At 38.5% G+C, this 60948-nt stretch overlaps 4 protein-coding genes across 9 annotated transcripts; 1 reads left to right on the forward strand and 3 right to left on the reverse strand.

Annotated features, from left to right (window-relative positions):
- Positions 1–37709: 37709 nt before the first annotated feature.
- On the forward strand, positions 37710–39002 carry LOC132642376 (protein yippee-like At4g27745). The gene is made up of 2 exons (XM_060359605.1): positions 37710–37978; positions 38685–39002. Exons 1-2 carry the CDS (start codon positions 37883–37885, stop codon positions 38910–38912), a joined length of 324 nt encoding a protein of 107 aa, XP_060215588.1. The 5' UTR covers positions 37710–37882; the 3' UTR covers positions 38913–39002.
- Positions 39003–40442: 1440 nt separating this feature from the next.
- On the reverse strand, positions 40443–41490 carry LOC132640703 (ATP synthase delta chain, chloroplastic). The gene has a single exon (XM_060357423.1). It carries the CDS (start codon positions 41375–41377, stop codon positions 40640–40642), a length of 738 nt encoding a protein of 245 aa, XP_060213406.1. The 5' UTR covers positions 41378–41490; the 3' UTR covers positions 40443–40639.
- A 1674-nt stretch (positions 41491–43164) lies between these two features.
- On the reverse strand, positions 43165–52078 carry LOC132640704 (ATPase GET3A-like). Of its 6 annotated transcripts, XM_060357426.1 has the most exons (8): positions 51191–51361; positions 49125–49306; positions 47610–47731; positions 45480–45630; positions 45173–45283; positions 44360–44498; positions 44104–44219; positions 43165–43587 (listed from the first exon to the last, which is right to left on the reverse strand). In XM_060357426.1, the coding sequence occupies exons 1-8, from the start codon at positions 51213–51215 to the stop codon at positions 43405–43407; spliced, it is 1029 nt and encodes a 342-aa protein (XP_060213409.1). In that variant the 5' UTR covers positions 51216–51361; the 3' UTR covers positions 43165–43404. The 6 variants fall into 6 exon arrangements, 5 of the variants coding, with proteins under 5 accessions (XP_060213409.1, XP_060213407.1, XP_060213410.1 ...); XM_060357424.1 differs by lacking the exon at positions 49125–49306 and having other exon boundaries at positions 51270–52078; XM_060357427.1 differs by lacking the exon at positions 49125–49306 and having other exon boundaries at positions 51191–51330.
- A 1646-nt stretch (positions 52079–53724) lies between these two features.
- Positions 53725–60441, reverse strand: LOC132640705 (ATPase GET3A-like). The gene is made up of 7 exons (XM_060357430.1): positions 59746–60441; positions 58230–58351; positions 56104–56254; positions 55796–55906; positions 54983–55121; positions 54727–54842; positions 53725–54138 (listed from the first exon to the last, which is right to left on the reverse strand). The coding sequence occupies exons 1-7, from the start codon at positions 60007–60009 to the stop codon at positions 53956–53958; spliced, it is 1086 nt and encodes a 361-aa protein (XP_060213413.1). The 5' UTR covers positions 60010–60441; the 3' UTR covers positions 53725–53955.
- Positions 60442–60948: the final 507 nt, after the last annotated feature.

The following is a 60948-nucleotide window of genomic DNA, read 5'->3' on the forward strand; positions in this document are numbered from 1 at the left end:
AACATAGGAATCATGCCTTTGAAAGAAAGGGACGAGCCTTAACAACCTCCTATTAGTTACGCTTATCCGTCCGAGCTCGTAAATCTACATTCGAGAGGATTTACACTAACGTTAGACTCATTATCGCACACTTATTCCAAGTTTCAAATCGACCTATTTTATATTCTGCCGAAAATCGGGCAGCATCTCCCCTGTTTATATGCCTAGCCCGAAATTTCAATTCAGCAACCAACAATAATACCAACATCAACTATAATATTCTCAATACCAAAATACTTCATAAACATCCCATATGGTGTGTGTCCCATTTTTCCACCAACAGAATTATTTTATCACTATTTAACAGCTCTATCTCCGTAAAGGAACCAAGATTAATATTAATAATAAGAGATTCATACGTTCCTCTCGATAATATTGCTGTACCTTCACTTCTTCACCTTAATCTTAGGCCACAACACGCCGCTATAAGATTTTATAGTCGCAACTATACGCCGTCTGGACCAAAATTTGGGAATTATACCTGATTTAGGCTAAAAGTTGGTGTTGGAAGTTTGGGGAAATTTCTGGAAGATTAGAGAGGATTTGAGGTGTTTTGGCTAAGGAATGAGGGAGGGGGGGGGGGGGGGGGGTGACCCCTTTTTATAACGGTCCAGGTTCTGCCAGGATCGACTTAAAATTTACTCAGCGTGTTCGCGCTGAGTTGCAGGGTCTTGCCCTGTGCGTTCGCGCCACATTCTGGCGCGTTCGCGCAGGGTTAATTTCCTGCCGTGACAGCCGATCTTAAAACGCGCATAACGTGTGATCCTGCCTCTTTAATTCAGATCGTCCGAAAACATCTCCTTAAATCATTATTTTGGAGGGCCTATGCCCATATTTGGCCTAAGGGCTCTTCTTAAGACTTGCTCAACTTCCCATGTACTACTCATATTACTTTTCATATGTCCTTTATAGAACCCCAGCATGTGGGCCCCACCTTAACTCTCTAATTTTCTTGTCCTTCAACCCTTCCATGACCTATTATTTGAACTTAACCTTGATAATCATAGGTTGAACATATATAACCTCGTACATCCTTAACTATAACCCCATGTTCACAATAATACAACTACCACTTCACGAATCTTAACGTATCAAACTGCGAGGTGTAACACATTTCCTCCGAGTGCTGCATCAAAGCTGATCCCGAAGAGATTCAAAATGCAAGATGTACCGAAGTACGACAGAACTACCGACCCCCAAGAGCACATCACTGCATACAATGATCTCGAGGACGATGAGATCGAATCAGTAAGTTTGAAAAAGTTCAATGAAACCTTAACCAAAAGGGCCATGCAGTGGTATTGTTCGTTGCCCCAACACTCCATCCCATCATTCGAGTTACTTGCGGACGCCTTCGTGAAAGCTCAAGCAGGGGCACGGAAGGTACAAGCACGGAATGCGAACATATTCAAGATTTTCCAAAGGGATGATGAGCGACTCAGAGAGTTCGTTACCAGGTTCCAGCAGGAAAGAATGTTGTTACCCTCGGTCCTTGACGAATGGGCTGCCCAAGCATTCACGAAGGGACTTAATCCAAGAAGTTCCAACGCTTTCCTTAAGCTGAAGGAAAACCTGCTGGAATTCAGTGTTGCGACTTGGGCAGATGTGCACAACAGGCACGAATAAAAAGTCAGAGTCGAGGATGATCAGCTTGGGCTCCCACCGGGTCCAGTAACCCGGATAAGGAAAGATAGATAAAAAAAGGTGTTTCAATCAGAATACAACCCTCCGGACATGTATTATCCCTACCCATCTATAAGGCCCAACTTCGGTCGAAGAAAAGGAGTAACCTCGGTCCTACCATGAACCGAGGAGATAGGCGGATCGACCAATGAGACAGAGGGAATAATCGAGGTTCATCTAGCAGAAGCCTCCAGTACAAAACCAACACCTCCACTGTCTCACATACAGGAGAAAGTCCTAGGTTGTTGATATGCCGTGAATTTTGGCACATTTTATGTTTTTTTCACTAGAAGTGTTGCTTGTTTTTAAGTATTTTTACATCGTTCTTATGTTATTTTGGTGTTTTATAGGGTTGGTTGGCTAAGGAAATGATAAGAAATGCTGAAAAACGGATAACTTGGAGCAAAAGGACGGTCCGTAACTCGAGTTACGGACCGTAACGTGATCCGTACCCAGAGAGGAAGATCCAGATACGTGCCGCTATAAAGGACGGTCCGTAACTCATGTTACGGGCCATAGCGTGTACCGTAATCTGATGGAAATTTCCAGTAAGAAGCCTAAGTAGTGTCACATGTTACGCCCAGAAGGACGGTCCGTAACGCAGGTTACGGGGCGTAATATCATGGCGTAACGCATTGGCCACTGAACACTGAAGCCATGATCCGCTGGAAGATACAAACCGTAACCTGTGTTATGGTCCGTCGCAATAAGCCGTAACGGTTGACCTATATCAAGCTGACAAAGGACGGAATTGAAGGACGGAATTGAAGGACGGACCGTAACCTATGTTACGGTCCGTAACGATGCCGCGAAAGGGTGTTTTTGTCCAGAACTTTAGCGCGATTTTTGGCCCTATAAATACTTAAAGTTAGGTTTTTAACATTTATTCTGATCTTTTGGGAGCATTAACTTTAAGCCTTGGATATTTGTGAAGTGGTTGGAGCATTTAAAGCACCAACTTCACCCTCATTCCACATTGTATTAGCATTGTAAGTACATTATGTTAACTTTTAAGTTTTCTTTGTTAACCAAAATGATGAGTAGCTAATTTTAATTCTAAGGTTGTGGACCCCATGATGGGTATTATGTGAATGGGTTTCTACTATTGATATATGCATAATGGTTGTTGGTATTTATTCTATCTTTGTGCGTTAGCGTTGGGTAATGATTGCAAGCATTAGCCTAAGCCATTATACTAACTTTTCTTAGGAAAGAGAGTTAGTATTGGTAAGATTGAATAACAATGACTCGGGGCGTTAACCCTCATTTAATAGACTAACTTAGGGATAAGAACAAGTCTAACTGGCATTATTGGTCGCTCTTCGAGTTCACCTCTTTCACATTTGGAAAAATCATAAAGAGGAAATACGGCCTAACTGTTGGGAAACATTAGGAAGTCCTTAAGAGATCAAGTGCATACTCTTAGAACAATCATTAGAAGTGTATCACATTGAAACCTGAAGCATAATATCTAATCAGAGTGGGGAACACAACCTTAGTCTCTCTCTCGCATTAAGTACAATTCAAGTCAAAGTATTCAATTACATTACACAACAAATATTTCAAACTATTCGGAATAGGATTAAAGCCTTTAAAGACTAGTATCGCATACAATTAGTATCCTTTTCTCTCTATATTCCCTGTGGGATTCGACCCCAACCTTGTTTGGGTTATTATATTTGACAACGACCGCTTTACGCCACTCATAGGTGTAATTTGAGCGTATCAGTTGTTAGAATATAATTTTAATGTCGACTCATCGGCTTTGGTGGCGGCTATTGGAAACATAGAAGGAGCGACATGGCCAAAACTGCTTTGAACTGACCCTTCAAAGCAGAATCCAAAGTTGATATGTGACTATCAAGGTACCCACGGGCATCGGACTGACGATTGTAGGGGGTTAAGAGATGAAGTAGCCCAGTTACTCAAGAAGGGCCATCTCAGGGAATTTTTTAGTGAACGGGGGAGGAGTAACTATATGAACAGGGAAGGCAACAAAAAAGTTGAGCCGGAGGAACCACAACACGTAATCAACATGATCATTGGCGGGATTGAAATACCTCGAGGACCTGTCATGAAGAGAACAAAATTCTCTATCATGAAGGAAAAAAGGAGCAGGGACTATGTACCGGATGGGTTTATTTCATTCAGTGATGAGAAAGTAGAAGGCATCACTCAGCCTCACAATGATGCCCTGGTAATCTCTATACTTATTAATAAAACTCACGTTAAACGTATTTTAATTGATCCAGGTATCTCGACAAATATCATCCTATGGAAGGTCGTCAAACAACTTGGTATGTTGGATCAAATCATACCAACAACCAGGGTCTTGAACGGGTTCAACATGGCATGTGAAACCACCAGAGGAGAGATTATCTTGCCCGTGAACATGGCCGGAGTTGTGCAACATGCAAAGTTCTACGTTATTGACAGAGACATGAAGTACAATGCCTTGTTCGGGAGACCTTAGATACACATGATGAGAGCAGTACCTTCCACATTACACCAAATGCTGAAATTTCCAACCCCCGATGGGATAAAAATAATCCTGGGGGAGCAGCCAGCTGTTGACACCCAATTTTGTCCCGCCTCTCCTCCGAAATACCTATTTATACTTCTGGTATTTTGAGAAATTTAAAAAATATGCATTTAGGTTTTACTATTAACACCCACGTTTTATTATCCTACGACAGTTATTATTATTATTATTATTATTATTATTATTATTATTATTATTATTATTATTATTATTATTATTATTATTATTATTATTATTATTGTTATTACCACCACAATCATTATTATGGGCATCAGTATCATCGTCATCATTTATCATTATCATTGCTATTAATTATTAGTAGTATTATTATTATTAGCAGTATTATTACCGTTAGTCATTCGTTACGGTTATTTAGTATTATTAAAACTTGCATTTCCCGGCATTTTATCAACTTCCGCATACACATCGCATTTATTTCGCACATTTAAAATGATAGCTTTATTTATTGTTTAAAATACTATTGCACGGTCATCTCAACATCATATAATTCTCTTATCCGGGTCTTTTACAATTACACATTTTCGTACTAGGTGATATTCTGGTACCCTTGGTACATCGTTAATTAAAATAGGTCTTTTATTTAAATTTAGAAGCCAAACTATTTCTTGCACTCAGTCCGTATTTTGATTTATCTGACCCAAATCAAAGTCCAATCAATTCATAAATATTTTGGACCAACCCATATTTTGATTCAATTTTTTTCAGACCAGTCCATGTTTAATTTACCAGCCCAAATTTTAGCCAACCCGGTCCATTAAATCGGTTGGACCCGACCCAATTTCCTTCAAAATAAAGGAAACCCTTTTAGGGTTTCCTTTCATTTTTCGTCATCTTCATCGCCGCCCCCCTCCTCCCTTCTCTTTCCTTCTTTCTCTCCCTCTTTCATCGTCATCTTCAGCCCTCATCCGCAACCAAGAAAAAATAAAAAAAAAGAATTCTGGGCCGAGGCCCATAACAGTGGCAGCAAACAGCAGCAATACGAAAATGGGCTGAGCCCATTTAAATCATTTTACTTCTTTATTTTTTATGTGCATTTAATTTGTAATTACCTGATTAACATCTTACTTGTTTATTTGTTTAGATTAGGCGAACCTTAGTAAATTAGTGGGTTAGATTAGTGTAATGGGTAGTTAATTTAAAGAAAACTAACAACTAATTCCATAAGTTTCATTTTCTTTCTTTTTATATTAAAGTTATTTATAGTATCTATAATATTTACTTTTAGAATAACTAATTTTTCAATAGCTTAAATTCATATTTTTGAGTTAAAGGAATCATGTTCTATTCTTATTATCTTGGAAATTTTAAACGCCACTAACATGCAAATAGGAACTAAAGAATATTTTGTAAACATTTTTAAGGTTTATCCATAATATGAATGTTTTAGCCGATGTAGTTAATGAAACATAATCTTGTTTATACTTCTAAAATGCAAAGTCAACTAATACCTCCGCGTTCAGTTGTTTCAAATATCTATTAAAGCGTTGTATAAACTCGCATTTTCGTCTACTCATATGTAAATTATCTTTTGCAAGTTTTATTGTAAAAATAGCACTAGTATTTAAAATTATATCAACATTCATAAGTTTAGTTTTTTTAAATGGAATTTGAAATTTCCTTTTATGCAAATTATCACATTTTTCTACAAATCTCTTTCTAAATAGCATGTTATTTAAAACCTTAGCAATATTTGTAAACTTTGTTTCAAATAGCCTTCTAAAATCGCTTTTATGCAAACTAGTAGTATCATTTTAAATAGCGTTATTATTTGGAGTCTTTTACGAGTCTTATTTTAAACAACATTATTACTCTCATCCAAAATTTTAACAACATTTATAAGTCTCAACGTTTCCTTTATGAAATTACTATTATATTTTTTTTTTCTTCAAATGGCATTATTATACTTTGTCTTTGAAGTCTTAGTAATATGCACAAACTATTTTTCTTGAAATTTAAACACTATATTTGACTTTGATTAATTAACCTAAGATTGGTCGGATAACCGTAGTTAACGGATTCTAAAGGATGCCTAACACCTTCCCTTTAGGATAATATAGAGCCCTTACCTAGAATCACATTGGTTAAGCAGACCATTAACAGAGGTTTAGTTTTAACTTTACCTTAGTTAATATCTAGGTGTCCTAATTCACCGTTAAAATTAATTAGGTGGCGACTCCTTAAAACAAAGCAATATAGGAATCTCCAATTTGTTGTACTCCGCTCTAACCCGGGTTAAAATGGGGTGTGACACCAGCTGCCAAGAAAATGTTCACAGTCGAAGAAGCAGCACCAAAAGAAACCACACCGAAGGATCCAACAGTAAGCCGCACTAAAAATTTAGTCGCGGATAAATAGCAATCACAGAATGCGGTGGCCAAAGAGGAAGATGACTTCGGTATACCAAGATCCTTCGTGCTGCCAGACGAATCTGATACAACGAAGTCAACAATAGAAGAACTGGAACAAGTTTTCCTCTTCGTTGACCTCCCGGAGAGAAAGATATACTTGGGCATGGGACTCACCTCGGAGCTCAGGAATACATTAATTGAATTTCTTAAAGCTAATTCAGATTGTTTTGCATGGTCCCATTTAGACATGACAGGAATCCCACCGGAAGTGACCACTCATCGATTAAGCTTGGACCGGAGTTTCCCTCGGTTAAACAAAAATGAAGGACAATGTCCAAAGTCAAGCATGCTTTCATCAAAGAAGAGGTAACGAAGTTGTTAAAAATAGGGTCCATCTGGGAAGTTAAGTACCCGGACTGGCTAGCAAACATCGGCGTCGTACTGAAGAAAGGTAAAAAATTTAGAATGTGTATTGATTTTAAAGATTTAAATAAGGCGTGTCCGAAGGATTCTTTCCCTTTGCCTCACATCGATCGCATGATAGATGCGACGGCCGGACACGCCCTATTAAGCTTTCTCGACGCATACTCAGGGTAAAATCAGATCCGAATGAACCCGGAGGATCAGGAAAAAACATATTTTATAACTCGATATAGAACTTATTGTTATAACGTAATGCTCTTTGGATTAAAAAATGTCGGGACTACCTATCAACGCCTAGTTAATAAAATGTTCGAAGAACAGATAGGGAAAACGATGAAAGTTTATATTGACAATATGCTAGTTAAGTCCCTGGAAGCAGAGGACCATTTAAAGCATTTGCAGGAAACCTTCGATGTCTTGCGCAAATACAACATGAAGCTGAATTCTGAGTAGTGTGCCTTCGGAGTAGGGTCGGGAAAATTTCTAGGGTTCATGGTGTCAAACCGAGGAATAGAAATCAACCCGGACAAGATAAAAGCCATTAAAAATATCAGGGTGGTCGAAGATGTGAAGGGCGTACAGAGACTAATCGGGAGAATCGTGGCCTTAAGCAGGTTCATTTCCAGATCCTCCGAAAAAATTCATCGTTTCTTCTCCCTACTCAAGAAGAAAAATGACTTCGTATGGACGCCCGAATGTCAACAAAAGCTGGATGAATTGAAGCACTATCTGTCGAGCCCGCCTCTGCTGCACACGCCAAAGGACGACGAACAGTTGTATTTGTACTTGGCCGTGTCCGAGATTGCGGTAAGCGGTGTTCTGGTCTGAGAGGAAAAAGGTCCGCAATTTTCGGTCTATTATGTTAGTAGAACTTTAGGGGACGCTGAGAAGCGTTATCCCCACCTGGAAAAGCTTGCATTAGCATTATTGAGTGCGTCTAGAAAGTTAAAACCGTACTTCCAATACCATCCCATATGCGTAATAACTACTTACCCGTTAAGAAACATAATGCATAAACCAGAATTATCCGGTAGGTTAGCAAAATGGGCGGTTGAAATTAGCGGGTATGACATCGAGTACAAACCCTGTACAACCATAAAATCCCAAATTGTGGCTGACTTCGTGGCAGATTTTACGCCTGCAATGATACCCGAGGTTGAAAAAGAACTATTACTAACTTCGAGCAAAACAATAGGAGTTTGGACCTTACATACGGACGGTGCATCTAACGTAAAGGGGTTCGGACTCGGTATCTTGTTGAAAAGTCCGACCGGAGATATTATACGTCAGTCTATAAAAACATCCTCGAAATTGACTAATAATGAAGCCGAGTACGAGGCCTTGATTGCAGGTTTAGAGTTGGCCCGGGGACTGGGAGCCGAGGTCATTGAAGCAAAATGCAATTCCCTCCTGGTCGTGAATCAAATTAATGAGACTTTCGAGGTCAAAGAAGATAAGATGCAGAAATATTTGAAAAAGGTTCAAGTGGTATTACACCGGTTCAAAGAATGGACAATACAACATACCCTGAGAGAGCAAAACACTGAGGTAGATGCTTTGGTGAACCTGGGTTCCTCGGTAGAAACCGAGGGACTACACTTGGGTGCAATTGTCTAGTTGATGAGTTCGGTTATAGAAAGTAATCAAGTCGAAGTCAACGCAACAAGCTTGGCTTGGGATTGGCAAAATAAATACATAGATTATTTAGTGGATGGAAAGCTGCCCTTGGATCCGAAGAAATCACGCGCATTACGAACTAAAGAAGCAAGTAACTGCATGGTCGATGGTAGGCTGTACCGATGTTCCTTTTATGGCCCCCTCGCCAGATATTTAGGGTCCGGAGAAGCCTACTAAGCAATGCGAGAGGTACATGAGGGAATGTGCGGCAATCATTCTGGAGCCGAGTCGTTGGTCCGAAAGCTGATCCGGGCAGGGTACTATTGGGATCATATGGAAACGGATGCGAAGAACTTCGTTCGCAGATGCAACCATCCGGATGATATATCAGCCGGGCGAATTGATTCACCAGGTACTCTCCCCATAGCTTTTCATGAAGTGGGGAATGGATATAGTCGGACCTCTATCGTCGGCACCAGGTAAGGTTCGCTTTATATTATTTATGACTGACTATTTTTCTAAGTGGGTTGAGACACATGCATTTCAAAAGGTCCGAGAAAAAGAGGTCATCAATTTCATATGGGACCACATTGTTTGCCGGTTTGGCATCCCGGCCGAGATCATATGTGACAATGGTCGTCAATTCATAGGGGCCAAGGTAAACGATTTCCTCGGAGGACTTAAGATAAATAAAATGATATCAACTCCGTATCACCCGAGCGTAAATGGACAGGCGGAATCCACGAACATAACCTTTATTCAGAACTTAAGGAAACGTCTCGATGAGTCTAAAGGCAGATGGAGAGAAGTTCTCCCCGAAATATTATGGGCATACAGAACAACGCCGAAGTCGAGCACCGGGGAAACACCATTTTCTCTGGTGTACGGCACAAAGGCTCTAATCTCGGTGGAAGTAGGCGAGCCCAGCTTCAGGTTCTAATACACCACGAGAGAAACAAATGACGAAGCTATGGCTATAAAGCTCGATTTAATGGAGGAATTGCGCGAAGCCGCTTTAGTCCGTTTGGCAGCCCAAAAACAATGAATGGGCAGATACTACAACTAAAGGACCAACCTCAGATATTTCCAAATCAGGGACTTGGTCCTTCGAAAGGTAGAGCTGCATACGAAGAACCCCAACGAAGGAAAACTCGGGCCAAATTGGGAAGCACCGTACAAGGTCACCGGAATAACGGGCAAAGGATTTTATCAGCTCGAGGCAATGGACGGACAACAGGTGCCGAACAATTGGAATGTGGCGCACCTAAGAGATACTATTGCTAAGGTACGAGTTTAACCTTGGTAAATTTCTTAAACATGTTAAATAGTTAATCCCTGCAGGTAGTGGCATAAACAGAGTTGTGATAGCGGGATTTAGGTCGGAAAATACGTGTTGCACTCTTTTTCCCTTAGCCGGTTTTTCCCCAACTTGGGTTTTCCGGTAAGGTTTTTAACGAGGTAACAACGTACAACGTGTTACTTAAAATGTCGAAGACTAGCTACGAGCTGGGACTGGGGACTCCCCGGTATCAACGACAGTGTTTCTCCAAGTACACACTAGGGAACTAGGGCATATATCCCCGTGAGATGAACCGAAGGGCGTTGAAGGGTTTCCGTGTTTTATCTTTGTAAGGGCCAAACGACCGAATCAGTCATGCCTGAATAAATTATTTGTAAGGGTAAAACGACCAAATGAGTCGTGCCCAAATAAGATATTTTGCGAAGGCTAAACGACCAAATGAGCCATGCCCTTCTATAATATCCCTGTAATCATTTGTGAGATATGAAATGAGAAACACTTCGGTTCAAACATTGTGAAATTTCAATTTCGAATCAAAAACCCGTTTCATATTTCTACTCTCTTTGCAAGGGATTATCCGCCACGGTAAGACAAAATAAACTACGAGCCCAAATAAATTCTAAGAGAATTCAAGCTTGATGCATACATAAAGGTGTTAATAGTCCGGACTAAGCCTGATCACTGAGTTCTGAGGTCGAAAAATATCGACCTAAAATGCTCAATGTGCTAATTTGGAGACGTCCGAATTCACGAGTGTAAAATAGGGCCCATGATAATGTAAAGGACCGAAAACGGCATCAAAATAATACTCGAAGTTCACAGTGCAATAACTTCGGTTTGTCAGTCCGAAAACATCCACATTATATTCGGCCAAAGCATCAAAAGTTAAAACCCAAACTTTTATATATATATATATATATATATATATATCGGCCCAAAATATGCCGAGTCATTCATAGTTTTACATCGGCCCAAAATTTGCCAAATCATTCATAATTTTACATCGGCTCAAAACATGTCGAATCATTCATAATTTTACACAAGGAGCCAAAAACAATAAAAAAAAACTAAAGGGGATTACTTCTCTCACGAGGAGGCAAGATCTTCAGAGTTCGAGGGGTCATCCCCGGAGCTTTCACCATTAATGGTCTTATTCATCTTGGCCTCCATCTCTTCGGTCTGAGCGATCTTGTCCCCGATGCCCTCGAGGCCTTGCTCCTAGATCTCACGAAGGGTATGAACCCGAGTCAGCCATTTCATATGCTCAACCTTCAGAATGGAACAGTTAGTGGCTGCTTGGACATCGGCAACAGCCTGATCTTGGATCCGACGATGAGCTACCAAGGACTGGTGTCACACCCCCAACGAGGGGCATGACGGGCTCCGACCCATAGGTCGGGAACCACTTGACTTAACGGTTACCTGGGACAACATATAACATAACTCAAAAAATACCTGCACGTAGAAAGGGCCTAACATAAAAATATCCGGTAATCCAACATATATGTGCATATGCGAACCAACAAGATCGCTACAACATCACGAGTATCATAGAGCTGGCAAGGCTACATAGCTTGCTAACTACGTACAAATGTCTACAGACCTCTATAGAATATAAACTGTAGGAAGGACGGGACAAGGCTTCGTCATACCCATATGTACAAATCAAAATATCATACCAAAATAGACTGCGACTCCAAACCAAGTGGAGCACACTGACTGCAGCTGAGGGAAAATTCTACTGCACTGGGCTGCTTGCCTGACTACCTAAACCTGCGGGCATGAACACAACGTCCACAAGAAGGGACGACAGTACGAATAATGTACTGAGTATGTAAGACATGAATAACAACATAATACAGATATGAAAAGTAACATGAAATAAGAGAGAGATAGCCTGTACGTATGGATGCCTCTTGAGGCTGATGTCATGCATGCTTAACTTTTAAAAAGAACATTTCTATATACATATACAGTACCATGCCTGGCCATTAAGGCTTGGTGTCATGTATATAGTATCATGCCCGGCCATTAAAGCTCGATGTTATCATTATTAGCCCGCGTCCGGGCCTTCCGCGTCCGGGGCGATATCATAACATACCCACTGCAGTGGTGTGCACATCTACGTGCCATGCCCGGTCGGCTATAGCGAGGTGTGAGAAAATACTTATATATATATATATATATATATATATATATATATATATATATATATATATATATATATATATATATATATATATATATAAATAAAGCATGCATGAGAGTTCAATCAAAACCACAACTATATCGAAGTAACGTAAGGTCGGTAGCCTCCGATTATATTATGAATCAATCATCATCGTTTATCCCACCTTAAAGGAACAAGGGTCATAAGGTGATATTACAACAATGAAGGAAATTAAGAAATTGTAAAGTAAGCTCAATCATCTCATAATAATATAAAGCTCATGTACTTGGAAATCTCTTATGAATAAAATCATCTCATAATAACATGAAATCCGTATGCCTTGGAGCTTTGATAAATAAATCACTCATAATCATCGTCATGGTTATCAAAAAAAAATTATTCATCTTTAGCATCATAAAAACTTTAAGAGTCATGAATCTTTAACATTCTTGGAAATGAAGATTTTTATGGAATTCATACATGGGTTGGTAGGAAAAGAATCATGCCTTTAGAAGCTCAATAACATCATAAGGATCATGAGATTCGTGGACTTCTAGCATTTGTGGAACCAAGGATATTATGGGTATGATACAAAGATTTATAACAAAGGGATCATGCCTTTAGAAAGAAAGGGACTAGCCTTAACATACCTGGAGGCTTATTTCTCGACTTTCCAACTTACTTCCTGTCTTGAAATTTACTTAAGATCGTTCGCAATCCCGTAGTCTACATATAAAACAATTCACACTGTTATTAGACTCATCCTCACATGTTCGTCTTAAGCCTTTAATTCTAATCCATTTAGAATCTGCCGAAATTCGGGCAACATCTCCCCGGTATATATGCCTAGCCCAAAATCACAATACCAACAACCACCCACAACAACAACCATACAACCATCAACAACAATATCATTAAGATTCTAAAATTTCATCCAAAACTTTCTTCAAACCTCAATCCATACGCCAACAATACCAACGCAATAATTATAACTCTTATTCTTGTAACCATTCCTAAATCAATATTAATAAAAAGAGATTCATACCTTACTTTTGCTAGAAAAGCAAAATCTTCAATGTTTACTTGAATCCAAGTCAACTCCAACACAAAAAAAAAACTATAATCGCAACTATACGTTACCCAGACCTCGATTAATGCTCCGTCCGTTGAAAATTATGTAAAATTCTCACTTTGTGGTGTATATAAGCTCTCCTATGTTGGCTGAGCTTTATAGAACATTTGGGAAATTTATTATGGAGAAAAAGATGGATTTTAGCCCTTATATAGTGGATTAAAGTCGGTTGGCACTGTAGCACTGTAGCACTATAGTACTGTAACATTGTAGCAGCGCACGACACTGTGCGTTCGTGCAGTGCAGTCCTCTGCTCTGCCTGCCTAACTTGTAACGTCCATAATTCTCTACTCCGACGTCGTAGCGTCGAGCGGTTTGTTGCGTTGGAATCTAGACTTCATGAACTTCAATTTAGGCTTTTTCTTTTCTTCAAAACTCCTCATATACTAAAAGATATTCTTCCTCAAAGTTGAGCCAAAATTGCCCCTCATATTTTCTCCAAAATTCCAAAAACTTTATTCCCTTAATTTACTTGCTCTCCAATCCTCCCATAGCTTACTATATGAACTTAAACCCTCATAACCAAAAAAATTGGTGCACATGTTCTCATATGTCCTTGAAAGTAACTCCAGTATCTAGACTTAAAAAATCCATCCCTTATAAATCTTAACGTACGAAACTACGGGGTGTAACAACTGGTTCAGTTGGGTGGTCATATCCCTCACGGCCTTAGCCTGATCATCCGCTGCCTTCTAGACCGTTTTTAGAGCCTCACTCTATGCAAAACGCTCGGTCGTCAACCTTTCAAATTCGTCCTTAAGAGCATTAAGCTCCTGCCTAAGGTTAGAAATGGCAGCCACCCGTTCTTCGAAGGCCTTGGAAGATATCTCGGTCTCCATAACCAACCTTTCTTTGTCTACCTGAAGAATGGTGTACTTCTCGGCCATAGCCGCCAATTCATTCCCAGCTCGGAGGCTCTCTTCCCTAGCAAGGGCAAGCTCAGTTATTGCCACTTCGAGTTCGGCTCTGGCAACATTAAGATCAGCCTTGACGGCGTCGACCTCGGCCTTGAGGATGGAAGCATCACGGGACTCCGATAGCCACTTTTCAGCCTCTAGCAGAAGGGTCTCGAACTTAGAGTCCGGAACTAAAATGCCCCCAATAAAACCACTTTGAATCAAAATACCCCAACAAAAACAAGTTACCAAAGTACCTTTAGCGCAGTATTTTACTGCGCTATAGCACTTCACGGGGACGTAGCCGTTAAGTGCTATAGCGCAGTATTTTACTGCGTTATAGATTTTTTATTGGTACTTCTATAACGCAGTAAAATACTGTGTTATATAAACAGTACAAAAACAAAAAATTGGCCAACTTTATTTTTTGCAACACTTAGTGTTATTTTTCATACTTTGACCAATAATTAGTCATGTGTCAAGACTCTGAAACGTCAATATTTTATATAGAACCTGATATTTTTTTCTGTGTACAATAATGTAGGCTCAATACATCAAGGATACGTAAACGTTCGGATCGTCATTTTAGGGGTTGAAAAGGTGCCCGAAGTAAGTTTTGTTTGAAAAAACTTAGTGTTTTTTCCAAACTTTGACCAATGATTAGTCGTGTGTCAAGACTCCGAAACGTCAATATTTTATATAGAACCTGATATTTTTTTCTGCGTACAATAATGTAGGCCAATACATCAAGGATACGTAGACGTTCGGATCGTCATTTTAGGGGTTGAAAAGGTGCCCGAAGTAAGTTTTGTTTGATAAAACTTAGTGTTTGACTGTAAGGTTATTTTAGTCAACTTCATATGTCGAGAAAATTAGTCAGCTTTATTTTCAAAAATTGAAACCGTAGAAGTGAAATTGACATTCACAGCTACATTACCCCGGGATTTCTACGTTGAAATTTACTGCGTATCATCATCTTATAAGTAAATAAAACTGAAAATTTCACGCCAATTTGGGGGAAAATCGAAATTGAATGGGATAAAAGGTGTTTTTTTAAAAATCGGCTCTTCCAAACCGCCTTGCGGCTGGTTGTCCGCATAGATCTCGAAAAAATACGCAAGTTAAAAAAACATTGCGTAAAACGGACGTCCGAGCGCAAAGTTATGACCATCTAAAGTTTGACGACTTTACAACTAGTTTTTGTCCCTATATTTTTTATAATTATATTTATACAAAATAAAGTTATGTCTTGATTAAAAAATAACACGCTTAAATCAAAATCTTAAAAAACAAAACACCCTAAAGTTTCCAAACAAAACTTACTTCGGGGTTCTATATAAAATATTAACGTTTCGGAGTCTTGACATACCACTAATCATTGGTCAAAGTATGGAAAAAACACTAAGTTTTTTCAAACAAAACTTACTTCGGGCACCTTTTCAACCCCTAAAATGACGATCCGAACGTTTACGTATCCTTGATGTATTGAGCCTACATTATTGTACGCAGAAACAAATATCAGGTTTTATATAAAATATTGACGTTTCGGAGTCTTGACACACGACTAATTATTGGTCAAAGTATGAAAAATAACACTAAGTGTTGCAAAAAATAAAGTTGGCCAATATTTTTTTTTGTATTGTTTATATAACGCAGTATTTTACTGCATTATAGATTTTGTTTTTTGGGTACTTCTATAACGCAGTATTTTACTGCGTTATAGAAGTACCAATTTTTTTTTATTATCTATAACGCAGTAAAATACTGCGCTATAGCACTTAACGGCTCCGTGTCCGTGAAGTGCTATAGCACAGTAAAATACTGCGCTAAAGGTACTTTGGTAACTTTTTTTTTTGTTGGGGTATTTTGGTTCAAAGTGTTTTTTTTTTTGGGGCATTTTGGTTCCGGACTCTCGAACTTATAGGTTTCGCGACTTTGGGCGTCCAATTGACCCCGGGCATCGTCAAGATGGCTTCGCAGCTTATCTCTTTCCTTCGAACCTCGGAGAAGTCCCTCGTGCAGCCGCACCACGGCCTGCATTTGAGAACGGGTTAATATGAAAAATTGAAAGGAAATGAAAGGATAATTCGCTAGTACATACCCGGTTGGAAGCATTCATACTCTCGTTTAGTAGACACGGCCATGATAAACCGTCCATCTTCTCCCGATCTTCATGGGATACCAAAGGTCGGAGGTAACTAGCCATACCGACCGGGAGGGATAAAAAATGCGTATCCTCCGGCACGAAAATAAGGGTAGATATCATCCTCCTCGGATCAACACTCGGCGTAGGAAACGTGCCTACAAGGTGGGGCCGAGAACCCATTTCAGTAATATGCATAGGCCGCCTCCTACCTTAGGGGATCGACAGGTTAGAACCCGAGGGATCAGCCCTAACAACATCAGCCGGGGCAGCCTCTTCCAACATGGTATCGAGGTCGAGGTCTTCCTCGTGCTAAAATGGGGAAGACGAAGCTCCGGGTAAATTAGTCGCATCGGGGGCACGTTCCTCACCGGATTGATCGTCCTCGATCGTAATAACATCGCTCGAGATCCGTGAAGGCTGCAGGTCCACACCAGCCATAGTAGGTCTAACCACGGGGGTGCAGTTTGTTGCACACGGAAGGCGATCATAAAGACCTCGTTGTCCTTTTCGGGCACATCCTTCAGTGACCATAATGGTTCACTGCTGGCCGTGGCGGGCTTCCTACTTTTTGGACCCACAGAAGATGGAGGCTGTGAAGATCTGCTCCGTTTCCTACTGGGGGCCACCTCAGCGATAAGTTGCTCGGTGTCCGCCGGATCGAACATCGAACTCTCCCTGGGGGACGAAGGCGAAGGATCCTTCAGTTGGGTCTTGTTCCGCTTCAGGCCTACAAATACAAAAAGAAATCACGAGCCAAAAAAAATGGGGGCGTAAAGCCCGAGAATACTTATCGTGATTTTTTACTTCCTATTTGTCCACCGACAAATGGCTCCAAGATCGTAGTACATGGGGGTACTGGGCCATGAGGTCCTCGAGCCACTCTTCGAGGTTATCAATAAAGCGGGGGACCCATTTTTTGGCTGTAAAACAAAAGAAAAAACGAAAATAGATGCGTGGGAATGAACCGAAGAAAAAATGTTAAACACCAAAGTTACTCACGTCGTTTGTTCCACTTCTCGGGGAAGGGACGATGGCTCGGAGGGATAATTTCCTCGGTCTTGACACGGACATACCGCACCATCCATCCCCGATCTTTATCGTCAACACTGGAAATGATCGAGAACTTTCTACGCTTCATTAGCTTCACTATTCCCCCGCGAAAGAAACGGGGCGAGTAAAGCTGGATCAAATGATCAAGAGTAAATTCAGCATTGACCTCGTTGGCCAAAAATCGAATGCATGTAACTATGTGACATACATTCGGTCCAATCTGCCCGAAACACAATTGGTATGTCCGGCACATATCCAGAATGACTTCGTCTATTGCCGGGTTCAAATTGAACGTGAAAGGAAAGGTGTACATGCTTGAATATCCCTCCACGCATTTAGTGATGTCTTCATTAGGGCCCGAGATCACGATATCCGAGGGGCCGTATTGCCACTCACCGGCAGGAGTTGGTGTTAGAATGACGTTCCAGCCACACTCAGCTCGGACCTTTGGCAGGACTGCCTCGGTGATAGTTGTAGGGTAACACCTGAAGTCATAACCTCGGTCCATATTGTCTCCCTTCGGGGGTTTCTCGGGAGAAAATTCCAAGTCGAAATTATATGCCAATGGCATCATATCCCTTTCTCGAGGTTCATAAGGGACCGCCTCGGTATCTACTTCGGCAGCAGTGCCAACGGCACGAGGGGAATCGATCGGAGTATTTTCACGAGAGAAAGGTCTGGAACTTGAAGCCATATCAGTAAAGGAACAAATTTGGGTGTTGGAATATGAACTGAGCGAACAGAGGGATGCAAAAATGTGAAGAACAAACAAGGAAGTGTTGAAGATTTGAAGTCAGTTTTTTGAAGAAGTTTTCAAGTTTTTTAAAGAACTGAAGCTTGATTTGAAGGTTTGAATGTTGGAAAGGTGGAAAACTTGAAGGATAAGGGGAGCAAAATGCAGAAGTCGTAAATGGGAAAAAGAAGTGGTGAGCCGAGTATTTATAGAGGGGGCAAAACGCTTCCCATTTGTCGCCTCCCACACGACCAGTCGCGAATCGACACGTGCCACGTACCGACCAATCAGGAACTGATGCGTGCCCCAAAGCGACCAATCGGGAACCGACGCGTCCCTCGTGTCAGTAAGCGACGTGATGGGACGTTTGGGTTTCCCGCGTATTCCTAATGAGTTGCTTAATAGTTAAGTCTGAATAGACTCTCCGAGCAAAAATTGAGTTCGGAAAAAACAAGTCGAGCTACGAACCAATTCAGAAACAAAACTTCAATTAAATTAAGCATCCGAACAAGAAAATTGGCACCGGTAGGAACGATCGTACAAAAGCAAATCAACAAGAATTGACATCGGCCAAAACGACCGTACAAAGCAACTAGAATTGACATCGGTCAAAACGACCGAACAAAGCAAAATCCTAAACTTCCGAACTCTAGACCTCGTCGACCTTGGGCTCGTCGCCATATCCTGATAAAGTTGCTTTAATCCGATCGATCTATGCCCGATGTCGGGAAATATCCTCGAGAAAGTTCTCCTTTGTTCGGACTAGAGGAACATCATCACGGGGACTCACAACAGCCTCTTCTTCAGGATCATCCTCGATCTCCACGATCGGGGCGGGACCTTCCCTAGAAGATGCTTTTCGAGAAATACGGCGAGATTTGACCTTGGCTCCAATTCCCTGACCACCGACTAACGCCTCCGGGATGGTTCTTATCTTTGGCGCCTTAGCTGAACCAGTAGCTCTTCCTTTGGCTGCGTCCTCGGGGTTTACTTTGGCAGCCCTTGCTATTGGCACCTTCTTCGCCGGAAGCCCTGATACACGAAGAAACAAGTTAGGTCGAAAAACCATAAATAATGGTAGTAAAAGAATGGGATTTACCATGATTCTTACCCCTCCATCCAATTAGGCCTAGATCTTTCCAAGAATGGCCTACGTGTTCAGCAGCACCCAACACGAAGGTTAACCATTTGAATATCCCGGGTAAGAGTTCGGGTTCAACAACAATTGGTTTAGAATTCCACTCCTCCGAAAAAGGATCGGGGTTGGCACGTTGCAGTTGGGCTGTTCTCATCATAACGAACCGATACAACCATCCCAATCATCCTCGGCGACGATCAGGACCCGAGGGCCCCAAGGGATCAGATGCACAATGCCCTCACGGATAACTCGAGGAATGTAGATATGGATTAAATGGTTCAAGGTAAAGGGGACTCCGGCTATACCGGCCAAAAATTGGATGCAATAAACAAGTCGCCATATCTGAGGTCCAATTTGCCCGACGCAAATCTGATAACGCCGGCACAGATCTTCGATCACCTGAGGGACCGAAAACGTAAACCCAATGGCAAATGGGTAGGTGTATACGGGAGAATAACCGGGGATGTGGTGATTAATCCGCACACCCTGCCCAGCAGGTGAAATCTCAATATCGTCGTCTAAATGACACTCTCTCCTAACCCTAGGAATTGTGGCATCAACGACAAAAGATTCAAAGTGCCTCACATGATCGTAGTGGTGGCCAACTTTGCAGTCGTCCTCGTATCTGAACCTAGTCGGGACGATTTCAACCGCTTGAAGCTCGAGGTCTTTCATGTTAGCAGGTTCAGTAGGAGATTGTGAGAGCAAAGATTCAGTAAAAGGTGAAGGAGAATTTGGAGGCAAGACAGTATCGGTTAACAATGGGGAAGAAGATATCTTAAACGAGGGTTTGAATGGCAAATAGGCATCAAAAGTCAAAGATTTTCAGAATATGTGAAGAACTCATACAGTGCATGGCTTTATATATAAGGAAGTTGAATTTGAAAAGGTCTCTAGTAACATTAGAATATAGAAGGCCAAAGGACTCTGACAAGTGCCCGTTTCCAAGGTAGACAACAACACAACATTAATTATGCTCGGACTCAGGTTAGTCGATTGCGCGATCATAGTAAAGCATGGTCTTGGGGATAACAATGTATTTTCAATTCATTTCCCACATCCATTTCTTTACTCCGAAAAATGGAAGGACTATCTAAGTGCGGTGAGAACTTGGAAAGTTCTCCTCGGCTCATCGAAGGAATATCCAGGGTGATTATCGAGGGTCCGAGAAGATAAGTCCGAGAAATAAGTCCAAATCTGTGAAAGGTTATCATTCACAGATTTGTCTCCGAGAATAACGCCCTCAACGGACGTGCCCAATATTTTAGGAACCATTTACCCAGGTTGGAGTTCGTGTCTTTTAGTTAGAGTAAGACACTAGCACTCTAAATGCATGTGTACCAGCCCCGTTAGAGGGCATCATCATCTGCATCTCAAACTATCTATTCTCTCAATTTCTCTAATAACAAAAGCCCGATAATAGTAAAGGTTTCGTCTTTGATTAATTTTAGTCCGAGCAAGGAGACACGATCTTCTCCCACTCAGACCTGTCGTTTGCACTCATTTACAGGCTATCTCCTCCATTTTATGTTAATTCTTTACTTCTTGTTCATTCGTTTTATCTTGTTAACAAGCTTGGTCACATATCCTTTAAACTGCATACAAATTCAATTGTGGCTCTCATTTGGGGGTAAACAAAACTCATGTGATCAGAAATTCGCATCTAAAATTATTAAACTGCATGTACATGATTAGAAGAATTAAACAAAGATGCACATGCTATGCCTCTTCTTTTTCTTTGTTTACTACAATATATTAGTCATTGCATTTACAACGTCTCTCCATTGCCCTTCTCTGTAATAACAATATTATCATATTTCATTCAATTCAAAAAATAACTGTTGGACAATTATATTGATGAATCAATAAACGTTAATTATTTTGAAGCCCGTATTATTTTTTTATTAAAAATTATAATAACGATAGGAACTCAACAAACTCTAGGCACTATGTGCGTATATTTTAGTGTTATTTAAAGCTTATAATGATTTCTAACTAAAATTTCATGAGAAATTTATATTTACATGTTTTGAGATGAATAAGGAGAAGAAAGCACAAAAAAGGAGGAAAGAATAATTGTGTTTCCAATTAAAAGGAAGGAATATCTTGTACTGTGAAATTAGAGATACAATCAGATAGTGTGTTCATCACACCTTCCATACAATAAGCAAAATTTGAAAGTTCAAATATCGATATTGCGGAAAATTGAAATTTTGTCCTGGAGAAATAAGTTATCACATACAAATAAAATCATATCTCGTCATTTGATTTTTTTGTTCCACCAAAATTGAGAGAAGGAAAGTTACCAAACACAAATACTAATTAAATGTAACGATATATATATCTTTCCAAACCTTCTCTATATAAGAGAATGACGCTCCGTTTATTTTTACCCAAAATCCAAGTTCAATTGTCTGGTTTTGTGTAATTACTTTTCTTACTTGCATATGTGGTTGTATAATAGAATGAGTTATATATAGAAGTAAGAAGAATACATAAAAACAACATATGAGATATCGAGATATTATTGTAAAGAGTAAAAAAGGAGGAACTAATATATATTAATAAAACTCAGGTAAAGAATAAAATAGAAAATTTAAAAAATAATTAGGTAGTGGGTGGGGGTGGTGGAGGGGTGGGTGGTTGTGGGAAGGGAGTGGGGGTAGTCAGTAGTAGGGTGGGGGTGAGGTTGGGTGGTGGTGAGGGCTAGTGGGTGGGGGTGGGTGGTGTAGGGGTGAGTTGTTGGGGGTGGGGTTGAGCTGTGGTGAGGGGTAGTGGGTGGTGGTTAGGGTGGTGGGGGTGGGTGGCAGAGGAGTGGGGTAGTTGGAGGTGGGGGTGGGTGGTAGGGCGGGGGTAGAGTGGTGGGGTGGGGTGGGGTGAATGGTGGAGGGTGGGGTATAATGGAGAAATTAAATACGTAACCACGGAAAAACCACCAAATTCGTGGTTTAAAAAATTGGGACTTTTCATGGTTATATAACCATGGAATGAACCACGGGTTTACAACATCATACCACATAATTTTAAGAACAATGAAAACAAACATGATTTCATAGAAAATCATACATTAATGAACCACGGGAAACCACCATCCAAACAGGGGGCAAGAGAATATGAGCATAGAGTGTAAAATCTTATTATGAATTACATGTAACAATCCCAAGTACATATCAAACAAATACCCAAATATTTGTGCAGGAGAATCCAGAGCTACAGCATCTCGATTACTTCCGCTTCCACAACCATCTCTTCTACCAACTTCATAGCCGGAGGTACGTAGAGCACATTGAAACACAAATAAATATATACTAAAGAGGAGGTGATGAATTCTTCCAACACTCTAGAATTCCTAAAGCCAATTAGTAATCATAGATATAGATATAGATTCAGGTAATTTAATTGAGTTATGCATATTATTAATTATGAGTATAAGTTATGAACACGAAGAGGTGTGAGTTATGGAGATTATTTACCCCGGATTTCGATAACAATTAAATTTGTAAGTGATGTATAGGATATGTGGATGAATTTTAATTTATTTGGTTAGTATGAAATGTCTATGGATTTGTTTGTTGCAATGTATATATACGTCTGTTATTGCTATGAGGACATGTATTGTGATTGGTGATTTATGCTAAATATATATGTTAGATAATATATTATATTGAATGAATAAGTAAAGCTAAGGAAAAACACCACAAATCCGTACCAATATCTGAGAGAGAGAGAGCTTCAATATATTTGACTATTACAAATGTTGAGATCTGAAAAAAGCTAACTCCAAAAAGGGGGAGAATGTCCTCTATTTATAGGTATGCCTTATGGGCCTTTAATGCAACACAAAAACCCTTATGAATAAAGAAGCCCTAAAAAAGATAAGGTAGGACCGTATGGTCTGACACCCTTACGGTCGTCGGTACAAAATGACAGAACGATTTCCTGACGCGTGGCAACATCGCAACCGGTTAACCAGACCAATAGACACGTTGATCTTAGATACGCGTACCCGGACCAACGGACACGATTTCCTTGTCTCAGGTCAATTGCATCCGGTACGATACCCCGGTGTGAAGAAAAGGTCGAACATGCTCGTGCCCATTTGGACTTACCCTCAGCTCCGGATTCACCGGTCATACATTGACCCGATTTTTACCGTATACAGATAGTCCCTACACTTTCCGGATCGTAGTTTTACCGGAGTAACGAGAAGTGGATAAGTCTCAAAACCGGTGGTTCCATAAGCTCGTTCTTATCTTCAAACTTGGCAGGAACAGTTATGTCACGTCTTTCTGACTTCGGCCACGTGTCTCGCCCTGAGTGGTCGACCTCGAGAACCGCCTTAACCCACGTCGCTTCAAATCACGTCTCATTAATTATGGGACACATGTCGCCGCTCGATTGGTTGTTATCTGTAACCGCTACAGTTGAACGCTTATATAAGGCCCAAAGCAGCTCATTTTTTCACTTTCACTTTCACTTCTCATTCTCTACTTCTTACTTCTTGCTTCCTTGATCGTAAAGCTTCTTTGTCAATTTCTTTATTTGCTCTGAATCTTCAAAGTTTTTTGCATCTTTCAACTGCCTCTTCCATCCTTCTATTATTCCTCTTTCATTGTTTCGTTCTTGAACCATTCATCTGTCTTTTCAAATCCTCAAATTTCCATACCCACTCTTTTACCTTTAAAATGTCAGCCAACACCGATTCTGCTTCCCAGGACGTTCCCTTGGCTTCTTCCCCGGGAGCCAAGCCTGTTTCAAAACCCAAAGGTAAGACCTTCGTGGAACCGACTGCCCTGGACATAATACCGTCCAGACCCAATTATAGCCATGAATTTGACGTCGAGAAGCCATCACCCATCGCAAACAGGGGTTTCGACGCAAGGCGATAACCTTCGTCTATTACAGAGGATCTCCTCCCTCGGGTCCGGTCCGATTGTGGATGGGATAAGCATCTGATGCAAGTGTTTGCCCCCGGGCCCAATGAGTCCATTACAGACTACAGAGAAGGGTTCCTGTACGTTTACACGTATCCGTTCACGCTCAAACTCGATCCTCCAATTGATCTAGTTATTCTCGAGATGTGTCGGACGTACTACGTGAACTTGGCCCAAATTGGGCCGATTATCTCGAGGATCGTGGCCTGCCTCCGCCTACTGGCCAATAACGCCAAAAGGGAACTCACGTTGGCGCACTTCATCCGGTTGTATTCTCCGACAATCTTCCGAGGGGGCGTGATAAAGGTCGCTAAACGAGGCCGGAACCCGATTCTTTCCAAACTCGACGAGGATAGAGATCGAGGATGGTTGGAACGTTATGTCTGGGTAAGGACCGCAGACATTATTCCGGTTGATCACATGCCCTTTCCGGAAAAGTGGAACAATAGACGTAAGTTTCTCATTTGTTTCCTCTCTATAATTGTCTTTCCTCTATACTTTGTCCAAGTTTGTTCCCTTACATGCACATGTGAATTATTATTATTATTATTATTATTATTATTATTATTATTATTATTATTATTATTATTATTATTATTATTTTAGCCGAGGCATGGATACCTTCAGTTGTCCGGAACCTCCCCGAGTGGGTCGGGGCAATCATTAGCCAACACCCTCATCGTGAATGGACATGGAGGGACCTGTCCTGTGGCCGGTGGGTTGCCCAAAATCATGTTAATCTTCCCCTTGATTCAATACTTATTATGTCCTCCCGTTTGGCTTTTTCTTTCTATAACTCATTTGGTATTTAGGCTTGCCCAAGGGCTCAGTGGAACCAAGGCCCGAGTCAACGGCCGAGCCTGCCGCACCGAGCCTGCCGCATACGGCAGGGACATCCCGACTCATTGCTGCAGCCGGAAAGAGACAGAGAAATCCCTCGGCCAAAGGGCAGAAAAAGAAGAGGCCGAGGAGTGATGTTCGGACCCTGAGGGATGAATCAGAGTCCGATGTTCTGATTCGAAGGGTTGGTAAGGGCCCCTTCGTCGCCTATATTCCGGAAGAAGAAACTACCATTCCGCCCTCGCCTACAGCTGAGGAAGGAAATTCCATTCTGACCCTGCACACAGGTGGGGAAGAAGATGTTCTTTTTCCGATTCCTCTAAGGTCCATTGAATTTATCGACATTTTAGGTGATGCTTCGCCCGAAGAGGTACCCTTGGTGAAGAGGCCTAGAAAATATGGACCATCTTCGGACATCGAGGCCGAACAAAGGGCAGAGTCGGCCCTGGATATCGAGGCTACAATGGTTACCAGCCCACTGCCCAGTGGCGACTAAGCTACTACATCTGAGGCACCCGCATCTACCGAGGCTGCTGGAGCCGTTCCGGCTTCCCCTACTTCTGCATCGAGATCCGGTAACCTGGACGACATGTTCTCGGATACCCCTCCTGCAACCGGGGAAACAGCTGGGTTCGGACACCTTCCTATAACTCGAGCCACGAGGGCGGCTAGCCGGTCCACCGATACAGGCGCGAGGGATTCCCTTGTAGGTATTTTCCTGGCCCCTAGTGTAGAACCGAGAAGGACAAGGTCGGCTGTGATCACCGTCCCCGAGGATTGTTGCTTTTTATCCCAGCCTGTGAGAGTAGCAAGTTATCTAAGGCCTCTTATTTCGGATAAGAGAAAGATGGCAGGGTTCCTTGGCAGTGCCTTATAAACGAAGGCATGCATGCGGGCAACCGGGTAAACTTTATGCTCATCTTTCCATAATTTTGATGTGCGATTTTCGACTCTCGTTCATTCAATTTCTTAACTTGATTTGCTTTCTCTTCTGCAGAGTGTTGTGCTCGTTCATAAGGGCTTTGTCCGTGCCCAACACGAGGTTGACGACTTAAAGGTCTAGCAGGATGCCCAGGGCCGAGAAACAGAGAAGTTCCAACTCCTCCTGCAGGAGAAAGAAGATCAGCTGAGCTGGGCCTCCCAACCTTCAATCCGAGCTCGAAGAGGCAAAGGACGAAAACCTTCGCTTGAAGGCCGAATTGGCCGATATGGTTGAAAAGAACCGGCTCCTTGAGGCAGATAAGGCCGGTCTTAACCAAGACAATGTCCATTTTATTACGAGGCTTGGTGAACTCGAGGTCACTATTTCCCAACTTCGGAGTGAACTTGACTCCGTCAAGGCCGATGCCGTGAGGATGGCAGAAAGGCATCACCAGCTTGAATCCGAGAGTGCTAATGACAAGAAGAAGTTGAGGGTGACCGAACAGAAAGCCGAGACTCGAGCACGGATTAGTGACGAGCTCAAGAGCAAGCTCGAGGAGGCTGTAGAGGCCAATGGTGTGCTTCAAGCTAAACTTGATTCGGGCTAATCAAATTCAAATAGTTCTTCTTGAAGAGAGATCCGAACTAGAGGATAAATTGAAAAAAGCCGAGGCCAACTTAGAAGAGTCTCTCAAAGACATGGAGACTGCCAAGGCTCATTCTACGATTCTGATCGAGTATGAGCGGTGGAAATTCCGGAGGGTTACCCTCGAACAGGTTGAAAAAGGGTTAGAGGACCTCCAGGCTCGGATACTCGAAGCCAAAGAAATCGAGGAGAGGGCCAAGAAGGCTCTCGATGATGATTCCGAAGATTCCGAGCAAATGGTTTTCGAGAACTCCGATTCCAACCATACCGGATAGATCAGGGCCTGTAAAAGCCTTTATTTTGTTTTTGCTTTTGACTTGTGTGAAAAGTCCAAATGTAAAGACTTAGTTTTATATATGAAATGCGTATTTCCCTTTTGGCTGCTGTTTTCTTCATTCTTTTATCCGAATGCACGTTATGACATTTGCCTTAACCGTTTATCCCGTAAGGAATAATCAAGGGTTCGAAGCCACCTCTTTTGTCCGAATTGCGCCTATCTTAACTGATTATGTATTGGCTTTTCCTTCGTTCGGTACGTTTTTGACCGAGGGATTTATCGAGTGATTTTCCCGCGGGGCTTATTTATGCTTCGTGAATTCAGACGTCTCCGAATCACGTTGGGCATTTTGGGTCGAAGTTTCTAAATTGTTTGAACCTTTTCCGACCGTTTACTTATAATGGATTAGGTTCGGATACCTGAATCCCTGCCTTTTGTCAAATTTTGAGACGGCAGTCCCCATTCGAGGGGGTTAAAAGATTTTGGCTCGGTTCAACGTGACCTTGTTGTCTTTGCCGAATTTCGACGATAGTCCCCGGTATAGGGTATTTAATAAAAAGACATGTCCAAGACGTATTTTTTATAACACTTCTTTATATTGCAAGTGTTTGCACGTACATAATATAAGGATTTCATCTGTTTCCTTCTATTTTTGCCGTAGCAAATACTAAGTGGACACGATTCGTTTTTGATCGTTTGGTCCTTACATCGAAACCTAACACAGAAGATCCGGGTTTACACAAAAATAAGAAACGTAAAATTTCGAGGACCTTTCCGGGGTAGCACTTAACAGTGTTTCTTCATCTGCTTTGGTGAGTTGAACTCATTCTACCTTTCGGGGATAGGCCTCGATGTGGGTATGATAGTCCCCTAATGTTTTTCCGAGCTGCATGATCGGGTAAGCACTATTAAGTCCCCACTCGAGGGGTAGACCCTCCGTTTCCGGGTACTTTGCCTTGTTTTCATAAAGTAACACGTTGTACTTGTTGCCTCATTAAAAACCTTGTCGGAAAACCCACTTCGGGACAAAACCGTACTAAGGAAAAGAGTGCAACACGTGTTTTCAGACCTAACTTCATTCGATCCTACTTCTGCAAAAAAAGGATAGGTTAAAAAAGGATGATCACTAGGGTAGGCATCCATACCTTAGCAATGGTATCTATTCAAATGAGCCACATTCCAGTTATTGCGCAACCGTTGTCCGTCCATGGATTCCAGTTGGTACGATCCTTTGCCCGTTACTCCGGTTATCTTGTACAGCCCTTCTCAGTTCGGACCCAACTTCCCGTCATTGGGATCCTTGGTGTTCAAAGTAACTTTCCGAAGTACCAAGTCCCCAACTCGGAAATGCCGAAGATTGGCCCTCCGGTTGTAGTACCTCTCCATTCTTTGTTTTTGAGCTACTAAACGGACCAGCGCATTTTTGCGTAGTTCGTCTGCCAGGTCGAGTTTTACGGCCATAGCCTCCTTGTTTGACCCGCTGGTGACGTATTTGAACCGGAGGCTCAGTTCACCAACTTCTATGGGAATCATAGCTTCGATCCCGTAGACCAACGAGAAAGGTGTTTCTCCCGCGCTTGATTTTGACGTAGTTTTGTAAGCCCATAATACCTCCGGCAGCACTTCCATCTATTTATGTTTCGATGTTTCAAGTCTTTTCCTTAGATTTTGAATTAGGCCAAAGTCATAGATGGACCCCTGAACTTGTCCTGATTTTCCATTTAGACCCCCCAACTGAAACGTTGACCATCTGAACCCCCGAACATAAGATAAATTGTGCCATTTGAACCCCTCGTGCCAGCTGGGCACACGCGTGAAGCTCACTTGCTATGACATGAAAAATTAGACCAATAAAAATAAGCCATGTCATGTTACCTGTTATTAAAAAAAATAAGCCATGTCAACAAAAAAAATTAATTTTAACAAAAATTCTATTTTAAAATCTATTTAATAATTAAAAAATATTGAAGAACCCAACCCATCCTCTACGATAGCCCACTTCACCGCCGCCACTGCCGCCGCTGCCCCCTCCGCCGCCGCCGCCACTGCCGCCGCTTCAAAAATTTAAATAATTAAAAAAATGGTGCCGTTTTTCCTCGGAGATTTATTTAAATAGATTTTGAAGTGGAGAAGCGGCGGTGGCGGCAGTGGCGGCGGTGAAGTGGGCTATCGGAGAGGATGGGTTGGGGTTTTCAATTTTTTAAAATTATTTAAATAGATTTTTAAAATAGATTTTTTGTTAAAATTACTTTTTAATGATTAAAAATTAAAAAAAAAAAAAAAAAGAAAGCGGCGGCAGTGGCAGCGGTGGCGGCGGTGAAGTGGGCTATCGGAGAGGATGGGTTGGGTTTTTCAATATGTTTTTAATTATTTAAATAGATTTTTAAATAGAGTTTTTGTTAAAATTAATTTTTAATGATTAAAAATTAAAAAAAAAAAAAAGAGGCGGCGGAGGAGGCAGCGGCGGCAGTGGCGGCGGTGAAGTGGGCTATCGGAGAGGATGGGTTGGGTTTTTCATTTTTTTTAATTATTTAAATAGATTTTTTGTTAAAATTAATTTTTAATGATTAAACATTTTTAAAAAAAAAATTTGGTCGCTCACGCTCTATTTAAAGCAGTGAGCTTCACGCGTGTGCCCAGCTGGCACGAGGGGTTCAAATGGCAAAGTTTATCTTATGTTCGGGGGTTCAGATGGTCAACGTTTCAGTTGGGGGTCTAAATGGAAAATCAGGACAAGTTCAGCGGTCCATTTATGACTTTGGCCATTTTGAATTATTATTTTGTTCGTGGATTCCGCTTGTTCGTTTGCACTCGGGTGATACGGAGTCAATACAATCTTCTTGATCTTCAACCCTTCAAAGAAATTATTGACCTTGCTGCCAACGAACTGAGGGCCGTTATCACAAGTTATTTCGGCCGGTATGCCAAAACGACAGATAATATGGTCCCATATTAAGTGAATAACCTCCTTTTCACTAATCTTTTCGAAGGCCTGCGCTTCAAGCAATTTTGAGAAATAGTCAGTCATAAACAGAATGAAACGAGCCTTACCTAGTGCCCATGGCAAAGGACTGACAATGTCCATTCCCCAATTCATGAACGACCAAAGTCATAACACCGGGTGCAGCAACTCCTCAGGTTGATGAATCAACGGGGCATGCCTTTGGCAACCGTCACATTTTCGGACAAAATTCTTTGCCTTATCCTCCATCCGGTTCCAGTAATAACCGGCTCTATAATTTTTTGAACCAAAGCTTCCGCACTGGAGTGATTACCGCAGGTACCCTCGTGGACTTCTATCATCACATAATCTGTTTCTCCGGGACCCAAACACTTGGCTAGAGGTCCGAAGAAACACCGTTGATACAATTGACCATCTATTAAACAGAACCGTGCTGCTTTGATCCAGAGTGATCGTGATTCTTTTGGGTCGCTCAGTAGCTTCCCATCTTGTAAGTAGTCGATGTATCTGTTGTGCCAATCCCACGTTAGACCCATTGTGTTTATCTCGGCCTACCTGTTTTCTACCACGAAATTCATCAATTGCACTACGGTACCGGGGTTGATTTCCTCCGCTTTGACTGAAGAGCCCAAATTGGCCAATGCATCAGCTTCGTTATTCTGCTCCCTGGGTAAATGTTGCATGGTCCCTTCTTTAAATCGGTGTAGTATCACCTGAGTTTTCTCCAAGTATCTTTGCATACGCTCATCCTTGACCTCGAAGACGCCATTTACCTGGTTAACGACCAAGAGAGAGTCGCATTTTGCTTCGACTATTTCGGCTCCCAGACTCCGAGCCAATTCCAAACCTGCAATCATAGCCTCATACACGGCTTCATTGTTAGTCAATTTAATAATTCTAATCGACTGTCTAATGGCATCACCGGCGGGGGTCTTAAGAACAATGCCCAACTCGGAACCTTTTAGGTTCGAAGCCCCGTCTGTGTGTAGAGACCAGATACCCGAAGCCTTTCCCGAGATTAGCAAAAGTTTTTTCTCGACCTCGGGAATCATGGCGGGGGTAAAGTCTGCCACAAAATCGGCTAAGATTTGAGATTTGATAGCCGTTCTAGGCTTATACTCGATATCATATCCGCTAATCTCTACGCCCTATTTGGTCAACCTAGCTAATAACTCCGGTTTATGCATGACATTTTTTAGTGGGTAAGTAGTTACTACACATATCGGATGGTATTGAAAATAAGGTTTTAGCTTTCTTGACGCACTTACCAATGCCAAGGCCAACTTTTCGAGATGTGGATAACGAGTCTCCGCATCCCTTAAAGTCCTACTCACATAATATATTGGGAATTGCGTACCTGCTTCTTCTCGAACCAAAACACCACTTACCGCTACCCCGGACACGGCAAGGTATAGAAACAACTGTTTGTCTGCCTTCGGTGTGTGCAGCAGAGGCGGGCTCGATAAGTACCTTTTTAATTCCTGCAAAGCCTTTTGACATTCCGGTGTCCAGATGAAGTCATTCTTCTTTCCCAGTAGTGAGAAGAAACGGTGACTTTTATCCGAAGACCTCGAAATGAAACGGCTCATTGCTGCTATCCTTCCGGTGAGCCTCTGCACGGCCTTGACGTTGTTCACCACCTCAATATCCTCGATGGCTTTGATCTTATCTTGGTTAATTTCAATCCCCCGGTTCGACACCATGAAGCCCAAAAATTTGCCTGATCGGACACCGAAGGCACACTTCTCCGAGTTAAGCTTCATGTTGTATTTGCGAAGTACATCAAAGGTATCCTGTAAATGTTTTAAATGGTCCTCTGTTTCCAGGGACTTGACTAGCATGTCATCAATATAAACTTCCATTATTTTTCCTATCTGTTTTTCGAACATTCCATTAACTAGGCGTTGGTAAGTTGCTCCGGCATTTTTTACTCGAATGGCATGACATTTTAACAGTAAGTCCTGTATCGGGTAATAAAAAAGGTTTTCTCTTGATCCTCCGAGTGCATACAGATTTGGTTGTACCCAGAGTAAGCATCGAGAAAACCTAACATCTCGTGCCCGGCTGTTGAGTCGATCATTCGATCGATATGAGGCATCGGGAACGAATCCTTCGGGCATGCTTTGTTCAGATCTTTATAATCAACACACATTCTAAACTCATTACCTTTCTTTGACACCACAACTACATTAGCTTTCCAGTCCGGGTACTTTACCTCCCGAATAGAGCTTATTTTTAAAAGTTTTGTTACCTCATCTTTTACAAAGGTATGTTTTGGCTCAACCATTGGCCTCATTTTCTGCTTCACCAGGGGAAATCTCCTATCGAGACTGAGCTTATAAGTTGTGACTTGCAGTGGCACACCTATCATGTCTATATGGGACCATGCAAAAAAATCGGCATTAGCTTGAAGAAATTTAATTAACTTGTTCCTGAGCTCCGAGGTTGACCCCGTGCCCAGGTATACCTTTCTATCCGGTAAATGTACGAACAAGATGACTTGTTCTAGCTCCTCCACGGCAGATTTGGTTGCATCCGAGTAATTCGGTAATACAAACGATCTAGGCACGCCGAAATCGTCCTGTTCACCAGCTGGGTCCGATCCCTTCTGCTCCGCTTTCGAACCCATGTTCTTTAATTGATATTTGGTGTCCTTGCCTTCGATTGATTCATCATCTCTTTGATCCGGATTTTTTGGAAAAAGGGGTGCTTCCTCGACCGCAAACATTTCCCTTGCTGCGCCCTGTTCGCCTCGAATAGTTTTGATCCCCTCCGGAATCGGGAACTTCAGCAACTGGTGTAGTGTTGATGGTATCACTCTCATGCTATGAATCCACGGTCTGCCGAGCAAAACATTATACTTCATATCTCCCTCGATGACGTAGAATACCGTCCGTTGTATGGTTCCGTCAATGTTGACCGGCAAAGAAATTTCACCCTTCGTGGTTTCACTTACCGTATTGAACCCGCTGAGCACTCGGGCTACCGGTACAATCTGGTCGAGTAGCCTCAGCTGTTCTACCACTCTTCACCGGATGATGTTGGCCGAACTACCTGGATCAATCAAAATACATTTAACTTGTGATTTGAAAATTAAGATAGAAATTACCAATGCATCATTGTGCGGTTGAATGATGCCTTCTGCATCCTCGTTACTGAAAGAGATAGAACCTTCGGGTACATAGTCCCGGGTGCGCTTCTCTCGCACAATTGAGACCTTTGTTCTTTTCATCAGTGTTCCTCGTGGAGCATCCGTTCCCCCAATTATCATATTGATCACATGTTGAGGTTTCACCGGCTCGGCTCATTTGTGACTCTCCCTTTCTTTGTAGTGATTTTTGGCTCGTTCACTGAGGAATTCTCGAAGATGGCCATTCTTCAATAAACGAGCCACCTCCTCCCTTAATTGACGATAGTCTTCAGTTCTGTGCCTATGGTCTCATGATATTCACACCCTACGCTTGGGTCCCGTTGACCCGGGTCTGACCTCAGTGGCCTTGGCCATCTAGCCTCCGTGATACGACCGATAGCTGAGACGAGGTCCGAAGTGTTGATGTTGAAGTTGTACTCCGATATCCTCGGTACGTCTTTGTTGCTAGCCGAACTTCTGGCATCACTTCTAAATGATAGGCCTCGACTGTTTGACCGGTATTCAGCCCGTTTATCGCCCCTACCCGAGAAGTGACTGGGGCCAACCCTCGATTTGTCCGAAATGAAAGTATGGCCGGTACCTTTCCCTCGATGGTCGCATTTCCGGCTCGTAATTTTTCCTCGACCTCTCAGAGCTTTTGCTTATATTTATGGGTCTCGGGGGAAGTTCGAGTTGGTCATCCTCTACCCGAATCTTTGATTCGTATCTGTTATGAACATCTGTCCAGGTTACATCTTCATATTCCAACAAGTTTTCTTTCAGTTTGAATGAAGCAGTCGAGCTCCGAGAATTAAGCCTTTTGGTGAAAGCTTGTGCAGCCCATTCTTCCGGAACCGGAGGGAGCTCCATCCGTTCCCTTTGGAAGCGGTTCACAAATTCTCGTAACAACTCATTGTCCCTTTGGGCTATTCGGAAGATGTCCGCCTTCCGGGCTTGCACCTTTTTAGCTCCAGCATAGGCTTTGATGAACACATCTGCGAGCATTTCGAAGGAAGTGATAGAATGCTCGGGCAGATGGTCATACCAAGTCAACGCTCCTTTCGATAGTGTTTCCCCAAATTTTTTCAACAACACGGACTCAATTTCATCCTCTTCGACATCATTGCCTTTTATGACACAGGTGTACGAAGTCACGTGCTCCTGCGGGTCCGTTGTACCATCGTATTTCGGTATATCCGGCATCTTAAACCTCTTCGGGATTAACTTCGGAGCCGCACTAGGAGGGAAAGGCCTTTGAATGTACCTCTTCGAATCCATCCCTTTCAGAATCGCAAAGCTCCCGGGATCTGATCCACCCGAGAGTTATACGTTTCCACCCTCTTCTCTGTTGAATCTACCCATTTTGCTAAGGCTTCGAGCATCTTCAGAACTTCGGTAGACGATTCGACTCCGGATCCGTTACTCTCGACTATTCGTGTTTCATCCCTCCTTGGTTCAGTGACACCTTTTGCCTTACCGGAGCTGTCTTATCGTTTTTGCTCTGCAGCTGAGCTATCGCAATCCCCTGTTCCTGCAACATTTCAAATATTAAACGTAAGTTAATCTCATCCGGAGTATCCGGTGTTTTCCGGCCTTGAGCCTGGGACAAAGTAATTGAGTTATGAGTATTCAAGGGATCGGTGGCCGGAAAGGCGGCATTGTCCTGATTAACGGTATTCTGCCGGTTGAGGCCTTCTCTTGAATCAACAGAGTTTGAGTCGACTGGATCTGTAAGTAGGTTTCGTAACCCACTGTTGTTCTCGTTGTCAGCCACAATTTCGTTGTTGTTGACATGACCGGACTGTCCGCTGCTTTCCATTTTGTCCTTTTTTGCGGAAATTAGCAGATTCCTCAATCAATGGATAAAAGAAGGAAGAAGCAAAGATTAAAAAACCACTATTATCCTAGGCCCCAGGGTGGGCGCCAAACTGTTTACCTCGAATTTCGGTTACAATTAAATTTGTAAGTGAGGTATAGGATATGTGGATGAATTTTAATCTATTTGGTTAGTATGAAATTTCTATGGATTTGTTTGTTGCAATGTATATATACGTCTGTTATTGCTATGAGGACATGTATTGTGATTGGTGATTTATGCTAAATATATATGTTAGATAATATATTATATTGAATGAATAAGTAAAGCTAAGGAAGAACACCACAAATCCGGACCAATATCTGAGAGAGAGAGGGAGAGAGCTTCAATATATTTGACTATTACAAATGTTGAGATCTGAAAAAAGCTAACCCTAAAAAGGGAGAGAATGTCCTCTATTTATAGGTATGCCTTATGGGCCTTTAATGCAACACAAAAGCCCTTATGAATAAAGAACGAAAAAGGGCCAAAATTACCCCTGAACTTTGGGAAATAGTTCATTCATACCCTTCGTTATACTTTAGAATCAATTATACCCTTACCGTTATACTATGGGGTCAATTATACCCTTATGTCTAACAGCTGCCACATGGCATCATCCTAGCCCTTCAAAATTATTTTCCCCTTAAATAATTTTTTACCCACTAAAATAACCCAACCCGACCCGATTTTTTTTTCCAACCAAGGGGTAATGGGTTGGGTCCGTATCACTTTGGCTGGAAAAAAAAATTCGGGTCAGGTTGGGTTATTTTAGTGGGTATAAAATTATTTGAGGGGAAAATAATTTTGAAGGGCTGGGATGATGCCACGTGGCAGCTGTTAGACATAAGGGTATAATTGACCCCATAGTATAACGGTAAGGGTATAATTGGCCCAAAAGTATAACGAAGGGTATGGATGAACTATTTTCCAAAGTTCAGGGGTAATTTTGGCCCTTTTCCGAATAAAGAAACCCTAAAAAAGATAAGGTAGAGCCGTACGATCTGACACCCGTACGGTCGTCGGTACAAAATGGCAGAACGGTTTCCTGACGCATGGCATCATCGCAACCGGTTAACCGGACCAACGGACACGTTGATCTTGGATCGGCGTATCCGGGCCAACGGACACGATCTCCTTGTCTCGGGTCAATTGCATCAGGTACGATACCCTGGTGTGAAGAAAAGATCGAACATGGTCGTGCCCATTTGGACTTACCCTCAGCTCCGGATTCACCGATCATACATTGACCCGGTTTTTACCGTATACAGAGATGACTTTTTAAAATAAAATAATTGAGAAAAAGCCAAAAAAGGGAGACTAAAGATAAATAGGATCCTTGGCCATAGAGAGGTATTACATCACCTTGTCTATGCCTAGTTTTATGTTATACATATATAGATATAGATTATAAGATGCAAGCACAAAACTCCTTTTAGTATCACCCTTGTCGAAAACCTCAGTGCAACAACAGCAAATTGATCCACCAGAGGCATCATATCCATCAAAACCTCAGTGCACACTCACTCCCTGGAAAAGTATTGCTCTTCCATTTCTCGTTTCCGATTAAAATAAAATCTCCTTAAAAGAAATAGAAAATTTTATGTGTGTATTAAAAGAATGATAAAGAACGGAAGAAAAAAAAGCGTAAAACTCAACTATAACTCAACTATCTAAGTTAGCTTCGCTGCGCTACAGGCTAACAAACCAAAAAAGGAAGCTTACTTTGGAATGGCTTATAGCAGGATATGTATATTTTGTATATATATATATATTTGCTACTTGACTTACGTTACACTGAGGAAGTAATCAAACATTTGAGTTCCTTTTCTTTCCCAAGAAACCATTGTGTTCCTTATTTTTCTCTCATAACTGTTCAATTTCTTCAATAAGGTGTCATTATTAGCATGAATGTTGTATTGGGTAGAAAATCGGCCCGGGGTCGCATGCGAGACCGGGTGCTCGGGGTGATTCGAGGAATCCTCACAACTGTAACCCACTCCCACCAACTCCAGTCACATCCGTTGTTTTAGATGAGAGAGCCACTGACTATGCTAACGTTGGGGATAACCTCACGTCACATCATCTGTATGTTAGGGTGGAAAAGTCTTGTTTTGGTTTTTCATATAGATAGCTGATCATGTAAGCTAAGACATCTTCACTTCCTCTCTTGTAAACTATCTCTTATTTTTCTCTAAAGAACAATATACATCCGGGCATATCATTTACCTTGGAATATCTATTTCTCTTACATTATCTTGTTATTAAGCTCGGTTCTTTCAATATAGCTATTATAATCACAAACATTGACCTCAAAAGGAGAGTTTCCAAGATTTGATACGACTTATTTATCTTTAAACCCTTAAAATACAAATCTCTAACTGATTATCCATTTTCACCGGAAAACAAATGTATCAACCATTATTATTCATACACAGGATAATTTATTGATTAAGCAACTGTTGAGGTTTTTTTTATCATAACAATAGAGAACATAAATGTGCAATTATGTAGAGAAGTAATGAGGTGATTTTTGGACTTTTTAAATTATCACATAAATTCAAATAAATGTGATAAAAAGCCCAAAAAATTAGGTAAAAGATAAATAGAAATAGTGGTCATAGAGAGGTGTCACATCACTTTGTTTATGCCTAACTTTATATTATATATAGATTTTAAGTTATATACGCACTAGCTAGTTATTACTACCACTTCTCAAGTTATAATAATTATTAATGATCATAAGATTATCTCTAAAACAAGGGGGCAATTAAATAGTGAATCCCATCCTTGATCCTTATCAACACCTAATTATTTATTTAATGATGATTGATTGCAGTTTACTACTAGTAGTTAATTTGTAAATCTTCAATCAAGCGATTTTCTTATTAATTCCTTCCCTTTCATCTTAATTGCAGCCTAATTGTTGATGCCAGCAACTTGAAGAAAGCTTTTGCTTCAAAGCAAACAAGAAGTTAATCTTTCTACAAACTAATTCATTTAATACTAGTCAAACTAATTTACTTGCTTCCAACTTCAAGATCCTCTAATTTTGAGAGACCATTCAATTTTCAAACATATGGAAGAAAGATTATTCGGTCCACGGATATATAGTTGCTGTAAATGCCGAAATCACATTGCTCTTCATGATGATATCGTCTCCAAAAATTTCCAGGTTATGATTTTTCTTTCAATTAATCTCAAGCTTTTCATTTTTGCTTTTCTAGGAGAACTTGAAATTATTACGGTCAGGGGCACGAGAGCAGAATTTAAATTTGATAAATCAACCTTTAAGGTTCTTAGACTAATTATAGTTCTGAAATTATGAGTTTCAGATACGAATTCAGGATTTGAAATACATGGTGGATTTCAGAATTCTACCACAACTCATTTGATTTACTAAGTTTGAAAATCTATATTTTGTACTTATTTAGTGATTGTCTTAATTGTTGAGCCGAAGTCACTAGGTTCATAATTTAACTGACTCTTTTCCACTTACATATTTCTATGTTTTGTGTCAAGAATATTGAGTTCACTTGAACATATCGAACCTGTGTTATCAGTGCTGAAGGCAGGACTTTCACCAAGATTGTTTATAATCTACTCTACATACATGAAAATAATATTGTAACCTTGTATATACAATATAATTTTTTGGCAAGAGGGCTCGACTAAACCCCTTCCGCTCCTCTTGTTCCATCTCAGCATGTTGTATTCATGGGCGGAGCCAGAGGGGCGGAAGGGGTTCATCCAAACCCCTTTCAAGGAAAAGTCACACTGTATACATAAGATTAAAATAACTTTCTTTCTCTAATGATAAATCCCCTTAGCCACCAATTATATCTGCTTTTGTATATGACACATAATCTTGTAAAAGGCAGGCAAGCCCTGGGAGAGCTTATTTATTTACGCATGCCATGAATGTAGTGATAGGGCTAAAGGAGGATCGGCACCTAATGACTGGTTTGCATACTGTGGCTGATGTTAAGTGCTCTGATTGTGGGGAAGTTTTGGGATGGAAATATGAAAGAGCATATGATGAAAGCCAACAGTATAAAGAAGGAAAGTTTGTTCTCGAAAAATTTAAGATTGTCAAGGAGAATTGGTAGCCTCGATGGGAGAGATTTATGAACATATCTCAAGTGTATATAATTAACTTGGATAGTATTTTTACCAGATGTGTTGTGAATATCAGGAAATTATTTGTTTAATAAATAAACTTTAATGGCTTTAGTTTCTATATTGATGTTATTATTTCACCAAACTTCAACGTAGCGCACATTTTTTTCTTACTCTTTCACTTTCATTTCTAAATTTGGCTCGCTCCCGGCTAAACAGTTTGAACCTTTCGCCTGCTTATAAGTAAATTTGAACCAACCAGACAACCAAGGGCGAATTTAGGGGGGTGGAAGGATGTTCACCCGAACATCTTCGGTAAAAAAATTACATTGTATATATAAGGTAGATTTTCTGTATTTTTGTACACATATAAGTTTTGAACACCCTAAAAATATCCAAAAGATTATCTCAAGCGGTCCAGGGCATTCAAAATGCTCTCTAGCATCCAAGGTTCGATCTCCACGGACAACAATGTTTTTTTGTATGTTTAGCCAGCGTCCAAGGTTCGATCCCAGAGACAACATTAATTTTTATATTTAGCTTTTGTTATTTTTTTCCAATCTCTTGAGTGAAAATCCTGAATTCGCCACTGCAGACAACTGACAGATAAGCTAGGCATCTAAAGAACATACGATCCGAGTTACCACCAAGCATAAAAGTCAACAACAACAACAACATACCCAATGTGATTTCACAGGTGGGGTTGGGGAAGGGTAGGATGTGCGCAGACCTTACCCCTACTTTTGTGAGGTAGAGAGGCTGTTTCCGGTAGACCTTCAGCTTAAAAGAAAAGTATCTGATGTAGGAGCCAAGCATAAAAGTCATATCGTAAAAAAAGAAATAGGGAATTTGGCACAACGAGACATCTCAAACATTGATAAGGGAAGAATCAAGCTTTCATTAGGATGATATTCCTTTCTTCAAAATGACAAGCCTAACTAGTTTTCTGAAAATACACTCAGCATCTATCTATCTAAGTCATAGTTTCTTGGAAAGAAGGTCTGAGCAAATACATTCGGCATGTATGAGATTCAATACTATATTACTAAAAAGAAACAGAGAGAAATTGAATTAAGAGAAATAAAATAGACAAGTATTTTCTCTATTATATGTAGGTGTGCAGCAAGCGGGATCTTTAAAGAAATAAAAGCTAAGGAGGCCACACATATAACTCCTCTCATTGTGAGTAGAGTGAGTCTATTGAGTCTACGAGCCTAATAGTGAAATCTTATGAGCTAGCTCAACTGGTTAGAGCAAAGGACTGAAACCTTTCCTTTCTTATTCTTTCTGTGCCAGGAATAATCCAATTGAATTTTCACACTTTTAGACTTTGACCTAAGATCTCAGACTTTGACACTTTACTCTTAGTTGGCAAATATTGTGGCAACGAGGAATTCGTAATGGTCATTTTTAATAAAGAGAAATTCGTCTGTATCCAAATACTTAAGACTAATCGCAGTCTTCGAAACACACACACACACATATATGTAAAATTCAGTACATTTATATAAGGGAGACTGTTTTTGTATAACTAGCGTGACGAATAAATTCAATACATCTACTTTTTCATCAATTCAAATATAACACACTTTAGCAGAGTCAATAGTCGATAAAGATTATACACAACATATTCGTCACACATACATGTAAAAAACAAAAAATTAACATATATATAAAGAGCAGAATTCACCGATTCTAAATCTTGAATTCGCATTAATCACATAGCAAAGGATCTTGACCTCTTCTTATCATGAACCAAATTACTTACCTTAACCTTAACTTTTTCAGCCCCACTAAACTCTTGTACCTTCTTAGCTATTCCAAAGATTTCATTTTTCTCCATTTTTACTTCAGATGAAACTAAAACCACTTGTGTCCCACAAAGTTGATCATAAATCCTCTCAAATTCCATCAACACTTCATCCACAATCCCCACTTTATTCTTCTCCACTAAAAGCTTCACCACACTAACCAAATATTTATTAAATTTCCCTTTAGATAATATCTCTTCAAGAACATACCCTTTTTCTTTATTTTCCACAAAAGGGTCTGTCATAATAGCACTTAGATGTTCATTTCTTAACCATCTTGATAATCTGCTTACATCTTTTTCAAGATTTTCAAGTGAGTTGTTACACTTAGCTATATCTATAAGTGCTGTAGCATAACCACTTGAAGCTCTAGTATGAGTTGTTTGATGATGCCTTAAAGAAGGTTGTTTGAGAGGTGGATTTTTAGATAGAGATGGGAAAGTATTAGTAGGGAAATTACAAGTTTTTTTGTTGTAAAGAGAGTTGGTTTTGTTTGATGTTAATGAAGTTGGTTTTGGGAAATTAAAGTGGGACGATGAGGAAGATGGTGGTACGTATGGATTCTTGAAATTGTAGAAATCAGCAGACTTTCTATGGATTCTTGGAACTTTTAGTGAAGAAACTGAGGTTGAAAGTGTATCCATGAGAATTAATTTTGGTAAGGAATTAACTTTTGAGAAAAAGGGATGAAGAAAGGTGAAGAAGAGATGCTCATAGAAATTGATAAATATGGTCTCTGATGTTTGAAGGTAGATTCAAAATAGTCCCTTTAAGTATGCACCAAAGGGTTTTGGGAATTTAAGCTTGCAAAAAGTTAACACTTTTAGTGTCAGTTAAATATTTACTTCCTCCATCTCAATTTATGTGTTACTACTTTTCGCTTTTTTTAGAGTCAATTTGATTAAATTAGATTAACTCAACATTTTAACATATAAATTTATATATTTGAAAACTATATGAAAAGCTCTATACGTTGCAATTTTTCTCATATCAATTTGGGAAAAAATACATTTTAGAATGTTAGTTAAAATTCATGCAATTTGAATATCGGGAAGTGAAAAATGCCATATAAATTAGGACAGAGAGAGTAACAATTTTTGTTCGGAAACAATGAAAAAAAAAAAAGATTCAACCATAAACACCAACAAATTCTCATTAAAAGACTATACTAGACACTAAGAATATATTTATAAAAATAGTAGATATTACACCTTAAAAAGTTGCACCTGATTTTAGAAATAAATCAAAGATAGTAGAAGCTAAAAAAATTGTACCTCTAAATGTGAGTTTCCGCTAATTTCAGTTTTTTTTTCATAGTTCATGTCAAATCTAATAGATGAATTAGGTAAATATTTGACGGAAATTAAAAATGTTATTTTTTGACAAACTTAAAAGATCAAAATTGTTAAGTACATACTTAAGGGACTATTTTGAATCTACCCTCAAACATAAGGGACTAACTTTGTTAGTTTCTCATCTGAAATTTGTGGTGGAAAATTGGTGACGACAAACCAAGGATAATTTCTCAGCCACCAGTTGACCTACTGTCAAAGCTTCTTTTGGGCCTTGTAATTCCAGGCCCAGGGAATTGTACTTGAACTTGCCCCATAATAACTTTTTTGGCCCATTGATTTACTGAAGCTTGTTGGTTGTGGCCTACCCTGAAACTGCCAAATGCCAAATCTATGGTGTGGAGATTGTACATAGAGTGCAAAATATCACTGGATTACTTAGAAATAATTTTCTTTCTGTGTATTTGGGATGACCAACTCCAATCATTTGAGCTTGCTTACATTGCTAGTTTCAACCCGAATAATGGGTAAAATCTTACTCACACCGGATGTTATATCAAGCCATAGATACATGACATATGTTTGTATATAACATTTTAGTACTTAACCATGGTTAAATAACATATATATTCGCCTTATTAAATCACTTAATTACAATAAGCTTACACGATTTGATGTAAAAACTAAGTGCGAGTAGATATTTACCCCGAATAAAGGAGGGTTGTGGTGAGCTGGCAACCACTATAAAACTAGCAAATTCATGATAAATCCCCACTATACAAATTTGTTTGATGTTGGTCTGAGATAATTAAACAGAGAAATATGATTAATGATAATTTATATAGTCAAATATTTGGGTTATGGGAGAAGTGGGAAGCCTATTTAATGATTTGATGAAAAAGGTAATGGATAAGGCTATATGCTTGGCAAAATAAACCCTTTTCACTTGTATTGTAAGGTAGTCTTGATATCACATCTGTTGCAAAGTATTCCCATATGATTATCTTTACTTTAGATCCACCTAAAAACAATCCTGGAGCAGTTGTTTACGTAAAAGACTAGATTGATATGAGTTATAGGATAAAAACAATTTATCCTTTTTGGTTCACGAAAAATAAGCGTTCCCTTTGATGGAACAATTCTTCAAGAGTTTTGTTTTCCAATATTTCCTGATAAAATAAGGATTTGGTAGTTACATTACAAATCCAAGATCTTTGTAAGATCCTAATCATCCACTACCTCAAAGAAGCAGCATATTGTAAGACCAAGGAGCCATATTTATTGCCTTCTGGATAGCAATGAATGAAACAATTATACATCCTCAAAGAACACGATAATTTGTTCAATGACACTATTTCCCCAACATTTGAAAAGTCTTTCTAACATTGAACCTGATTTTTTCCTTTTCTAATTTTTTCATATTCTGCTTCAGCATCTTTCAACTGTTCTTTCAGTTTGGCTATTCCACTCTCCAACTCTTCCGCTGAACAACGCGCACGAGAAGGTCGGTATGGTGTTAGAAAATGATACTTGAAAGTTTTCAGAGCTTCAACACCACAAACCTAACCAAAAAAAGAAATTAGTAATGTGAGTTGCAATTGGTTTGACAAGAAATATCAGGACCAATTTCCATGATTTCCTTGCTTGGAAATACTTCCCCCCCGACCAGGTGCGGAGTTTAAGAAATTAAATGGAGTAAGACTTTTTACATGCAAGTTTAGCATATGCCACCAAAATTATCCTTTTGAATGAGCAATGGTGAGAGTTTGACATGTCTTTTTATGTTCTCTGTGGTAAATTAGGGATCCTAATATTAAATAGTTTTCAGAAAGAGAAATGTGTCATTCTTTTGGGACAAACTAAAAAGGAGAGTGCAGAGGGAGAACCACTTAAATATCATAACCTTTGCATCAGGAATGAGCTAGAAATGTATAATCTAACATGGTCATAGTATAATGCACTAGCTCCATGTTACAAATTAGATAAGATTTTATCATCAGTGCCTTCTTTGATTGCACCACAAAAAAAAGGGAAAAAGATTACGTATATGTGTTTCTGAGAGGAAGGTATTTTCATACCTCTTGTGGTAGCAATGGCAGCTTGGTAATATTGAAGTCGTCATATAACGTGTAGAACTGATCCAAGTACTTCTGTTGCATCCGCATTCTAGCCTTCAGCAACTGGGATTCAACAACTGAAAACAGTCACAAGTCCAAGAATTATGTTGTCTCTTGCATAGGAACATAATATCATAAACAAAGTGAGATAGACGAAGAAAACAGATTAATATGGAAAGGCAATCGAGGAATCACTAGAAGAGGGAGAATTGTTTACCTTCTACATCAAAGAGCACTTGGTTAATTATAATGTTGTGTGTATCAATCTCAAACCTAGTGAGTTCCTGAACAAGTCTTTCAGTCTCATAAAGAGAGAGGAATTCCGGAATGCAAACACAAACAAATGTCGTCATGTCCTGCAAGAAAAGTGGTGCTAATTTATAAGCAGAAAATAGAGTCACAACACCAACAACATAGAGTAAGTAAACAAATAACACAGGGAAAGTATTCAGCCATTAGCAAGAATCACTGTAAGGAACTTTCCCTTGCCCTGCACAGGACAAGAAGTTGGTTCCATCAATAAAAAGTCCAAATAAATTGGATCAACAGGCAACAATAGCTGATTTCCTTTTGGTGTTTGATTTTATTTTCTAAATAGTTGGACATAAAGCACATATGTATATATAACACATATTGCACTCCATCACAGTAGATTTCTCCAGAATCAAAATAAAAAGATGGGCAGAATATGTGTTCTGTATATTTATGTGCTTTCATCCAACTATTAATATACTCCTTTTTTCTAATTCAAAAAATAAGAAAATGTTGAGTGTCAAGTAAGGACTTTAAATTAAATGATTAAATATTCTGGATTAAGAAACTAATTTCTACTGAAATAAAGGTTTCACATATATTGTTATCGAAACTACAAGGCTCAGATAATGCATGACCGTCTGAGCTCAAATTTTCTACGATTTGTCCATTGCTGCCAAGCCTATAGAAAATGCATGACCTTATGAACTCTGGACTAATTTTGTCACTATGGTTCCCATTTGTAATAATAAATGACCATTATAAGGAAAACTCTTACTGGATCCTTAAATTGTCTGTTCACTTGTTCAATAATATCTCTCATGGCTTCAAGCTTGCCGAGAATCGCATCCTCACCAAATTCATCGTCAACACCAAAGATACGAGTCATCTGCGATTAACAGTACTTTGTATTAATAATAATATTCAAAAACATATCAATCCACGTCCTACAATCTGCCTCGAACTTTCAGGCTTGCAGATGAGACAAACAATAATTTTGCACACATTTCCAGTAATCCCTTATACTTCAAAATGGAAATGAAAAGTTCTCTCCTTTTTCTTTTTCTGAGAGAAGGGGCTGTTACCTGACTTAGCACACCACCAAATTTGCTCTTCAAACTCATTATTTTGGCAAGCCCTTCCTCTAGTGTCGATGGGAACTGTAACAGCCGGAGAGTGTGTCCCGTTGGTGCTGTATCAAACACTATTACAGAGTAATCCATTGTTTTCACCAATCTAGAAAATAGCAAATCGAACGAAACTGAAATCCAAATGATAAAGAAAACACCTGAAGTGTAAATATAACCAGAAAACAAAAGTTTGTTTTTGCTTCTAGATCTCAAACAAATAGCATATAAGCACTATAAATGTACCATAACAGGATGAAACTAGGCAATGAAAAACGTTGCAAAGATGTTCAGCTGTCTATGATTCGGATGTCCAGGAAAGGAAGAAGCAACAATGAGCACTTTGAATTGGAATAAAAGTAAACCCCACAATCCAGTTTAACTTATAACTGGCACGTGTATTCCGAAATAGAACCACCTTGTGCAATTCGGTAGCTCTTTATATTACAGCCAGTGCCCTGGCTCTAAAAATCCAATCTTAGTTTGCCGAAGCTTGATCCCAAGAGCCTCCTAAACACCAAAGACTTGGTATAATTTCACTCAACCATGCTATAAAAGAAGATAACGGGATACAGTAATGAAGCGAGTGAACTTGTCCACTACTAAAGGTATTATTTTTATAATTGATATAGAGCACTTTATTTAACAAGGTTAACACTGGAACAAAAATGCAGTAATAGTAATTAGTCTTAGACGTCTTTTGATGAGTCTTAAAAAGGTCCATGGAATAGAAAGGTAGGACCTGTGTATCTAAATTCCTTTCGGCAAAATATCTATCCAGAGGTACAAGTATTATATGAGATTTGCCTTCCCTAATCCAAAAGATCAATTCAGCTTGGAACCTAACCTAACTGTTCAACTAATAATCTATTTGCTGATAAGTAGGTTTTTGACTAATGTACTTCTAAATAAACTCAAATTCATACCCAAAGCAAGGGACACCCTCACAATTAAAATTAATTTTCAAAATCTTTCTGCAAACAGAAATCATGAAAATGAGAAAAAAAGGGATACGCAGCTAAGAACCACTATAAATCTGACAAAGAAATAAATATTACACGAGTTAAGACTTGGGCAGAAATCAACCAATTTCCAGGCTGCACAAAAGAACAACCAAGAAAAGATTCAAATCACTGTGCAATATGTAAATTAACCAACCCTCATATATTTCTAGAACCAACCGATCAGGCAACTACACTAGTCAGATGGATTCCTGAAGTGCTGGAATTTAGTAGACAATTACTGATCAGTTGAGAATAATTTGAGCTCGACTTTAGGACTTCATGCTTGGCAGATAATTGTTCCAATAAAGTACTAAAAATTTGATTAAGGAAGCGAAAGTTTCTAAAAAGACTAGTACCTCATTGGGTATTCGTGCACACATACAACTATATCAACATAAGAAAGCTTTCTCCCTGTATACATCTTTCATTGTTCAGCGCAGCTCATGTGGTAATGCATGGTGTAAGCATTAGCTTGCTGCCACAACTTCCAATCTCATGATTGTAAGGTGATTCTCAAGTTTTTTCCTTAACCGAAGGAGCAGAATAGAGATTAAAGACAATCTCGCCAACCCAAGATTTTTTTTTTTTTTTTGACTATCTAGATATAAAGACGAAAGTTTAAACTCAGGCTAAATAACTTCAGCTAAATGATGCTAATATGATCATCAAGAAAAGAGAAACCTGAATATTTGAAAATACAAACAATTAATTGCAGTGATCCTCTTCATGGTTCTTGATATATTTCTATTATAATATCTCTAGAAACAAAGAGCAAGAGATCATCCAAATTGAAGTTACTACGTCATTTCTCAACAAAATCTAAGGCCATGACTGAATAAAATATGGCAAAATGAGTCCAGAGACATAAGCGCTACGCATCTCTTTTTCATTCATACATGCAATCAACTAATACCACCTTCTATATCATCGTTTGGTCCATTTCTATCAGTTATTATTGCTTAGGAATCAAATAAGGCTCAATCTAAGAATAGATCTTTCACATTTCAAAAGATTATAGTAGTTCTCAGAACACTTGACTTATTTTTTGAACTTCTTTTTAGTGTCATGAAAAAATGTGACTTACTTTAGCATCTCAGCGAAACTCATAGCTTCATCAATTCCTGGAACTGCATTCGCCAAATCTGAGAAAAAACCGTCCACTCCTTCTGAACCGCCTTCTTCATTCTCTATAGTTGGATCAACTTCCTAAAGAACAAAACTTCATCATAAAATCATTACCCCATAACAGCACATCGGAACAAAATTGACCATAAACTGAAAAAGCAACATAATTTGACAAATTGTGTGTAAAGCTCACTCTTTGAACTCACTGAAATACATTACACTCGACAACAAGTATTGCTCAAAAGTTAAGAGGGTCAAGCTTCAATTCCAAATAAACAATGTCTCTTTCCCCTCGCGCCCCATCCCACCCCACCAAAAGTAGTAAAAAGGAAAAAATAAAAATACAGTGGTATAATTATACTTTTGTCATTTATCATAATTTCTCTACACTTCCAGCAATTAATCAATAACATTGAGGGTGAATTTAGTTGGAGGAATGTTTCTCATGGAGAACATGTTCTCTAGAAAATGATTTACCTTAGAAAATCAACTTTTGGATTATTTTCTAGTGATTGGTTGGGTATAAAAGCAGGTAACAAATGGTAATGGTACGAGGTGCACGATAAGTATAGAGTTAACTTCTACACACTGTAAGTACTAAAAAAAACTTTGCACTGACAAATCACCTAAAAGAAAATCATAGATAACTAAATAAGTGGAACTAGTTACATGAAAATTAAAGCAGACAGCCTGCTATAACATGTATAAATTATACAGATATTGTAAAATTTTGTTCCATTATAAATGCATATAAGTTAAAACCTAAGATATCAAGGTCAGAGTTTGGGTAATAATAAATAACAATACACATTGATTGAGACGACAAATTACATGGAGTAACAAAATAATTTTCAAGTCAAGAGTGGAGAAATTGTACTACTTATAATGAAAAATGCTTTCTTGTACAAGTCATGTTACAATATCGTTCAGTTGAACTCAGTAACTCTGGCTCAAACCATGTATTTGTATTAAAATTTGCATTTAATATCTACAAATAGTCTATTCAAAACACAGCAAGCAAAAATAAAATTGTGATTCAAAACTCATAAACTAAGAATTCTGGTTTCTCCTCCGGTAAAAAACAACTACAACAATAACATACACAGTGTAATCCCATCCGTGGCGGAGCCAGGATTATCACTAAAAGGGTTCAAAATATGAAAAAGTAAATGCACGAATAGAGTTTAACATCTACTATATATGCATAAAAAATAATTTTAATCATGTATAAATAGTGTAATTTTCATCCAGAAAGGGTTCGGATGAACCCTAGCCCTACCTGGCTCCACCCTAAATCCCCAATGGGGTCTGAGGAGGGTAGGATATACCAAACCTTAACCCTACGTTTATGGGGGCAGAGAGGCTGTTTTCGAAGGACGCTCGGCTCAAAAGAAACGTAACCGAAGCAGGATTATAAGAAAGAACGGTAACAAAACACCAGAAACTAAATAAGATACAACGTAATAGGGAATACCATGGCGTACAAATTGGTGAAACCATTAACGACGGTTGGAGTTTTAGCGAAACGTTGTTGAAATGCATCGCTAAGATTGTGAGCTGGATCAGTTGATATTATTAGAACTGATGATCTGACTTGTGAAAGAAGGATCCCCAGTACTGAGCTGCATGTTGTTTTCCCTACACCACCTTTTCCACCTACAAATACCCATTTTAATGTGTCTTGTTCCATTAGGTTACGTACTGTGCCTTCTGGAAAATCTGGATTACTCGAAGCCATTAATATTAATTTATATATAGTGTATGGTTGATTATTTGGCTAGTAGTAGTAGTAGTAATTGAGAAGAGTAGTGTCAAAGCATTTGATGATGCAGGGAGTTTCTTCTTTGATGATGATTCATTTTGAGGCTTAAATCGAAATGTTTAATCCCATGGGTAACAAAACTGATAATAATCAATTTATTGTTTGAAGAATATAATTACGTACGTTGAACTCCAATTTCCTTTTTTGTTTAATTTTCTTATTTTTCTCCTATTTGTGAGTTTGACGCGTGTTTTAACCGAAATACGACGTGAAAATCTCATATGTGCATAATTGAAGATTAAATGGCTAGGTGAGTGTTCTTTTTTCTATTTTTTTTTTGATCTACGATACTTCATTTGTGTGAACTTATTTCTTATTTACATTTAATAAAAATAATTAGGGAGAAATGGTTTTTTTTGATCCTTTATAAAAAAAATTAGTTTTATGACTCTTTTATCAGGGTCTGGAAAAAAAAAACATATAAGAGATCTGAAAAGTCTATTTTTTAATTCAAATTGTAAAAGGGCAAGAGATCTTATGGCATATTCAAGGCTACAGGTTTAAAAAAAAATCATATTTCTTAGAGCCTGTTTGGATGGGTTTAAAAAAAGCAGCTTATAAGCTGAAAACAACTTACAAGCTAAAAAAAAAAGTTGGGTTAGCCCAACTTATTTTTTTGGCTTATAAGCTCTTTTCAGCTTTTAAGCTGCTTTAGATAAGCTAAGTCAAAGGGGTCCAATTATTTTTTTGGGCTTATTTTAAGTACAAAATAGCTTATAAGCTGGCCAGCAAAACACTCAAAAAAGCTGAAAACACCTTATAAGCTATTTTCAGCAACTTATAAGCCAATCCAAAGGGCTCTTAATCTTCATCTCCAATCAAATATGTTCACATAAATTAAAGCGAATAAAGTACATAAACAGAATTGAATTCACATTTATATGGGGGAAACTCCTACCAGTAGTATTACCAGGTGGCTTTCCAAACAGGCTCTAAGAGAAATAAAATAGACAAGTATTTTCTCTATCATATATAGGTGTGAAGCAAGCGGGATCTTTAAAGCAATAAAAGCTAAGGAGGCCACATATGTAACTCCTCTCATTGTGAGTAGAGTGAAACCTTTCCTTTCTCATTTTTTTAGTGCCAGGAACAATCCAATTGAATTTTCAATTTTATGAGTAGTAAGACACTAAGACCTCAGACTTTGACACTTTACTCTTAGTTGGCAAATCATTGGTGAAAAATAAAATCTCCTACTCTCTTACGGTTTGAATGGAAGAAAATAATTTTTTTCAAATCTCTTTTTTTTTTTTTAGATCACTTATGTGTAAACAAACAAAGATCTCTTGTAAAAATATCATAAAACTAAATAAAGTTTATAAAGGACCAAAAATTCAATTCTCCCAAATATTGTGGCAACGAGGAATTCATCATGGTTATTTTGGTAAAGAGAAATTCGTCTGGATCCAAATACTTAAGACTAATCACAGTCTTCGAAACACACACACAGACATATAGGTATGTATATATATATATATGTATGTATATATATATATATATATATATATATATATATATATATATATGTAAAATTCAGTACATTTATATAAGGGAAACTGTAGCGACGAATAAATTCAATACATCTACTTTTTCATCAATTCAAATATAACACACTTTTAGCAGAGTCAATTGTAGATCAAGATTATACACAACATATTCGTCACACATACATGTAAAAAAAACAAAAAATTAACACATATATAAAGAGCAGAATTCACCTGACTCTAAATCTTGAGTTCGCATTAATCACATAACAAAGGATTTTGACCTCTTCTTATCATCAACCAAATTTCTTACCTTAACCTTAACTTTTTCAGCCCCACTAAACTCTTGTAACTTGTTAGCTATTTCAAAGATTTCACATTTTTCCATTTTCACCTTAGATGAAACCAGCACAACTTGTGTCCCACAAAGTTGATCATAAATCCTCTCAAATTCCATCAACACTTCATCCACAATCCCCACTTTCTTTTTCTCCACCAAAAGTTTCACCACACTAACCAAATATTTATTAAATTTCCCTTTAGACAGTATCTCTTTAAGAACATACCCTTTTTCTTTATTTTCCACAAAAGGGTCTGTCATAATAGCACTTAGTTGTTCATTTCTTAACCATTTTGATAACCTCCTTACATCTTTTTCAAGATTTTCAAGTGAGTTGTTACACTTAGCTATATCTATAAGTGCTGTAGCATAACCACTTGAAGCTCTAGTATGAGCTGTTTGATGATGCCTTAAAGAAGGTTGTTTGTGAAGTGGATTTTTAGATAGAGATGGGAAATTAGTAGTAGGGAAATTGCAAGTTTTTTTGTGTGTAAAAGAGTTGGTTTTGTTTGAGATTAATGAAGTTGGTTTTCGGAAATTAAAGTGGGATGATGAGGAAGGTGGTGTGTATGGATTCTTGAAATTGTAGAAATCAGCAGAGTTTCTACGGATGGTTGGAACTTTAAGTGAAGAAACTGAGGTAGAAATAGTATCCATTAGAATTAATTTTGGTAAGGAAGGAAGAAAGGCGAAGAAGAGATACTCATATAAATTGATAAAAATGATAAAAATGGTCTCTGTTGTTTGAAGGAAGGTTGGGTTTTGGGAATTTAAGCTTGCAAAAAGTTAACACTTTTAGTGTCTGTTATTTACTCCCTCCATCTCAATTTATGCGTTACTATTTTTCGCTTTTTTAGAATTAATTTAATTAAATTTTGAAGCTAAATTAAATTAACTTAACATTTTAACATTAAAATTTATATATTTGAAAACTACATGAAAAATACTATACGTTGCAGCTTTTCTCATATCAATTTGAGAAAAAAAAATACATTTTAAAATGTTAGCTAAAGTTCATAGAAACAATGAAAAAATGCCACATAAATTGGGAAAGAGCGAGTAACAATTTTTGTTCGTTAGATTTCGCAGAAACAATGAAAAAAAAAAAGATTCAACCATAAACACCAACAAATTCTCATTAAAGACTATACTAGACACTAAGAATATATTTATAAAAATAGTAGACATTACACCTCAAAACATTGCACGTGACTCTAGAAGTAAATCAAAAATAGTAGAAGCTAAAAAAGTTATACCTCTGAATGTGAGTTTCCGCTAATTTTAGTTTTTTTTTTCATAATTCATGTCAAATCTAATAGATGAATTAGGTAAATATTTGACGAAGACTAAAAGTGTTATCTTTTGACAAACTTAAAAGATCAAAATTGTTAAGTGTATACTTAAGGGACTATTTTGAATCTATCCTCAAACATAAGGGACTAACTTTGTTAGTTTCTCATCTGAAATTTGTGGTGGAAAATTGGTGACGACAAACCAAGGATAATTTCTCAGCCACCAGTTGATCTACTGTCAAAGCTTCTTTTGGGCCTTGTAATTCCAGGCCCAGGGAATTGTACTTGAACTTGCCCCATAATAACTTTTTTGGCCCATTGATTTACTGAAGCTTGTTGGTTGTGGCCTACCCTGAAACTGCCAAATGCCAAATCTATGGTGTGGAGATTGTACATAGAGTGCGAAATATCACTGGATTACTTAGAAATAATTTTCTTTCTGTGTATTTGGGATGCCCAACTCCAATTAATTAAGCTTGCTTACATTGCTAGTTTCAACACGAATAATGGATAAAACCTTACTCACACCGGATGTTTACATCAAGCCATAGATACATGACATATGTTTGTATATAACATTTTAGTACTTAACCATGGTTAAATAACATGTATATTCGCCTTATTAAATCACTTAATTACAATAAGCTTACACGATTTGGTGTAAAAAAACTAAGTGCGAGTAGATATTTACCCCGAATAAAGGAGGGTTGTGGTGAGCTGGCAACCACTATAAAACTAGCAAATTCATGATAAATCCCCACTATACAATTTTGTTTGATGTTGGTCTGAGATAATTAAACAGAGAAATATGATTAATGATAATTTATATAGTCAAATATTTGGGTTATGGGAGAAGTGGGAAGCCTATTTAATGATTTGATGAAAAAGGTAATGGATAAGGCTATATGCTTAGCAAAATAAACCCTTTTCACTTGTATTGTAAGGTAGTCTTGACATCACATCTGTTGCAAAGTATTCCCATATGATTATCTTTACTTTAGATCCACCTAAAAACAATCCTGGAGCAGTTGTTTACGTAAAAGACTAGATTGATATGAGTTATAGGATAAAAACAACTTCTCCTTTTTGGTTCACGAAATATAAGCGTTCCCTTTGACGGAACAATTCTTCAAGAATTTTGTTTTCCAATATTTCTTGATAAAATAAGGATTTGGTAGTTATAACTTACAAATCCAAGATCTTTGTAAGATCCTAATCATCCACTACCTCAAAGAAGCAGCATATTGTAAGACCAAGGAGCTAGATTTATTGCCTTCTGGATAGCAATGAATGAAACAATTATACATCCTCAAAGAACACGATAATTTGTTCAATGGCACTATTTCCCCAACATTTGAAAAGTCTTTCTAAGATTGAACCTGATTTTTTCCTTTTCTAATTTTTTCATATTCTGCTTCAGCATCTTTCAACTGTTCTTTCAGTTTGGCTATTCCACTCTCCAACTCTTCCGCTGAACAACGCGCACGAGAAGGTCGGTATGGTGTTAGAAAATGATACTTGAAAGCTTTCAGAGCTTCAACACCACAAACCTAACCAAAAAAAAGAAATTAGTAATGTGAATTGCAATTGGTTTGACAAGAAATATCAGGACCAATTTCCATGATTTCCTTGCTAGGAAATACTTTACCCCCCCCCCCCCCCCACCCCGGTGCGGAGTTTAAGAAATTAAATGGAGTAAGACTTTTTACATGCAAGTTTAGCATATGTCACCAAAATTATCCTTTTAAATGAGCAATGGTGAGAGTTTGACATGTCTTTTTATGTTCTCTGTACTTATAAAAGAAGATGAACTTTATATAACTTGTCTCCCATAAATCACATCATTAAGGGTAAATTAGGGATCCTAATATTAAATAGTTTTCAGAAAGAGAAATGTGTCATTCTTTGGGGACAAACTAAAAAGAAAAGTGCAGAAGGAGAACCACTTAAATACCATAACCTTTGCATCAGGAATGAGCTAGAAATGTATAATCTAACATGGTCATAGCATAATGCACTAGCTCCATGTTACAAATTAGATAAGATTTTATCGTCAGTGCCTTCTTTGATTGCACCACAAAAAAAAGGGAAAAAGAGAGGTACGTATATGTGTTTCTGAGAGGCAGGTATTTTCATACCTCTTGTGGTAGCAATGGCAGCTTGGTAATATTGAAGTCGTCATATAACGTGTAGAACTGATCCAAGTACTTCTGTTGCATCCGCATTCTAGCCTTCAGCAACTGGGATTCAACAACTGAAAACAGTCACAAGTCCAAGAATTATGTTGTCTCTTGCATAGGAACATAATATCATAAACAAAGTGAGATAGACGAAGAAAACAGATTAATATGGAAAGGCAATCGAGGAATCACTAGAAGAGGGAGAATTGTTTACCTTCTACATCAAAGAGCACTTGGTTAATTATAATGTTGTGTGTATCAATCTCAAACCTAGTGAGTTCCTGAACAAGTCTTTCAGTCTCATATAGAGAGAGGAATTCCGGAATGCAAACACAAACAAATGTCGTCATGTCCTGCAAGAAAAGTGGTGCTAATTTATAAGCAGAAAATAGAGTCACAACACCAACAACATAGAGTAAGTAAACAAATAACACAGGGAAAGTATTCAGCCATTAGAAAGAATCACTGTAAGGAACTTTCCCTTGCCCTGCACAGGACAAGAAGTTGGTTCCATCAATAAAAAGTCCAAATAAATTGGATCAACAGGCAACAATAGCTGATTTCCTTTTGGTGTTTGATTTTATTTTCTAAATAGTTGGACATAAAGCACATATGTATATATAACACATATTGCACTCCATCACAGTAGATTTCTCCAGAATCAAAATAAAAAGATGGGCAGAATATGTGTTCTGTATATTTATGTGCTTTCATCCAACTATTAATATACTCCTTTTTTCTAATTCAAAAAATAAGAAAATGTTGAGTGTCAAGTAAGGACTTTAAATTAAATGATTAAATATTCTGGATTAAGAAACTAATTTCTACTGAAAGAAAGGTTTCACATATATTGTTATCGAAACTACAAGGCTCAGATAATGCATGACCGTCTGAGCTCAAATTTTCTACGATTTGTCCATTGCTGCCAAGCCTATAGAAAATGCATGACCTTATGAACTCTGGACTAATTTTGTCACTATGGTTCCCATTTGTAATAATAAATGACCATTATAAGGAACACTCTTACTGGATCCTTAAATTGTCTGTTCACTTGTTCAATAATATCCCTCATGGCTTCAAGCTTGCCGAGAATTGCATCCTCACCAAATTCATCGTCAACACCAAAGATACGAGTCATCTGCGATTAACGGTACTTTGTATTAATGATAATATTCAAAAACATATCAATCCACGTCCTACAATCTGCCTCGAACTTTCAGGCTTGCAGATGAGACAAACAATAATTTTGCACACATTTCCAGTAATCCCTTATACTTCAAAAGTGGAAATGAAAAGTTCTCTCCTTTTTCTTTTTCTGAGGGAAGGGGCTGTTACCTGACTTAGCACACCACCAAATTTGCTCTTCAAACTCATTATTTTGGCAAGCCCTTTCTCTAGTGTCGACGGGAACTGTAACAGCCGGAGAGTGTGTCCCGTTGGTGCTGTATCAAACACTATTACAGAGTAATCCATTGTTTTCACCAATCTAGAAAGAAGCAAATCGAACGAAACTGAAATCCAAATGATAAAGAAAACACCAGAAGTGTAAATATAACCAGAAAACAAAAGTTTGTTTTTGCTTCTAGATCTCAAACAAATAGCATATAAGCACTATTAATGTACCATAACAGGATGAAACTTGGCAATGAAAAACGTTGCAAAGATGTTCAGCTATCTATGATTCGGATGTCCAGGAAAGGAAGAAGCAACAATGAGCACTTTGAATTGGAATAAAAGTAAACCCCACAATCCAGTTTAACTTATAACTGGCACCTATTCCGAAATAGAACCACTTTGTGCAATTCGGTAGCTCTTTATATACTATGAACTACAGCCAGTGCCCTGGCTCTAAAACTCCAATCTTAGTTTGCCCACGCTTGATCCCAAGAGCCTCCTAAACACCAAAGACTTGGTATAATTTTACTCAACCATGCTATAAAAGAAGATAACGGGATGCAGTAATGAAGCGAGTGAACTTCTCCACTACTAAAGTTATTATTTTTATAATTGATATAGAGCACTTTGTTTAACAAGGTTAACAGTGGAACAAAAATGCAGTAATAGTAATTAGTCTTAGACGTCTTTTGATGAGTCTTAAAAAGGTCCATGGAATAAAAAGGTAGGACCTGTGTATCTAAATTCCTTTCGGCAAAATATCTATCCAGAGGTACAAGTATTATATGAGATTTGCCTTCCCTAATCCGAAAGATCAATCTTGGAACCTAACCTAACTGTTCAACTAATAATCTATTTGTTGATAAGTAGGTTTTTGACTAATGTACTTCTAAATAAACTCAAATTCATACCAAAGCAAGGGACACCCTCACAATTAAAATTAATTTTCAAAATCTTTCTGCAAACAGAAATCATGAAAATGAGAAAAAAAGGGATATGCAGCTAAGAACCACTATAAATCTGACAAAGAAATAAATATTACACGAGTTAAGACTTGGGCGGAAATCAACCAATTTCCAGGCTGCACAAAAGAACAACCAAGAAAAGATTCAAATCACTGTGCAATATGTAAATTTACCAACCCTCATATATTTCTAGAACCAACCGATCAGGCAACTACACTAGTCAGATGGTTTCCTGAAGTGCTGGAATTTAGTAGACAATTACTGATCAGTTGAGAATAATTTGAGCTCGACTTTAGGACTTCATGCTTGGCAGATAATTGTTCCAATAAAGTACTAAAATTTTGATTAAGGAAGCGAAAGTTTCTAAAAAGACTAGTACCTCATTGTGTATTCGTGCACACATACAACTATATCAACATAAGAAAGTTTTTCCCTGTATACATCTTTCATTGTTCAGCGCAGCTCATGTGGTAATGCATGGTGTAAGCATTAGCTTGCTGCCACAACTTCCAATCTCATGATTGTAAGGTGATTCTCAAGTTCTTTCCTTAACCGAAGGAGCAGAATAGAGAATAAAGACAATCTCACCAGCCCAAGATTTTTTTTTTTGACTATCTAGATATAAAGCCGAAAGTTTAAACTCAGGCTAAATAACTTCAGCTAAATGATGCTAATATGATCATCAAGAAAAGAGAAACCCGAATATTTGAAAATACAAACAATTAATTGCAGTGATCCTCTTCATGTTGCTTGATATATTTCTATTATAATATCTCTAGAAACAAAGAGCAAGAGATCATCCAAATTGAAGTTATTACGTCATTTCTCAACAAAATCTAAGGCCATGACTGAATAAAATATGGCAAAATGGGTCTAGAGACATAAGTGCTAAGCATCTCTTTTTCATTTATACATGCAATCAACTAATACCACCTTGTGTATCATCGTTTGGTCCATTTCTATCAGTTATTATTGCTTAGGAATCAAATAAGGCTCAATCTAAGAATAGATCTTTCACATTTCAAAAGATTATAGTAGTTCTCAGAACACTTGACTTATTTTTTGAACTTCTTTTTAGTGTCATGAAAAAATGGTACTTACTTTAGCATCTCAGCGAAACTCATAGCTTCATCAATTCCTGGAACTGCATTCGCCAAATCTGAGAAAAAACCGTCCACTCCTTCTGAACCGCCTTCTTCATTCTCTATAGTTGGATCAACTTCCTAAAGAACAAAACTTCATCATAAAATCATTACCCCATAACAGCACATCGGAACAAAATTGACCATAAACTGAAAAAGCAACATAATTTGACAAATTGTGTGTAAAGCTCACTCTTTGAACTCACTGAAATACATTACACTCGACAACAAGTATTGCTCAAAAGTTAAGAGGGTCAAGCTTCAATTCCAAATAAACAATGTCTCTTTCCCCTCGCGCCCCATCCCACCCCACCAAAAGTAGTAAAAAGGAAAAAATAAAAATACAGTGGTATAATTATACTTTTGTCATTTATCATAATTTCTCTACACTTCCAGCAATTAATCAATAACATTGAGGGTGAATTTAGTTGGAGGAATGTTTCTCATGGAGAACATGTTCTCTAGAAAATGATTTACCTTAGAAAATCAACTTTTGGATTATTTTGTAGTGATTGGTTGGGTATAAAAGCAGGTAACAAATGGTAATGGTACGAGGTGCACGATAAGTATAGAGTTAACTTCTACACACTGTAAGTACTAAAAAAAACTTTGCACTGACAAATCACCTAAAAGAAAATCATAGATAACTAAATAAGTGGAACTAGTTACATGAAAATTAAAGCAGACAGCCTGCTATAACATGTATAAATTATACAGATATTGTAAAATTTTGTTCCATTATAAATGCATATAAGTTAAAACCTAAGATATCAAGGTCAGAGTTTGGGTAATAGTTAATAACAAAACACATTGATTGAGACGACAAATCACATGGAGTAACAAAATAATTTTCAATTCAAGAGTGGACAAACTGTACTACTTATAATGAAAAATGCTTTCTTTTACAAGTCATGTTACAATATTCTTTCAGCTGAACCCAGTAACTCTATCTCAAACCATGTATTTGTATTAAAATTTGCATTTAATATCTACAAATAATCTATTCAAAACACAGCAAGCAAAAATAAAATTGTGATTCAAAACTCATAAACTAAGAATTCTGGTTTCTCCTCCGGTAAAAAACAACTACAACAATAACATACACAGTGTAATCCCATCCGTGGCGGATCCAGGATTATCACTAAAAGGGTTCAAAATATGAAAAAGTAAACGCACGAATAGAGTTCAACATCTACTATATATGAATAAAAAATATTTTTAATCATGTATAAATAGTGTAATTTTCTGCCAGAAAGGGTTCGGATGAATCCTGAGCCCTACCTGGCTCCGCCCCTAAATCCCCAGTGGGTCTGAGGAGGGTAGGATATACCAAACCTTACCCCTACCTTTATGGGGCAGAGAGGCTGTTTCCGAAACACCCTCGGCACAAAAGAAACGTAACCGAAGCAGGATTATAAGAAAGAACGGTAACAAAACACCAGAAACTAAATAAGATCCAACGTAATAGGGAATACCATGGCGTACAAATTGGTGAAACCATTAACGACGGTTGGAGTTTTAGCAAAACGTTGTTGAAATGCATCGCTAAGGTTGTGAGCTGGATCAGTTGATATTATTAGAACTGATGATCTGACTTGTGAAAGAAGGATCCCTAGTACTGAGCTGCATGTTGTTTTCCCTACACCACCTTTTCCACCTACAAATACCCATTTTAATGTGTCTTGTTCCATTAGGTTACGTACTGTGCCTTCTGGTAAATCTGGATTACTCGAAGCCATTAATATTAATTTATATGTAGTGTATGGTTGATTATTTGGCTAGTAGTAGTAGTAATTGAGAAGAGTAGTGTCAAATAATTTGACGATGCAGGGAGTTTGTTCTTGGATGATGATTCATTTTGAGGCTTAAATCGAAATATTAAATCCCATAGGTAACAAAACTGATAATAATCAATTTATTGTTTGAAGAATATAATTACGTACATTGAACTCCAATTTCCTTTTTTGTTTAATTTTCTTATTTTTCTCCTATTTGTGAGTTTGACGCGTGTTTTAACCGAAATACGATGTGAAAATCTCATATGTGCATAATTGAAGATTAAATGGCTAGGTGAGTGTTCTTTTTTCTATTTTTTTTTTAATCTACAACACTTCATCTGTGTGAACTTATTTCTTATTTACATTTAATAAAAATAATTAGGGATAAATGGTTTTTTTTGATCCTTTATAAAAAAAAAAATAGTTTTATGACCCTTTTATCAGGGTCTGGAAAAAAAAAACAGATAAGAGATCTGAAAAGTCTATTTTTTTTTCTATTCAAATTGTAAAAGGACAAGAGTTCTTATGGCATACTCAAGGCTACAGGTTTTAAAAAAAAATTGTATTTCTTAGAGCCTGTTTGGATGGGTTTAAAAAAAGCAGCTTATAACCTGAAAACAGCTTATAAGCTAAAAAAAAAAAAAAGTTGGGATAGCCAAACTTATTTTTTTTTACTTATAGGCTGTTTTCAGCTTATATCTGCTTTAGATAAGCTAAGCCAAACGGGCCCAATTATTATTTTGGGCTTATTTTAAGTACAAAATAGCTTATAAGCTGACCAGCCAAACACTCAAAAAAACTGAAAACAGCTTATAAGCTATTTTCAGCAACTTATAAGCCAATCCAAAGGGGCTCTTAATCTTCATCTCCAATCAAATGAGTTCACATAAATTAAAGTGA

The sequence above is a fragment of the Lycium barbarum genome, chromosome 5 (genome assembly GCF_019175385.1).
Source record: "Lycium barbarum isolate Lr01 chromosome 5, ASM1917538v2, whole genome shotgun sequence".
Classification (NCBI taxonomy): domain Eukaryota; kingdom Viridiplantae; phylum Streptophyta; class Magnoliopsida; order Solanales; family Solanaceae; genus Lycium; species Lycium barbarum.

What these genes read in the sequence shown, in the direction of transcription:
- LOC132642376 (XM_060359605.1), top strand. Translation starts at nt 37,883, where the DNA reads ATGGAAGAAAGATTATTCGGTCCACGGATATATAGTTGCTGTAAATGC. An exon ending in TCGTCTCCAAAAATTTCCAG is followed by an intron (nt 37,979 to 38,684) that starts GTTATGATTTTT and finishes TGTAAAAGGCAG; the next exon opens with GCAAGCCCTGGGAGAGCTTA.
- LOC132640705 (XM_060357430.1), bottom strand. Translation starts at nt 60,009, where the DNA reads ATGGCTTCGAGTAATCCAGATTTACCAGAAGGCACAGTACGTAACCTA. An exon ending in ACAGACAATTTAAGGATCCA is followed by an intron (nt 55,122 to 55,795) that starts GTAAGAGTGTTC and finishes CTTTTCTTGCAG; the next exon opens with GACATGACGACATTTGTTTG. An exon ending in AGTGCTCTTTGATGTAGAAG is followed by an intron (nt 54,843 to 54,982) that starts GTAAACAATTCT and finishes GACTGTTTTCAG; the next exon opens with TTGTTGAATCCCAGTTGCTG.
- LOC132640704 (XM_060357424.1), bottom strand. Translation starts at nt 51,953, where the DNA reads ATGGATACTATTTCTACCTCAGTTTCTTCACTTAAAGTTCCAACCATC. An exon ending in CTGAAAAAGTTAAGGTTAAG is followed by an intron (nt 47,732 to 51,269) that starts GTAAGAAATTTG and finishes TTTGTTCTTTAG; the next exon opens with GAAGTTGATCCAACTATAGA. An exon ending in ACAGACAATTTAAGGATCCA is followed by an intron (nt 44,499 to 45,172) that starts GTAAGAGTTTTC and finishes CTTTTCTTGCAG; the next exon opens with GACATGACGACATTTGTTTG.
- LOC132640703 (XM_060357423.1), bottom strand. Translation starts at nt 41,377, where the DNA reads ATGGATACACTTTCAACCTCAGTTTCTTCACTAAAAGTTCCAAGAATC.